Here is a 72,089-nt window from a genome sequence, read left to right as displayed (position 1 = left end):
AGGCACAAAGTAGGAGGACGCGTTTTAAGCGCTGTAACGAGCCTGAGCGAGGAGCCAGTTCTAACGGTCCCCTACTTTTCCAAAAGTTTGTTATTCAGTTCGATCGAGCGATCGTGGCATGGGAGCTGCACTATGCCAAGAGGATACGAATGGCCGGGAACGACCAGTTTTGTACTTAAGCCGCAAGCTAACTTGCAGGGAAGAGCCGTACAGCACATCCGAAAAGGAATGTGGCTGCGTCGTGTGGGCAGTACAGAAGCTGGCGTGCTATGTAGCCGGTTCCCAGTTTGTTGTGGAAACTGATCATTGCCCGCTAACCTGGCTAAATAACATGTCCTCTAAAAGCGGTCGTTTGCTAAGGTGGAGTATGATACTCCAGCAGCACAATCTTGTCGTTCGCTACAAGAAAGGAAAGTTGAACGCTAACGCAGACGCACTAAGCCGTGCGTTCTAAGTAAGGCTGCGTTCATCCTCCCCGTGTCTTTCATTTCGCCTCTTCGTGAGCAGCTTTTATCTTAGCAGGTAGATGGGAGCAAAATTATTGCCCTCATTTGCTGCCTCAGTTGATTATTTCCGCACTGCGTGATTTCAAGTAATCAACCTTAGTTATCATTTAATGTCGTGTGTTACGTTGACACTTAGTGTGAGTTCTTCTTTTAAGAGTTTTACGTCCCGCATGGGCCTCTTGGTGTCGAGGGTCAAAATTTGGGGATAGATACCTAGCTAGGAGAGTTTGTCACGCTTTAGAGTCTGGTGTTCTGACGGAGGACAAAGGGTGCTTGCTTGCGCTGGGTGTTGTCGGTCGGTTCTTTGCAAGCTCCAGAACGATGAGCAACCGGTGCTGAGGACAGACCGAAGGAGCCGGACGAAACTGGTCGAGACACCTGGCAGCACGGCGAGGTACCGGTGATCCAGACCTGGCAGGCGGTACCTGTTCATGGAGAGGGACCTGGTGGAGTCGCCCTTTTCCTGGGGCACTGGAGGTGTACCTGGATGAGCCTGGCGAACGAGCGCGCCCAGCATCCGAGCCACGTGGAGGCAGCTCGTCTTCACGGCGCATTGTCTGGCGGCGGGGGTGCTGTTGTGCCAGAGCGCCTGGCCCAAAGGCGTTGCACGAGGCGACGCGCCGACAGCGAGGCTGAGTCACGCCTCTCCCTTTGTCGCTGCGGCGCGGCCGACTCCTGCATCTCGAAACTCTGCGGCGCGGCCGAATCCCTCAGCGGAGAACGACCCAAACAAGGGCATGTCGCTACGCCCGGAGGCGAGGTCACGGAGACGGCGGCGGCATCGCTCTCCCTTTCCCCATCGGCGGCGCAGCTGACTCACCGCTTCGCTACCATTCGTCGGAATTCAAACTTCAGGCAACGAGAGCCCTGATTGGAGCTTTTCAAACTTCTCGGGGCCACAACGAACTTCCCGGGCTATAAAAGAAGCTCGGAGGCTCTCATCGTCGGCTTTCCTCGGCGGCTTCTCTCCGGCACCAGTCTCTTCGGAAGCACCGAGTGAAAGGGTGCTGTCGCCTTTGTGCGAATGATGTAACTTTTGCTTACCCTGTACATACTGTATATAAATGTTACTTTGAGTTTTCGTCGGCTGGAGAACTTCTTCGCTCTGCTCTGCGCCGCGTCGATAGCGGACGGAGCGAGGCAACGTCGCTACACCGGTGACTGCGCTCGGATGGCCAGTCGCAACAGCGGAGACAGCGGTGGGATAGCTCATTCCCAACAGCATTTACCTCCGCGTTTGGATAGGTTCCCTACTTCTAACCAAATTAACTTACGCTTCCCACTAACTATTTCACAGTAATCAATTGCTGCCATCAAAGCATGCAACTATCTATAATAAACTTTTATAGGGATGCTGCAGTAAAAAAAGCTCCGCAACAAACGCGTACATTATTTCAGGGTACTCAAAGATGATAAATTTCTTATTCGAATAGGCCAAACAGGCATGTTGATCGTACAAAATCGTACATTACCACAACAGCGTGTCCGGACCGAAAGGAAATGGTGTATGTTGCGACGTTTTCTCTGCATTGGAACATATTTTTATGTATTGGCGATGAATGCCGCTGTAGAAGAAAAAAGCAGCAACTCAAATCATGTTCACCATGCCACAAGTAAACGGTTACAGTCTGGTAAAATATTCTTTCAAGTGTCAAGTGTGAAGTAGCAAATCGCAGTTTTTTGTTCTGAGATAACATTGTTACTACGAGAAGCTTTCTCTCGGGCAACGTAAGTCATTCAGTCCAAAATCTGAACATCTTTGACCCTGTTGTAACGCCGTGATCCGGTAGATGCCGGCTTCATCACGCGAGAAACTTAGGTTCAATTTTGACAACAGGAAACGTGTTTTTTAGGCGCTTCATGTGCCATAACTCATCATCATCATAGTTTTGTGAAACCCGTTGCGAAAAGCTGTATTTCTTGTAGTAAGGTTTCCTTGAAGAATGACGCCTTCAGTGGGGCAAACGAGGCTTCGCTTTAAAAATGATGGCAAGTCAACATATGTACTACTCTACAACAAGAGTGCAGGTTTTGTATGCTTGAAATTTTCAACAGTCTTGTATTTAGGTTACTGAAAAAGCGCCAGTTCATTTTGTATGATCAGTCTGTTTGAGCAGTATGCACCGTTTTTTGTAGAGTGTTGTCATCTTCTAGCACTGGCGCTACCTAGGCCCTAGCCTATAATTGCGCAGTGTTATGTAATGCGGTCGGCACCGGAATATTGTTTTACTCAATCATTTTAGTTTTTAGCCATCCAGTTATGGTCATTGCACATTCGCCCGAATTCCTTGTGGCTACTGCACACTGCTAAAAAAATTGCCCCTGTTTTCTAGTGCGTGTGACGCGATACACGGACATTTCGCAGGGTACAGGAAAAGCGAAAGCATGGTTTGTATATTTCTGTTTATGCAACATTACGCTTTAACTGATAGCAAATGACCACGAAGGCCTCTCCCTGAAGCATCCACTCCCGTGAATTGATTGATTGATTCAGGAATCTCTTGTCGATTCGATTGCGTCCCTCCACACAGTGTTCGGTCTTACACTTGCCACTGCTACGCTGATGCACACGTTTTCCAGCCCTCCGCATTATATATACCTGGCTAAGCTCCACTTCTCTCTCTATCTCTCCCTTTATGTCTTCCACACTACGTTTTGTTAGAATGCACGGGGGTAGTTACCTGTGCCTACGCGTTTGCCTTTAACGAACCTTTGACAACAAAATACACCCATGTTATGTTTGAAACAACTACCTTTTGCTAGCTCTGTTAAATTTATTACAGCTATGAAACACGGTTTTTATCTAAAAATGCAATAATTGCAACAACAAGCTTTCGCATTTTGCCCAAAAAAGTTGTCATCAGCGACACAATAGCGGCGGAAGTTACGCTGGAGATGTTACCCATGAATACGTACTTGTCGGTGGGTTGACTCTGCATTATCATTCAAGAAATGTAGTCAACGGAAAATAGGGGGCACAATAAAATTCCAAATTTTTTTTTTCGCCATCCCATTGATCGGCGGACGATATGCGCACAAACAATACTCTGGGGCCTCAAAAGACATCACCAGAAGTGGCTAGGGAATCTCCAGGACTTCAGGTGTTTTCTTTTTTATCAAGAATATTTTTAATGTTTGCGATAAAATTGGTATCATTGTTAGCGAGACAAACCATCTTTCTACTGCACCAAATATCATATTCTACTGATGGCCCCTTTAAAACCTATGCAAGAACAATGAAGCCAGAAGAAATAATGCAGCCATAGGTCGGCAGGCTTATTCACAAAAGCCCTCACGTACTCCCCAATCACCACTCATGAGTGAGAGGTGAGTGAGCCTCGCCAACGTTTGGACTGACGAGTGTGAGTGCGACTGCGTGCGAGCCCCACTCGTGTAAGCCCCACTCACTATCGCGAGTGCACTCGCGCTACTCGTGCCTTTTGTGGGGCTTACCACAGTGGTCGCCACTATTAGGCTTGTACTCGCTGTTGGCTAATCATCGCAGTAGCCGCTCGCTGTGATGGTTGTTAACAGTGGGATTTAGCTTCAGAAATATGTCGTCACAGAGATCCTGCTATGGGTTACCCTAGAGTGAATTCTCTGGTGGCGTATTAATTTAGGGATATCATTTGGGTGGCCTTTTGACACCTCAATGCACTAATACTATTCGGTTTTATGGCTCATTGAGGCTCTGCGGCACACACTCGCGTGCGAGAGGAGATGAGTGGAAAGCGTGAACGCGAGGGCGTGTGAGTGGTGACGGCGAATGGTGTGCGTGAGTGAGTGCGAGTGGTGAGCGTGAGCTCAAGGGAGTGCGAGGGGTGACGGTGAGCGGCGAGCGTGAGTGCAAATCAGTGTGAGTAATCACGGCGAGTGCTGAGCGTGTGCGCGAGTAGGCGCGACTGGTGAGGCTGACTAGTGAGGATGAGTGTGAGTGAGTGCGGGAGAAAAAATATATTTTTCTGTGTGAGTGTGAGTGAATGGCGCCAAGTTTCCTGCAGGTATGTGCACAGCGAATGGCTCTAGCTCCGAACAAAATTATTAAGTAAACGTTTACACCAGCAAACCCATTGCAGCGCAGTGAAGTCATCAGTTTTTTGAGCTCCCGAGAAAGAAAACCGCATTGTCGGAAAGTGCCTCCGGCGGCCTAATCATGCACGTTCCTGAGACCCTCACAACGTAATGTACTTCCAGCATCTCCTACTGTAATTTGCTTCGTGAACGACAGAGAAACCTAATCTGGGTATGGTAGAAATGCTTACGGCGACATTTAAAATGTTCGTCTAAATGCCCACCAGCATCGTTATTAAAAACAGATTGTGCTCCCGTGCCCTTAAATTGTGTTAACTGCTGGTTCTCCCTGCACAAACCCAGCTTTTTCGTACTTGCAATTCATAGGAGAAGGCGACATTATTTAAGCGTTGCGTGTACTGACTGCACTGCGTGTTTCTTAGAGCATGGATCCGGTTTTGCCTTGAGCATTATCAGACATAATTCCTACATTATCAAGGCTTATTAGACCGGATTGATTTTAGCCTTTTTGAAGACTTTTTTAGGATGTGAGAACGTTGTGCCAACATGATATCACATACACTTTTTCCCCTCAACTGAATTTTCCTCTGTTTTTAACGAACGTATAATAAAACAGCTTGTAATATATGTTACTATTATTATTAGCTCCACCTTGCTATTTGATTATGAAAGCTCCCTTTTTACATTGTCAGCCAAACATTTATTTTGTGACTCCTACGGGACTGCCTAAACAACCATATTTTTTTGCTACTTTAAGAGGGCACTGTCATATAAATCACATACTGGCATTTTACACTACTTCAAGCCTTTCAAATTAGAAGGGCGGAGGGCGCGTGTATTTCTTGCCCACCAGTGGTACTCCTAGGCGCATATACAGCCCTTTTGGTGAGGTTAAAAACGCATAATGACGAGGCGATACCATTCGTTTTTCTGGATAAAAATTTCTTTCTTCGAATAAGAATTTAGTTACAAAGTAGCAATGCCCGTGGTGTTTAATTTTCTGTGCCAATCTTTTTTTAACTGTTTTCGCTTTAGGCATGTAGACTAACCCGCCAATATTAGGCTGCTCCTGTGATACACCTATTATTCTTACTTCCATGGCCCTTCGACCTAAGCAATCTATTTTCCGGGAATTAAAATGTCTGCAAGTCTCTGTATATGAATCAGCAATGACAAGGCATTGATTTTTACACCTTCATTATTCAATACAGATGCTTCCTACTGCTCTTTCTTTAGTGGTGCATACCAAGTACAGCTCACCCATGAATAATCCATCTCCTCCTATACCTATTGTAATTTAAATCTGCCCCAAACCTTTCTCAGGAGCAGTAAAATTGTACAACTCTTTCAGCACTTTTTCCCATTTGGTTAGGAACTCTTCCCAGGGTGTTTGCATTTCTTTGAATTCTCCACAGGTATGTCTACCAGCAACTGAGATTGCAAAGTATATTTCTTGAAGCAGTCTTTCAGGTCATCTTCAGAGTCAATCAACAACACCATGTAATTATTCCAGCAATATTCTTTATTGATTTCAATCCCCGAAGTCACCCGTTTATGCTTTTAGCAACCTTACCCCCCCTCTCCCCCCCCCCCGCCACCGACACTCTGCAAACATTTTAGGTTGTGCCTTTTCGTATGACGCACTATCTGCTAGGGGACTTCAAAACTCATCTCCTGAACGACGCCCTGAAAAACACATTTTATCTCTCGCCTACTCTCTCTTTTCAATGCATCTTTGCGCCAGGAATATCCGCTAAATTCTGCGTGCTATTCATTAAACTTCAAGTGCTTGGTAAAACTAAACAATTTTTACCTTGCCGAGATGTCATGAATACATGTTTCGCTCAATAAAGAATTTATTGCTTAGTAACCCGCCCGAACTCAATCTTTTGTGTGGCTTATTGGTAAAAACGGTAGGGTTTATGCTGCTAACTGCTGCCTTGAGAAAAAACTTCTGAACCGCGAGTTGTTCTTAACCTCTTTAATATCCCCTTTCTTGTGTAGAAGAGGGAAGATATTTTCACCCACATGGAGGATTTAAATTCGTCAGGCATTCAGGAGATATATTTAAACTATTTACTAGTAAAATATGTGTTACAGTTCCACCAGATCCACAGTAGTCGTATACTTCAGATTTTCCTCTCTTCAGGTAGAGCACATTCACCACCAGAACTGTTTTCACTACGTAAAGATAGTGTTGTAAACCGGCACATTTATTGCAGTTTTCCGGCTTACAGTTGCTTCCGTAAAGTCTGCATAATACATTTTTGAATCTACCAATATTATCTTTGTCATGGTTACACTACCACGTAGATCTTTGTGTCCATATAGTGTGTCTTGTCCAACAGCAAGCAATGCATTTAGCACCAATAAACAAGATATTTCACGTGCCCTTCTAGCGTTGCCAACATTTTTCTGCAGTTGTGCAAAATAAAGGAATAATGATCTATATAAAGCTATTATCCTAGACTCATGCTTCACCTTTGGTGCTAACATGTCTCACGGCACTGCGGGCTGGCAAGCATTGTCTACAAGTTAGTGGGAGTGACTAAAAGGTAAAGCTCACAGACTTCTAACTCACTAAGAAGGAAAGCATTGTTTCCCTAATTAACACAGATTGTCGCGCCAACACAGCCATAACACCACCTCCTTCCCCATAAACTGCTACTAAGCAGCCGAAAGAAGAAACGTGGAGGCGAGTCCAAAACAGGCCAAAAATATTGCCAGGTTGCATGAGGGGCAAAACCGCAACCAAGAACGAAAAAGGTCAGATTGTTAAAACACTCTTTTTACAATACCGCCCGCATCTACTGCAAAATCTTAGGGAGGTAAGTTTTACATGCGGCGAAAAGATTTGCGTATGGTTGTTTCCAACTAATTTTTGACACGTTTTCTTCAATACCAGACGTTCACTGTAGAAAGCACACGGCGAAACCTTTAAGGCCCCAAAAGATTGCTATAGTGAGATATTCACCCTACGGGACAGTCTACACACACGCGGGGACATCCTCACCCATTACCGCTTGGAGCATTACATTTTCCCCCACCTCACCCATCTCTATCCCGATCCTTGGTGGTCATCTATGGCCAGCTCCAGACCCGCTCCTCCCTCACCCCTGCCATCACGTCGGCGATCTTTCCCGACACCTACGTAGACGCATGCCCATATTGTTCGGTCCCTCACGCATTGCTATCCCACATCATATGGGCCTGTGATAGCGTCCCACTATCCAGGCGCCGATCACACACCATTCTCCTTACCATCACCAGCGAGGAGCGCTGGAAGGCCGCCTTGCGTGACCCAAACCCCCAAGTTCAAGAAGACCTGGCCCGCTTGGCCGACGGCACCGCATCCCTGTCCAAAAGGGCACTGCTGCCCGACGGAAGACGGAGAAGACGTCGCCGGCCTAGTCGCCCGAGCTGTTGCCAATTAAAGTTGTTCTGTCTGTCTGTCTGTCTGTCATTCTGTCTACGACGTCAAGTTTCGAAACAAAACACCGAACAATACCTTGATTTGTGTGTGGCGGAACCACATCTGGTTTGCAAGTTGGGATTAAAATAATTGGTAACAGATTAACTAGGCAACTCACCAAAATATCCACCGCAGTACCATTCAAATCAACTCTTTCTACGTAGGGATCGGCAAGTATTGAGACGGGTTCCATGTTAAGAAGATGGTTTTCGTGAATTGCAAGTTTCCTTGTAAATTCTGTATTTCCCCTGCTTTGTATAATAACGGGAAAGACCACGGTACCTGCTGATGAGGAAAAAGAATACTGACCACTTAATTGACGCTCACCTGTAGGGAAAAAGTGAGCAAAGACACAGTAAAGGTATTACCGCATGGTAGCACAATTTACACGGCAACAGAATTCCCTCCTACGAGCCTTTATTTATTGCAAAAATTTCAGTAGACAGGGCTACTCACAAATGCAGAACTCCCAAACCAGTTGTATGAGTGCAGCAAAGTTGTTAACTCGGCGGTCCTCAACCCTGACGTTGCGGATGTGAAGAGAGGAGTTGCGAAAACTATCTCAACCACCAAAAAAAGTGGCCTGACACTGAATTAAACCGATAGAGAGGTCCGTCGCTTCCAACCAGTAAAGATCAGCACATAACTGCCCTGTTCTCTGACAGAGAGAGATAAATATCTTGCCGTAGCAAAAAGCCCGCATCAGAGGTTCCACTACGGGACCCTCCTCGCGAACGGGTTCAAACACACAAAAACTAGGCCAGCCACCTAACTACGTAAATCAGACATTTCGTAAATCAGACCTTTCCTTGAACTCGGCCAAGGTAGTCAACTCTCGCCGATTGTTATTGAACCAAAGTACGGCGAAATGCGTAAAAGAGAAGTACACGTTTTTAAATTTCATGGCGTCATCCAACTTGTTGTGCGTGCTGGTGCGCTCAAAGGTAAAAAGCCAGTCTACCATGTCACGATCATCTATCCCGCTGAACATAGCGGGGTCCCGCGGGTGTGTTCCAGGGCAGACAATCGGTGGCACCTGGCCCACCGGAGTAAACTGATGGACTCGTTCGTGGGACATTGTGGTGGGCAGCCGCTGGTTGCGAAGCTCCAGGTTTTACGATGGACCCGCACACTCCACCAATTGAAAGGGGGTTTATTGCTAGCGAAGCGCAGTCACCGAAACGGGTAGCACAGGCTATGTCGGACAGCCTAGTCTTCTGATTCTTCTGTCCCACAGCCGCTGCTGGCTATAATTCGGGAACCAGCCCTATAGGCGGGTTGGCCAGCTGTTGCACCAATTTCTCATTGCAAGATATATATATATGAATATATATATATATATATATATATATATATATATATATATATATATATATATATATATATATATATATATATATATATATATATATATATACAGAAAGATAGGTCGGCAGTCTACAACGCCAAAGGAGGCATAGGGGTGTGGTTAGGCTCTTTTCTTTTTCACTACGGTTAATTAAGTAAACATTTTTTTAAATATACAGAAGAAAGAAAGAAAGAAAAACACGCGCCCAGAGTGGGGACCGAACCCACGCCTTTCGATTACATGTCGAATGCCTTACCAATTCGGCTATCTGGGCGACTGTGTTCTCCTTCACTTTCTGGGCTATTTATATTTACTAGAAGTATATCTGACGCTTGAGGGTGGTAGCCAGCGCCACTCTGACTACACGGGAAGAAGGGGACCTTCTTTTCAAAGTGAAGGAGAACACAGTCGCCCAGATAGCCGAATTGGTAAGGCATTCGACATGTAATCGAAAGACGTGGGTTCGGTCCCCACTCTGGGCGCGTGTTTGTCTTTCTTTCTTTCTTCTGTATATTTAAAAAAATGTTTACCTAATTAACCGTAGTGAAAAAGAAAAGAGCCTAACCACACCCCTATGCCTCCTTTGGCGTTGTAGACTGCCGACCTATCTTTCTGTATTTCCTCAACGAGCCCCTCATTTCCTTACTATATTATTCTGCGAAAGCCTAGAGAGGGTCTCGGTTCTGGCAGCCTTGATGCCTAGGTAGCATAAGAGGGCTTCCCGCCAGTAACCCGCTCATGACAGGCTGTAGACGTTCGAGTCATGCCCCGGGGGTTGAAAAGAAGGTCCCCTTCTCCCCGTGTAGTCAGAGTGGCGCTGGCTACCACCCTCAAGCGTCAGATATACTTCTAGTAAATATAAATAGCCCAGACAGTGAAGGAGAACACAGGCGCCCAGATAGCCGAATTGGTAAGGCATTCGACATGTAATCGAAAGGCGTGGGTTCGCTCCCCACTCTGGGCGCGTGTTTTTCTTTTTTTGTTTCTTCTGTATATTTAAAAAAATGTTTACTTAATTAACCGTAGTGAAAAAGAAAAGAGCCTAACCACACCCCTATGCCTCCTTTGGCGTTGTAAACTGCCGACCTATCTTTCTGTATTTCCTCAACGAGCCCCTGATTTCCTTACTATAAATATATATATATATATATATATATATATATATATATATATATATATATATATATATATATATATATATATATATATATATATATATATATATATATATATATATATATATATATATATATATATATATATATATATATATACAGTACACTCCACTTCTAACGATACCGTTTCTAACAGTATATAGGACATAAGGATGAACAGCTATGGTACCGCCCGCTTTTGTATGCTTTCCATGGGAAAATAAACCGCTTAATACAATGCTCCAGTGCCGCAATGTCGGATATAAAGATTGACTCAGGTTACATGAAGCACCGAAAATGAAATGTGTCACCGCCTCTCCACGCCAATTACGCCGACACGGCGCGCCGCAATGCTCCTCGCATCCCGTCCACCCCTCCAAAAACGAGTCAACTGCGCAGCTTACGAGGAAGCGAGAGGAAGAGGGGAACAGTTCTCCTTCCGAACACCCCTCCCGATGCCACCGCTTTGGCCCCGTCCCCCTGCCTGTTGCTTTGAATTTGACGGGTGCCTCTTTAACTACCTCTGTTTTTCCGCGGATCAGACGTGTTGGCCGGTGTTTTTGAATCGTCTAAGGGCCTCACTGAGCAGAAATGGTTGCGAAGATACGTTCTGCGGACAGCGGTTTCAGTGACAACTCTGATGACGCGGTTGCACAGCCTACTCGGGTATGACCTTCGCTGGACGGCCAACGCTTGACAGTCCCTCAGGGACTTCGTTTCCCCCAAGGACCCTTCGCTCAGCTATGTGAAGCACATATAGAAGCTCTTGAAAAAGAAGTGCGCCAGCTACATGCGCCGCAACCAAAGCTGACCGAGTATGGTTTCTTTTCCACAAATAGGCAGCAGTACAACCTTGCTTGCCTGAAAATAAAATGCTTTGAGCTCTCATACGTCTTTATATTTAGCAACTCGCATATAACTATCATCGGTTATAAAGGTGGGACTTTTTTGGCACTAGGATATTGTTATAAGTGGAATACACTGTGTACATATCTATATATATATATATATATATATATATATATATATATATATATATATATATATATATATATATATATATATATATATATATATATATATATATAGAGAGAGAGAGAGAGAGAGAGAGATTGCGCGAAGAGCTGTCTTTGGTTGCCGTAGCAAATAGTAAAAAATGGGTATAGCTTCTAACCAAACTGTTTATTGGTCGATGTTTCGATCGGATGCCGATCTTTCTCAAGACAACATATCGTATTTCTGTGCACGTATTTATAAGCTCGTCGTCTAACGACGCCGAAAAAATGGAGAGGGGGGATTTGGGGAGAAAGGCAGCAACAAACACACACTCTCGACGAGGTCAGGTGAAGGTTTGCAAAAAAAAAAGCAAAAGAAAGAAAACGCAAAACAAAAACAAACCTAAACATGCAGAAAACAGAGAGGAGTACACAACTCTTTCAAAACGCTGTCCTCCATCGTTCGTCAGCTTGTAGAGCGAGTGACAGGTAGCGCTTGCTTCAGAGGGGGCCACTCTGTTTAAGAAACGAAAGCGCAAAGCAGTAACAGGGACGCTCTCACACCATCACTGGGGGGCACAGAATTCCAATGGTCACTGACATTACAGGAACAGTTGACAGGAAGCGGTCGCAGCCGCACACATTTCTCGGTGACGCCAAACCTACAAAACAAACAGGGAGGCTCGTTAAGAGTGTAGGTACGATCTCCGTACTGTGGCTCAAAGCATGCACGAGTCCGCCTACCGGCAGGACGGGCGAGCGCCATTCATCATTCTTAGCTCTGTTCTTCTGCCCTGTCCGGGCAGCCGACAGGGTCGTTTCTGACCATGAACCAGGGAAAAGGAGCTTAACTAATCCTCTACCCGCACGCGGGAGTCTCGGGGGTCCTTTGTTGGAGTAAACGGCGGCGGGCGCCTCGATGTTGTTTGTGGCATATGCCGCCTGTGCGGAAACACCAGGAAGGGAATAAATAAAATAAGAATAACTTGATTACTTGTTTAAACTACACAGAGACTTACAATTTAGATAGGGGATTATTCTGCAGCCAGATTATCAACAGCATGTATAGACGACATAAAGACCGGGCTAACATTCATTCCTCCCTTTACGGTATTGAATTTGTAAATAACGTAGGATTCACGTTGTTCGCGTTCTCTTGTAGTAGAAAATCCACTCTGTAAAAGTGTGACCCTGATGGAGTCGAACGGGTGGTTTTCGGAGTTAATATGTCGTGATAAGGGTAGATCCGGGAGTGAACGAACATGTGCGCGATGGTTGTTGAAGCGCATGCGGAATGCCGTGTCCGTCTGGCCAATGTATTGAATGCCACAAACACCGCACTCCAGAAGGTACACCACATTAGAAGAGTCGCAGTCGAGTGTCGCGTGAATTAGATGCTTGAAATGGGAGTTGGTGCTTTCTGCAACCGTGGTTGTCTGCATGTGTTTACATACGCGGCACCGTGCCTTTCCGCATGGTCGACACCCACCCTTGGGTTCCCTCTCAGTTTTGGCGTGTACAAGGTAATCTTTAATATTTTTGGGGCACCTGTATACGACCCGAGGAGGGGTGGGGAAGATTTTAGAAAGCCGTTCACTCTGTTGTAGCATGTTGAAGTGCTTTTTCAAGATTTTGTTTATGTTTGGGGAATTGCCCCCGAACGTCAAAACTAGGTTGCCTCTACCCTTCTGGTTTAGTTCTTTTTCATGGTGCAGCAACTCTTGGCGATCAAGGTTGACCGCTTTGCAAATAGCGTCGTTGACTATGGGTGGTGGGTATTGTTGCGTCGCGAGTACATTGCGCAAGTTTTCGGCGTTTGCCTCGAAGTCCTCGGTGCGGGAACAAATTCTCCTAAATCAGTGGGCCTGCGAGTATGGGATACTCGTTTTGCAGTGGTGCGGATGACAACTGTCGAAGTGCAGATACTGCTGCCTATCGGTAGGTTTTTTGTACACGGTAGTGATCAGTTCTCCTTTGTCTGTATTTATATGCACGTCAAGGAAATTGATTTCCGTGGTTGAATAGGTATAAGTGAATGCGATGCTCGGATGGGCCTTGTTGAAACACTCGATGAAGTCGATTAAGTCTTCCTCCGTACCGGTACAAATAAGGAATACATCGTTCAGAAAGCGTTTGTAAAAGAATGGCTTAAACGGCACTGCGATTCTTGGCCAATCCCCCACGTGGGTATGTGCCATGTCAGCGGCCAGGCAGCGCGCGCCCATCTCCCCCCGTTGCCTAGGAAGACGAGGAGATTCCTGGCCAATCCCCCACGTGGGTATGTGCCATGTCAGCGGCCAGGCAGCGCGCGCCCATCTCCACGTGCGCGGACATCGCCGGTGGACGCAGGTTCAGGGTCGCTTAAGAAGTGCATTCGCACTTAATATATCTAAAGGCTGGGATCGCCCCCCGGGGCCTTCTATCATAAACACCATCGATGCATACGTTTAACAAACGTGAAACACAAAATTTGAACGAAACTCTTAAATCCGCATCACTTCAGCTAACTAAAATCGTAGTGGATCATTGTGATAATATACTCGCGTCTCTGAGGGCGGAGGAGCTTCGTGCTAGGAATAATATTGTCCTTTATGCGCTGGAGGCCAGCGAACTGGAACTTTTCGAGAACAAGAAGACAGATGAAATAATGAGAATCAAAATTTAAAAATTGTCAAGGGATAAAGTTCCATACTCAAACGAGTTTTCTCAAATCAATTCAGCTCCGCACCACGCGGACATTGGAAATCCCAAAATTACACCCCCAATACGACCCTGCAAGTCGAAAGAAATGTCAAAAACTCAAAAGAACATAGATGAAAACATAATTAACCTCTCCGGGGTACAGCTTACTATTCATGAGCGGTCGTTAATCTCGCGCGGGCTCACATTTTGCCCAAGTACCGGCCGATACAATGAGCTTAGCTTGCTGAAAGATCTGAACAATTTTTCAAGGAATTTACGCCTAGAAGAATATTTTTTCGATAAGCCGGACAAAGAGCGCACTGCCCCAACCTCCGTCAATGTAGGGCGGCAGTGGACACCGAAATCAGAGCGGGAAAAACACTTGGACTCCTACATTCAGGCCGTTCAAAGAGACGTCCTGCGGGCTTATAACGCTCGCAAACCAGGGGCCCAGAACCTTTCTAAATAGGAGCGCGAGGCACTTAAGGCACTGGGTGATCGAACAGACATTGTCATAAAACCGGCCGATAAAGGTGGAGGTATTGTAATACTTAATAAACCAGACTACATTCAAGAAGGCCACCGTCAGTTAAATAACGAATTTTTCTACCAAAAACTTGACGCGGATCCAACTGTTGAACATCAGGAAATAATAACAACAACACTAAATAATCTTGTCAAAATTGGGGAAATAGAGCCACGCCTCTGTAAAGCACTTACAGCAGCACACGCAACACCAGGAAGGTTTTACATGCTGCCTAAAGTTCAATAAAGAAGGGAACCCTGGTAGACCAATAATTTCGGGAAGAGGCACTCTCACCGAACCAATGTCAAGCTACATAGACTCCCTGATTAAGAAAATACCCGCTACCCATTCGGCGTATCTTCGTGATACATAAAATCGACAACATAAAAATCCCTGATGGCGCCTTCCTTGTAACTCTAGATGTAACTTCTCTGTACACAAATATACCTCACCGAGATGGGATTGAAGCCCTGGTTGAATCCTATAGCATACATCGGAATCATGAGTCACCAAGCCCACAAGTCATTGAAACTTTGACCAAGCTAGTGCTGGAATTAAATAGCTTTAAATTCCACAATCAGTATTATCTACAAATAAACGGCACTGCGATGGGTACTCTAGTGGCACCCAACTACGCCAATATATTCATGAACGATCTCGAAACAAAATTCCCATCAACCCGTGAAATTAAGCCATTCTTTTACAAACGCTTTCTGGACGATGTATTCCTTATTTGTACCGGTACGGAGGAAGACTTAATCGACTTCATCGAGTGTTTCAACAAGGCCCATCCAAGCATCGCATTCACTTATACCTATTCAACCACGGAAATCAATTTCCTTGACGTGCATATAAATACAGACAAAGGAGAACTGATCACTACCGTGTACAAAAAACCTACCGATAGGCAGCAGTATCTGCACTTCGACAGTTGTCATCCGCACCACTGAAAAACGAGTATCCCATACTCGCAGGCCCACCGATTTAGGAGAATTTGTTCCCGCACCGAGGACTTCAAGGCAAACGCAAAAAACTTGCGCAATGTATTCGCGACGCAACAATACCCACCACCCACAGTCAACGACGCTATTTGCAAAGCGGTCAACCTTGATCACCAAGAGTTGCTGCACCATGAAAAAGAACTAAACCAGAAGGGTAGAGGCAACCTAGTTTTGACGTTCGGGGGCAATTCTCTAAACATAAACAAAATCTTGAAAAAGCACTTCAACATGCTACAACAGAGTGAACGGCTTTCTAAAATCTTCCCCACCCCTCCTCGGGTCGTATACAGGTGCCCCAAAAATATTAAAGATTACCTTGTACACGCCAAAACTGAGAGGGAACCCAAGGGTGGGTGTCGACCATGCGGAAAGGCACGGTGCCGCGTATGTAAACACATGCAGAAAACCACGGTGGCAGAAAGCACCAACTCCCATTTCAAGCATCTAATTCACGCGACACTCGACTGCGACTCTTCTAATGTGGTGTACCTTCTGGAGTGCGGTGTTTGTGGCATTCAATACATTGGCCAGACGGACACGGCATTCCGCATGCGCTTCAACAACCATCGCGCACATGTTCGTTCACTCCCGGATCTACCCTTATCACGACATATTAATTCCGAAAACCACCCGTTCAACTCCATCAGGGTCACACTTTTACAGAGTGGATTTTCTACTACAAGAGAACGCGAACAACGTGAGTCTTACATTATTTACAAATTCAATACCGTAAAGGCAGGAATGAATGTTAGCCCGGGCATTATGTCGTCTACACATGCTGTTGATAATCTGGCTGCAGAATAATCCCCTATCTAAATTGTAAGTGTCTGTGTTGTTTAAACAAGTAATCAAGTTATTCTTATTTTATTTATTCCCTTCCTGGGGTTTCCGCACAGGCGGCATATGCCACAAACAACATCGAGGCGCCCGCCGCCGTTTACTCCAACAAAGGACCCCCGCGACTCCCGCGTGCGGGTAGAGGATTAGTTAAGCTCCTTTTCCCTGGTTCATGGTCAGGGACGACCCTGTCGGCTGCCCGGACAGGGCAGAAGAACAGAGCTAAGAATGATGAATGGCGCTCGCCCGTCCTGCCGGTAGGCGGACTCGTGCATGCTTTGAGCCACAGTGCGGAGATCGTACCTACACTCTTAACGAGCCTGCCTGTTTGTTTTGTAGGTTTGGCGTCACTGAGAAATGTGTGCCGCTGCGACCGCTTCCTGTCAACTCTTCCCGTAATGTCAGTGACCATTGGAATTCTGTGCCCCCCAGTGATGGTGTGCGAGCTTCCCTGTTACTGCTTTGCGCTTTCGTTTCTTAAACAGAGCGGCCCCCTCTGAAGCGGGCGCTACCTGTCACTCGCTCTACAAGCGGACGAACGATGGAGGACAGCGTTTTGAAAGAGTTGTGTACTTCTGTCTCTTTACTGCATGTTTAGGTTTGTTTTTGTTTTGCGTTTTCTTTCTTTTGCTTTTTTTTTTGCAAACCTTCACCTCACCTCGCCGAGAGTGTGTGTTTGTGTCTGCCTTTTTCCCCAAATCCCCCCTCTCCATTTTTTCGGCGTCGTTGGACGACGAGCTTATAAATACGTGCACCGAAATACGATATGTTGTCTTGAGAAAGATCGGCATCCGATCGAAACGTCGACCAATAAACAGTTTTGTTAGAAGCTATACCCATTTTTTACGATATATATATATATATATATATATATATATATATATATATATATATATATATACAGTAATATCTCGTTAACTCGAACTCGCATATCGAAAAATCGGCTGAGTCGAAATTTTCCGCGGCACCGAACATTTTCCTGTACGTCCCATGCATATTTTTCCCTTTATCTCGAAGTATTTTTGGGTCGGATTGCGGATAACTCGAAATCTTGACTGGGAGTGGAACGAAAATTCCGCCGCCGGGCCATTTCACAAAATTCGCGCGATGCTGCCACGCCTGAAGTCCGTTGATTTTGTTTCTTATTTAGCCGCGCCTGCCATACGTCGATGCTTTCCGCGAACGCGAAGTGCGCGAAGTCTCAGCCCAGCGACATATCAACTTTGACAAGCAACCCTGTGGCACGTCATGTGACACATGCGCTGAGCAGGGAGGCCCTCTGCCCACGCTTGGCGTAGTTTGTCTCGTTCGCTTTGTGCAGTGCACATGATTTTCCCTGAGGTGTGATTTCCGTTCCGCAAAGCAGACGAACATTAGGCAGTTTTTCTCTGCTACATAAAATGGCAGTGCGGCAAATCCCAGCCGGTTAAAGTCTCTTGTATGTTATTTTTTTTTCTTTTAAACCTGCATGAGAAGAAAGATTAGAAACTGCCGCATGAAGAACCGGTAAGTAGTAGTGATTTTTCTGAAGAGCGCTCATTTTTCCCGGCGATTAGCGCAACTTTGCTTATCTCGAAAATCCGTTTATCTCGAAATTTTCCCTGGTTTTTACGACTTCGAGTAACGAGGTATTACTGTATATATATATATATACATACACGACCAGAGAAGACTCAGAAAATGCGCGTGGAAATAGTATGATTAACAAGTCGGACACACGGGAAGAGCAATAACTAATAACTAGAAGGTGTACTTACGTATCAGCAAGGGACGTCCTTACAGAAGAGTAACAATATATTAATGTGAACGTTACTCAGATGAGGGCAAGTCATTTGTACATAAGTAAACATCCTGGTTTTTGTTCTAGCCGTGTTCCCAACTTTTTACTAATGTTGTATGTATAGATATATATGTATAAATGTGTGTGTGCGTGCGTGCGTGTTCCTGGGCCTATGTGTGTATGTGCGTGCGTGAATGTGGAAGGCGACTATCAATCAAAGAAAGGTAGACGTCGAGGAAGCTCAGTTGGTCTTTTGCGAGAAAACTGAGAAGTTCATTTGTAAGTTTGCACAGCAAATACTATTTGTGTGCACTCTTCGAAGTTCCTGAATACTGGCTGTCCTTTCAACATTTCTTGGCCAGCCTCTGTAACCAAGTTGTAATCTGCATGCCTGGAGAGAGCCTCAATTCTTTTAGACGCCGTACAACATGCATCATTAGAAGGCTCAAGGCGCGGATTCTCATTTTTGTGACTGGCGATAGCTACCAACTCTGAAGCCAGCACAAAAACGCTACGATATTTATTTGAAATTTCAAGAGAATACAGCCATTCTATAGTAGCTCATTATAACAAAAAGTGCACAAAAACGTAGTAAGGAGTGAGTTTTTCTTGTCTCAGCTTTCTTGTAAAGCAGTTAAAAGTGTACCCTCTTGCAGCTGACACGCGATGCATGCAATACTCAGGTTGTTTAACTACAAGGAACCAGAAGAAAATGCTTAAATTGACAAGTTATCCTTTCGTGCGTACACTAATCATTGCATTGCCCAAGTCTTTCTTCAGGAGAATCGAAAAGGGTAGAAGATAGGGCACAGAAATATGCCCCTCTCACACAACCTCGGGCGTAATGCTACGACCTGCGCGGGAGTATGGACTGGCTGCTTATTTCTAGGCAGGCCTGTGTTGATGCTGTGGTTCAACATTGCTGCGTAGCTTGAAACATTGCATTTAGCAGAACTTCCAGGTTTTATTGCATAGGTTGTCATATACCGCTAAGGAAGCAAGCACCTGATCGGGCACCTCTTCCACCAACGATATTTTTCCCCCCGCGCAGCACTTTGTCTCTATTGGCAATTTTCTACACAAGAACCATTTTCGAAGTGCCCACTATACATAGGAGGTGGGTCAAATCCATGTTCCAGTTATCAGTCTTCAATAAAGTGCCTTCAATATATTTTACGTGTTCAACTATCACCGCCAATAATGCAGCCTATGTGATGTTCCCCGCAGTGTGTTTACACCGAAAGACTGTTGCAAAACCTAAGTGCTAAACCAACACCTTGTACCGAAACGTGTTGTAAGGGCTAAAACACATGACAGTATGGTATCACGGAATAAAGATTTTCGACTCCTGATAAGATGGCTGCCTAAAAGGCTAAATCCATTACGTTAACAATCCTCCATGATATGAGTTTTCAAACTGTCCATACATTATTTGTTCATAAAATTCATTGAAGCCATAGGTTTTAACTATCTTGGCGGGTCCAGTCACATCTCTCTCTCTATAGCCACCACCGAACTTTACGTCAAAGTCTTTTTGGGTTACTTTGGGTAACCGTAATAAAGCCCTCCTGTTTTTAGCCTTGTCAGCCTTGTCGGCACTCCCCTTTCTAGTCCTCTCCCTGTCGCACTGAACGTTTTATTCACAGGTCCGCCGAGAAACAGGCAACCATCAATTATATACATATTTCGATTGAGTAGCCTGGTCACCCGTCTGCACACACTCTAATAGGTTTGAATTTCTGAGCACGTCATCACAATCTCCTCAAACTCACCATTGATTTTATATAATTTCAAACTATCTTTTACCTTCTTTTCATTCGCTTATCTGTGGTGCCCCATGCATCTTTGAGCTAAAAATGTTTCCGAATCAAAACTGGTCTGCTGGATTACCGGAACCCAACGTGGAGCAAATAAAAATTTTCTCCCACGGCACGTGCCACTTACCAGTTGTTGCAGCATAAATAACAGTTGTAAAGGCAGCAAAAAACTTCGAAAACCCCGGCATCGTCATCACAGGCTGACCAGCAGCCAGACTGGCTGCCATTAATCTTTTAGAAACTTGACGGGCAAACGCTGAACACCTACTTTGTTCTTTTTTAACAGTTCATTGTCACCTGGCGGAAAGGTCATCGAACAATGGTGGCCCTGCATTTGCCTACAAAGAAAGCTACTAAACGTTTTTTTTTTCGTTTTACAAAGCCGTTTAAAGGCGATTAGCACAAGAAACTTTCAAGCAATAGTCATTTCACTAAGCTTTAACCATTGCCTGACCACATTGTCGTTGTCCGCGTCGTCTGTTCAGATTATCTTTCACCGCTTCCACTTCAAAACCATCTTTGACGTTTGGCACTGCGGCAAAGACTGGTGCTGACAATACCTCGGGCTGTCATTTACAAATTGTCGGGGACGTTCATTTGCTAGAATGCCTGCCACAGCAACAAATATTTCATATTAAGTGTCAAACATCAACGGCAGTAATTCTAGGAATTATCTAGCACAAGCCAACATTGCAATATAGAATGACGTCAGCGAGCTTGTTCGTGCTGCGGTAGAAAAGAACATGTAATTTCCGCTCTGAGGTTCTGCACTGTGGCCAAATAATGCACTAAATGTTCTGTGAGTTCAAAACACAACAAAGCCATAAGCGTCCTAGGCATACACTTCACTGTGGTTTTACTTCTGCAAGTAAGGCTTACTTGCGAAACTTGCTTCTCTCTGCCGTGCAAAAGTTGCTGCTGGCGAATTCAGTGGCTTTATGATAAAAATCCTTCAGTGAAAGCCAACGCACATATACTCCAAAATTACATTTCTAACGTAGGGTGCTATATACCTCGACTGTACACCCTAACTTGAAGGGGCAATTTGTTAAAGCTGGTGCAATATTTGTATAACGGCCCCGTCAAGCAGATGGAGACAGACAGTGAGGTAACTGATAACACTACTTCGAGCTGACGTATGCTAACTGGCGCTGATATACACCTATTATTTAGAAGGAAACAAGAGCGCTCAAAAGCGTTAAAAATGTGAATCTGACCCGACTTCGCACGTTAAGCAATGTCGATATGTAAAGGCGTATCGTGAAATTCTTTGTTATTCAAGGGCGCTCAGTCGTCTTTCAATAAGCCTGCTCTATATTATGCTTGCAATACCTCTCTCCCAGTGTTGTACGGAACGGCGTTACAAGGAACGGCGTTCCTGGAACTAATTCCTTTTTGGAGGAACGGAGGAACGCCACTGTTCCGTTAAGGGTTGGTGGAACTGTAACGGTAACGCGTTACGTTTTTAAAGAGAACGGCTGGAACGGTGTTCTGCCATTACATCGCTAGGATTTTGCTGTTTTTGATGCCAAGGCTCGAGTCCAAAAATCAACAAGTCGCTACTCCGTTTACCTTCCTTTAAGCTGGTCAGTTTGCCCGCCCTTCAGCCGTAAGTGACTCCTCGAAGGTCAAAGGCAGAAGAATACCCACGCAGCAGGCCGCAGATTGTGCTTGCTTTCATGCTCATTGAACTTATGCGGAGTTCGACGGGTGAATAGCGTAGCCGCGAGAATGCTTTTCACCTTTCATCGTTCGCCTGGGGCGGCCAGGTCACGCGTCTGGCCGATAGAATTGTTCCCTGGCGGGGAAAGATTGTCTAAGACGGGATCCTGACATTTCGGTGTCGGACATTTTGGTGCACGACATCTTGGCCCAGACATTTTGAGTCACCGGAGATCCCAGGCATTCTTTGAACATTTTAGCTTTAATATTGTAATTTCATGACTTGGTATGATTTTACGTTCGAGACTTGTGGTTGCTCCACCGTGTGTGGAAACGGACGCTAAACCCTGGCAGAGCATTGCCACGCAAAACCCAATTTCTGTAGTAGATGTTAAAATTAACGTTGGTAATTCGTATCCGTTCAACCTTTTTTTTTTTATTTTAACATTCATGTGACCAACCCTACTACTTTAGTGTTACCAAAGCGCTTTCCTTTCGCTTCACCCAACGGTGCAAGACGCTGCTGCTTTTAGTCCAGCCTTCTCAGCCCCCCCCCCCCCCCCCCCGCAAAACACCCGCGAAAAAAAAAACTACAGAAAAATGAGGTATAATAAAAGTGTGTGCATTCCATTTTAATTATTTTCTCAATCAATCTCGTATTCGTTTCAGTCGGTTTCGGTTCTACTTAAAACTAACCAATCAACGATCGCACTTACGGTGGCGTTACTCAGGGGAGGGGAGGGCTGAGCCCCACAGGCTACCAGCCCCCTTGGTAGAGAGAGAGGGGTGTCACTTGTGGGTCACCATTGCGTTAACTGGACTTTGAAAACTTGAAGACGACGGTTGCCGCTCTCTTCACACTAGCCTATTCATTTTTTTTGCTCCTTATAATGGGAGAAAGCAATGTATGCCGGGGGGGGGTCAATGATATCCGCGACTTGAAGACTTAATTCCCAATGGGGAGACTGAAGGCCAAGAAAGAGCGATTCCTGGAGTAGAGGCGACATCGGTAGCCAACAAACGAAAGTGGCCATTGTGTTCTCCGCGGCTTTTTGGGTGGCTTTTTGCTGCACATTATAGAGGTTTCGTGAGCTCCTGGTGAATGTAAAGCTTTTTCCTGTATCACTGCGGTGAGGCTTCGGAGACCGTGAATTCCGCCACGCCTGTAGGATTTTCAGGGTAAACCGAAAATAACATGACTGAAAAAGAAATCTGGTCGAGACTCGAGCGTGCCGGTGCGGAGGGGGAGGAGGGGGGCGCTGGGACAAAGAATTAAAATGTGGTGAATGTAGGCGTGTAAACAGAAAACGAAGGTTGGTTTTCCCGAACAGGATGGGTGCAATTTGTATGCACAGCCCGTACGCACTTAATCAACATTTCGGACATTAGCAGCTGCGGCTGTTAGACCCGTTCTTCCTCCCCGCAAATATCCTAAACCAGTGTTCGCAAATTCATTTTAGCAAGGCAGCTCAGCCTACGTAATACCCTTCATAAGGTTTTCTGCATTCTCGGGGGCTAGCTAATGTTTGTTACGTTTTGGATATTCAGAGTGTGCATGTAGTTTATGTAATTTGAGGTTGTGTAATTAAAAAAATACAAAAAAGGCGTCGTACCATCGTAAACACCGGTTAATTGTCTTAGTGAAAAAAGAGCGAATATAAGTTAACAATCTGTCGTAAATGAAAACAAAAAACGTGTGCTAAAGAATTCAATCGGCTGCATAACAGGTGTCCTCCGGAATAGGTATAAACAAAAATATATAAAAGTAGAATTTCTAAAAAAAATCAAAAACTAACCTCACTTCGTCAGATTGTTGTCCATAACCCACGTTAGTCGGAAATAAAAATATAACAGCTGTCGTGAACAGCCAAGCACCGGATAATTTGGTCGCCGCAAAGTTTGCGCGCCGAAATGTCCCTACACCTAAATGTCCATGAACCGAAACGCCCGTACACCGACATGCCCGTACATCGAAATTTCCCCACCGAAACATCCTGCACCGAAATGTCCATGAGCTGTCTGGAGTTTGTTTGGTGCTTCCTGAAAAAATTCGCCTAGGAGATTTTCTTTTGATTATTTTTATCTCCAGATAATCTGCTTCCGGCGGTGTTAATATTCGTGTAATATGCGTTTTTCGATGTGAGTTTTAAATTTTTCATTTAATTTCGCCCCAGGGTTATCCGACGCTATCTTTTAATTTAAAAAACCTAATTGTAACGTTAATGTAACGACACGTTCCAATTTTCGAAGTGGAACTGGAACGCGTTCCTTTCGCAATAAAGGAACTTGTAACAGGAACTCGTTTCAAAATTTGGAAGGAACGAGGAACGAGCTTTCGTTCCTATTTTAGAGGAACGTGTGCAACACTCTTCTCTCCTCGTCCATTATTATGTACCCATTATCCTGCCATCAAGACCTTGATAAATTCTTTTGAAGGTTTTACAGCTAATCAAATACAACACGATTCCTCAGCTTCTACATTCGTTTCTCGCTGTGTTAAGACTTGCTGTGTTAACAGAACGGCCCAAGAGTTTGTCTCTCATGCCACCTCCATCGTTTATGCAATATTAAGGTTAGGAGTCATCTTCCAGCAAACCGTTTGCGACCAACTGCCAAATATTTTTCACATCTTCTATTTTTTAACATACCATGGAGAAAATTCAGTACCTATAAACCACGGCTTATTCTAACCGGTACTTAGACCGGAGGTCGCTGAGCCCCGGGCCGTCTCCCAAAATAAAAAAAACGGTTAGCGGCAATTGCACGATGGCAGGCACTATCGCGGTTTGAAACAGGGGCATCATCAGAAGCTTTACCGAGCAGGGGTATCCTCAACCTTCGCAGCCGTTTAATGACGAGGAAAGTGTTGACTGTGAAGGGACCAGCTGAAGAGGTCCGAAATTAAAGAAACTTAGACTGCACAGAAGGCGTTAGTGGGGTTGGCGTTTTTATGATGAATGTTCGTCTCAAAATTATGTCTCTAGAGCGGACCGGGCAGCAAGAGGTAAACGTTCGCATCTGCATTAAGGGGTCCTACGAAGGCGCCACCTCGTATTGCTTGCGGTAACAAGGAGAAGCCGCAGTAACCAGGGCTCGGCTCGCCTATGGCAGTGTTTCCGGCTATGACTCATTGCATCGGTGACAAATGTTTTCTGAAGCAATATATTAGGTAGTTCACTTGGTGTACACGTATATAATATTAAAATTACCAAGAAACGGAATAACCGAGGGAAGACATTGTTAACAAGATACATACTAGGTATCCATGTACCTCAGTCTATCCAAAACATTTCGGACAGGACGCTTGAACGCATTTGGACTATTCCAAAAACATCTGAGCAGCTTGTATAGCTAAAGATCTTTCTATCTCAGAATAATCTGACTCTAGAAGTTTTTCGATTACGTGAACACAACTTAAATTTGTTGGCAGATTGTGGAGTGCACTGATGACCCTCCACGTCGTTTACATGCTTTTGTTTGTTTTCAGAACCAAAGCACAACACTTCTTTATATATCATTTCTTTGCTATACACAGACAGAAAACTTGCTGACAGCTTTGCTTGATGTATTGACGTTCATGGCGTAGGCCTGTACAGTTCCAGGCCATGAAGGTAACTGGCATTTTAGTTTCAGTCTTCGTCATATACAAATATTAAAACGTTTTTTTACTTTTTTTGGTGGTTTCATTGCACGCGGAATACTTATTTCAGAGGTCTTTGGTGGGCTACTCCTACACCCTTTAGAAGGCACAGGTAGGAGAGACGTCGAATGTCTTCCAGTGCTCTTCAGGGGCCCTGCAAGGGGGCCGGTGGATGGAACAACCTTCATAGCCTTCTCAGCCCGAGCAAAGGGGGTGGATAGTTGCACAGCCTCTGGTCCCGAAGCGCGTCCAGTCCACTATGGCGGGGCTGGCTGCTCCATTGGGGGGACGCTTGAACGGGACAAGGTCAGCAAAGCTAAGCTGTATCCCTACCGATGTCTGAGGTGGCCCGGCCTCCTGACGCGCCTCCTCAGCGATACTGCCTTTTCGCACAAACAAGAAGCGTCGTCGCGCTTCTTGAGTAAAAAGACCATCTTTTAGTCTCAAGCGACATTATTCGTTTCTCGTTTTCAAATTTCTGACACTTCTTTGCGTACGCAGGGTGTGGCCCTGCACAGTTGGCAAACCTTGCTTCCTGCATTACACAGGAGTTAGTGAGATGTTGGTACTCTTGCACTTGGTATAAGTCGCTTTGCCACGATAACTGCGGAGTGTGTGAGCAAATCTCTGGCACCTAAAGCAGAGGGGCGGATTTGGGATATATGCACGGAGTAGGTGGACTGCATAGCTACGTTTAAGGGACTTAGCAAACTTAGTAGAGTTTAACGGCAGGATCAGGTGGTTTGTAGGAATGTCTATGTCGTTACCCCGTATCACGATGCGCCTGACAGCACTAACATTTTCTTCTTCAGGCCTTCAAGTATTTCATCTTCCTTCGCATGCGTTTAGGTTTCGGTGGACAGATACCTTAACACTTACGTTAGCTAGCCTTTCTACAGACAGAATTGCCTCAGCCTGGGCTTAGTTTTAACGTTCGATGAAGATACCTCTAGATGACATCTTCGTAGCTTTAAATTTTCCGCTAAGAACATCTTTCATTACACACATCTGTTGGGCAAGTTGGTGCATTAGGATTGAAAAAATAAAGCGCGACTTAGACAACGACAGTAAAAAAACAACGATGGGACAAGCGCTCACTTCCAACTAACAATTATTGAGGCATCGTCTCATATTTATACATGTATTATCAGGAGCATCCGCACTTTGGTACACTCCATGGAACATCTTCCAGCTCTTTTGCTACTACGAATAGCGACGCCATTCGTAGGGGGTACCGGCTTTACGTGAAATATAAAACAAGATATTTAGAAACCTTTGTTCCTGTAGTTGGAACGAGACCATTGTAGATACAAGGTAGTTTACTGCGGTGCGGCCTCGTTTCCGAGCCCGATGCAGAAAAGATTTTGTTGCAGCCATAAACTAACACATAAAATTTCAGCAGCCACGCCGCCCGGCCATCTTAGAGCCGAACACTGGAACCCAGACCTGCGTTAGCCATACGTGGCCATATAACCCTTGCATAAGGAGACATAGGGTAGCCATGCACACAATATTAACCCTTGCCGCCCTGAAGAGATAAGAAAGCAGAAAAAGTGAGGGCGGGAAGAATGGAGAAAGAAGAGAGGAAAAGGAAAGAGTGTAGAGGGGGCAGGAAAGGGCGACTGGCTGATTTCCCCGCGACCGGGTCAGTCCGAGGGTGCCGCCTGCAAGAAGCCAGGGCCAAAGTGGCGTGTTGCCTTTAGCCCAGGGCCCCAAGATCCATAACAATTTTGCTGTCAGCTCAGCCATTAGGATACCCTTCTCCCTGCACACGGCTAAGCCGCGCACAGCCTAAAGCATGGGTGGGTCCCAGCCACGTGGGTTCGGAGTCCGCGGTGTCGCCGCTACCATCACCTTGAATAGACAAGGTTCCCTTACGGAAGAACAGTATCAAACTTGTGATTCAAGCCGTACTGTACGCAAATAATGAATGATTGAACGCACGTTTATTGAAAGAAAAAATAGAGAGGGAGAGAAGTCCCCTTGACATGACCGGAGGCATCGGTCAAGAGTCGGAAAAGGGATAGGAAGTAAGGAGTAGGGAGTACAGGGCAAGAAAGGTACCTAAAAGCAGTCCTCAATGCCGGCTTCTCTGATGAAAATTAGCAGAGTGTCCTGCAGGCGCTTTATGTGAGGTGGGGCACGCAGATAAAGAATAACTTTTGATAGCGTATTTGAAACGATCCTAAAGGGTGATAACTTCAACCTCAAAGGAAAATTATCTTTACAGACGAGTGTCCCATTTCCCTCATACCAAACGTTACGGTGTGTTTAGGTTCTAGGGAATCGCAAACCTAAGAGTGGTAAACCAAGAACTAATCTTTCTTGGAGCGACCCACCTTATTTTATTCTTTGTAAAAGCAAGAACGTTTACCACAACTACCACCTCTAGAAAGAACTCCAAGGGCAGCTACATGACCTATGAGGGGACGAGCCCTCTACCTTATCCAGCGGATAAGGGATTTTACTTTGTTACTTTCCCCGCGGCTTCTTTTCGCTTGAGCAAATTGTGAGGATGTCGATTTCTTTCTTTAGCCGAACAAGTTTGCGTAAAATAAAAGGGCGTGAATTCGTAAATGAGCCGCTCATTTCCCGGCTTGTAGCACGGGGCGTGGCAACACTGCTGCTGTGCACTGTGACATGCGTCTGCAACTGCCGCTACGCTATACACCTTTCGAATTAGCCGCTCTTTTTCCAGCATGCAGCCTGGCCTAATAACAGCAGCATCCCTGACAACGACGCTGCACCAAACCGTAACAAGTATCTGCAGGGGTGTGAAAGGCCCGGCTTTGCCATTTTAAACAAGCCGTTCATTACCCTTCTTGCAACGCGACCTATCAGCGGCAGCGTCCGTGGCAACGGCGCAGCGCAAAGATCACCTTCAATGCTTTGCATATGAGTAATACCCTGGGGCTGATACCCTCCTTAATGAATAACACTCTACGCAATCGCAGAGACTTTGGACTCCAAACACGAGACACATACGTTAGATCCAGCTGGTCGGAGAAGCGACCTTTTATCACAGCTTCTGCTCGTGCTGCTCACAGCTGTCCTCCTATGTCATCAGTCACGTGAACGGGTAATCCATTAGGAAAGTTTTAATCAAAAACTGCCCATTGCCGATGGCTATACAGGTGGCTCCAGCCGGATTCAAGAGGTACGTTCTGCCCAAAAGAGGGCGCTTCTGTACGTGAACTTCTACCACTCGTAAATAAATGGCGCCACCAAACATTGATGATGATGATTGGCCACAGGGCCATACACCAGTTTAAAATTTCCAGTGCACATATCAACATGCAGCGGGCGAGGTCGATTACAATGACAGCTGGGACGCAGCTTCTTCCTTTGATGTGGCAGGTCACGTGGGGCTCCCCAGTGGATAACCTTTCACTATACTCGTAACCTGAAGTTCAAGCACTAATTAAACCATGGGGGTCAAAATGACAAAGTTGAAAACAAACTAATACGTTGGACGTGCACTAATAACGCCCACGCGCAAGGCGTGCTGCAAGGCTCAGAGTTTATTTGAATTTAATTATGGCTCATAATTTATTTTAGGTATTTTTCTGCTGAACATAGTTACGCCCACAAGCAACACAAAGCTACGAGACACTCTATAATTCATTTTTTGCACAAAAAATGAGATCCTACCAATAGCACAATGGACCACTCAAAAGTTATAAGCTGTTGAATTCTGTTTAGGTTGATGAACAGATTTTGAAAAAATGTATTAGATCATGACTGGAGTCGTCCGGTGACTAGGCGCTTCTCGACGGTACTTAGTATCAGTAGATGGTTTGAAATAGGAAGCAGAGGTATCTGTTTGTGATGGAGAATTGGAGCACGGCATCTTTAGCAGTGACTCTCCACCTTTGCGCAGCTGCAAACTTTCTACTTTCCCGGTTTTAACATGCAGTAATTTTTTACATAAACCAAAGCATTAAAATAAAAATTAATGGCATTGCAATTTCTCAAATAGATCATTTTAGGTTAGAAGTCACAAACCTTGCTGCTCCTGGAGCTTTGCATGCACCTATGTTCTGTCTCAGCTTAATGGATGCATTCTAGCACTTTGTCGTCAGCAAGCACCAAATGAGTACACCACCAACAAAGTTAGGCCCTCTGAAGGTTCATCGCGTAGTTTGAACCTAAGCGCAGCCACCCGTGTCCACACACGTAGGCATACGCACACCCAGAGAGGTGTACTGGATAAGCTTTGTTAAATGACTGGCCAACGAAACCATTTACTCCATTGCCAAGTCCAATTAATCAATTGGCCAATATAATGATGCAAAGCCAATAGAGATCCAAAGCCGCAAGAGATTTGTGTGTTTGCTCTGAAGCCTACCAAGTTGTTTCTTACCGACACAGTAATAAATACCCATACGTATATCTTGACTAAAAGTTTATAAGCCGGACTGTACACTGTCTAAATTTCATGCTTCTTCAAACACAATAAACACTCCAACCACTCATTGAAAAAAATGATTCAAATTAGGCATCATTTCCCGCATAGAACCAAAATAAATCAGGTAGTGCACATATTTTTCCCTTGGCTTTGTGTAGAGAAGTAGTGCTATTTTTCTGCTAGATTTGGCAGTAGTGCTGTGCTTTCTTCTTCACAACTTTTAATGTCGTTTTTTGGAATTACGGACGTATAGAACACCGTTTTCATGGGTTTCTTTTTTAACAATGTATCCCTCACATTGCTACTTTACATATTGTCGTCGCATAATAACTGCTGAAGCTTGCTGCAAGGCGACTAACACACCCAAAATGTTTTTTTTTTCAAGTTTCTTACGGCGAAAGCAATAAGTACCCTATTGGGCAAAAACTTTTCTCGTTACCAAGAGTTTCCGCCTCTTCAAAGAGTGCATATTCAAACGTTCGTTTTGATTAGAATGACATTTCAACCCTAGTAACCATTGTGGGAGCATAGCAGGTTACCACTGCACGGCCTCAACACGTTGTGAGTGACGTAACAAGAGTTGGACTAGTGCTGTGCCCCGGAAACGGTGCATGTGGCGGTGCGTAAGTAGAATAGGGGCACGACAGCCACTAACACCTCTGAATCTGGAAAAACAGAACCAAAGTGCGAGCACTTTGCCTGTTTTACTCAGTGCTGAAAGACGAAGAAACCAATGCGAAAAAAAGCTGCAAATACGATGTAGCAGTTGGAGAGTCTAGCCTCAGTCTCATAGGGCAGTCGCCATCAAAGCGCGTGAGCCGACGTAAGTGCCTCAATGAATTATTCAGCAGCCATTAGTGTTTTAATCTTTCGTGATCTTTCGATTGATAGCATCAAAATTAGAGATGAGCTATAAGCGTAAACAGGAGGGTACTTGTTTATACAAATATTTTCTAAAAACACGTCAGCATGCTTATTTCATCCCAGCCTGCACTATGCAGCCGCTGTTCACTTTAAAAATACTAATGATAATTTTGGATAAGACATTTGACCCAAGAAAACAGACACTGTGTGCGTAGCACTAGCTTGCATGAGCATTCGTGTTCATCACTAAATTGCCGCCTTGCTTAAAGAATAACAAATCAATCTTTTTGCTTTCTCGCTTTTTAAAAGATGACTTGGCATTTTAAAAATAGTTGCACTTGCTTACAAGCAGGGAGAGTTGCATCGATTATATATTTGCAAACTTGAACACGGTGACTAAACTTTTAAAATGAAAAGTCAGCTCTCCGTCGTTATGGGGCTACTGATGTGTGTCATTTGTTTATGTTAGAAGATTTCAAGAAACCAAACTTTGCCCTTTTGCATTGTTACTATGGTGGTTTTTCACTTCACAGTAAATAAACGACGTCTCAAGAGAAGCAGCACTTGTGTGTACGAAACTGAAAAAGTTGATAACGCCAACAAGTGTTCCAAACAGGAGTAGGCAACATCTCCGAACTTATGCGTTTGAGGTCCTGCTTCGAAAAACTTTACCACTAACGCAAACGCTGCTCGAAAGGGCAGAACACCGCGAAATATTACGGTAAACTTTCAGCCATAAATTCCAACAAACTACACGTCTAAATACCTGACGCTGTCTTTTGGAAACAAAACTGCTTCCACAAACTGTGTTTCAGAAATTGCCACGCACAGGGCACCTTGAGTACTCTTGGTGGCGGTATTGGCGACACCGCGAACCCTGAGCCCGCATTGTCACGCTGTAACCGACGGTGGTAATGAGTTTTAAGGTGAACGGTAGAAACCTCAAACGGTGGCCATCGTAGCCCAGGTCAAGCTCCGGTGGATGGGCTCCCTGGCTGTTTATCAGGAAGGGAGCTCCGTGACCTCTCTCAGTATCAGGGTAACCCGAGCGAAGCAAGTACCCCCCGTCCCCTGCTTTTTCCTATGCCATATAGTAAATCCCAAACGCCCCTCCACACATGATCGGACCCTAAAAAGGGTCCGCACCTAAGTATTTTTTCCACCTCTTCCTGCCATCCACCCCCCGAAATCCGACAACTACCCCCGCTTTTTGATAGTTGAATCTGATGAAAATCCAAGTCTCTTTCTTCACAATCTGTATTCTTTGTATCCACGTTTCTTGAATCAATCCTTCGCAAGACATACGATGCTAAAACTTAAAAACTGGTGAGGTCATTGTTGAGGTCTACACGCAGCAGCAAGCCCCAACTCCAATCAGCCAAACCCGCATTGCAGACCTGGATATAAGAGTCACACGCCACCGCAGCCTCAACAGCACCCAGGGTGTGATATCTGAGCCAGATCTCCTAACGGAGACAGAGACTGATTAGGAGAGACAACAAAGAAATAGCCACCAAACACCTGATACTGACTTTTGACCACTGCACACTGCCCGAGCATGTCAACGCAGGTTTCATTTGTTGTTTTTTAAAGGGGGAAGGATCCCACAGTACCCGCAAGTTATCGTCCCATCGCACTGACAAGCTGGCTGTGCAAACTTTTTTGGAAGATGATGAACATAAAGCTAGTGTACTTTTTGGAGTACGGAGCTGCCAGGCAGGCTTCAGGGTGAGGCGATCCACGCATGATCAACTCGTGGCCTTAGAGTCATATATAAGGGGTGCCTGTGTTCACAAACAATATTGCATGACCATAGTTTTTGACATTGAAAAAGCCTATCACACGGCATGGCGCTAAGACATCCTCATTTGCTTAAAATCTTTTGGAATATCTGGTAACATGTGGAACATACTTGAAAGCTACATGAACATTTCACGTGAGAGTAGGTTCTGCGCTTTCCAGATCTCATGTATGTGCCCAAGGGGGGAGTATTCAGCTGCACATTGTTTATTGTGAAGATGAACTCAATAGGCAAAGCACTGCCTCGAACAATCTATTACTTTGTGTATGTAGACCATGTGCAGATATCTTTCAAGTCCTGTAATCTGTTCATTTGCGAACGTCAAGTCCAGCTTGCCGTTAATATACCGGCTCGCTGGGCTGATCAAAACCGATTTAAACTGAATCCTACAAAAAGTACCTGCGTCATATTTTCAAAGAGGCGTAGGATCCACGCGGATCCTGACATTAAACTTCAAGGCAACTTGATTCCCTTAAAAAAGGAACAAAGTTTTTAGGTGTAGTTCTAGATAAAAAGCTCACGTTCAATCCCCACACCAAACAGCTGAAGCATAAATGCTTGAAAACAATCAACATTCTTAAAATCCTGTCACACCAGTGATATGGTACGGACAAACCACTCCTTTTGCGTGTTTTTTTTCAGCTTGGTGATATCTCGATTCGACTATGGGAGTAGGGTTTATGGGTCGGCAACAAAAACAGCACCCAAAATTCTCGATGCAGCACTGCACTTGGGGCTCTACCTTTCGTGCGGCGCATTCTGTACTAGCCCTGTCCAGAGTCGTTATGCAGAGTGACAAATGGGGCTTATCGCACCAGCAAACTTATGTTGACTTGCTTTTAGGTTTTCATTATTCTATGGTGATCCTTTTAAACATATTTTAGTGATGCCTCCACATCGCAGATCTTTTTCAATCGCCCAAAAATCTAATATCATATCATTGAACATAACATCCCTAAGTCTGTCATTTATACCGACTCGTTGAGTGTCGTACAAGCATTGTCATCCACAAAGTCATCCAAACATTATGTCATATACCTCGTCCTAAAGACCATTATCTTTGCAGATCAGATCACACCAGATTAAACTTTATTGTTGCCACGGGTGGGACCGTTTTCAGGTCGACTTTAGTATCCTTCCGGCGACGGCAGGATTCATGTAGATCTCTGCGGCGTCTTCGGCCACCTGGGCTAGTGAGACCTGGGTCATAGGGTCTGTGCTGAGCAGCGCGGCCTCCCACTGCTCCTCGTTCGCAATTTGTAATAAAATGGGGTGCTTTTTAAGAGTTTGAACGGATTTTTCTTCACAGGACAAAATCACGTGTGGTAGGTCTGCGTATTGATTGCAAAGAGGGCATCGGTTAGAGTGCAATTCGGGGTAGTAGAGTGATAGGAAGGCAGGGGTGGGAAATGTGGATGTTTGAACTTGGCGCCATACAACAGCGTGGCGGCGGGAGAGAGAGGTGGGTCGGGCGGTGGGTAGCCAGCTCTGGACAGTCGGTAGTGATCGAGTACCGGTCGGTAGGTGAGGAGGCGGTTCCTATGGGAGAAAGATGAGGAGAGTCTGCAGCGTCACTGGGCTCTCGGATTACCAGTTCTCGAACAACCTCGTGCGGCAATTCATTTCCTGGGAGGTCGGAGTGGCCCGGTGCCCAAACAATATATATTTTTCGTTTCGGGAATTTCGGTGCCTGCAGGAGAAGGCGTAAAGTTCAGGGGTCAACTCGCCTGTTGGAGTCATTGGTAATGGCCGATTTGGAGTCGCTTATTATAGTAGTAATCTTAGGGCTAGAAATAATGGCAAGAGCGATAGCCATTTCTTCGCCTACGGTTGGAAATTGAGTAGGGAAGGAGAGGGCGGCCAGTGTTCGGTGAGATGAATCAACTACGACCACTGCCATGGCTTCGCGTCCTGGGTATTCTGCAGCGTCCACGTAGGCTACTTGTGGGTTGGAGGAGTGTTGCTTGTGTAAAGCCTGTGCTCTCGCTCGGCGCCTTTCCTCGTTATGAACCGGGTGCATGTGTTTAGGGAGGGGGTGTATTACCGATTGGTCTCGAATGACTTGGGGAATGTCGACGTGGTCAGAAATAGTGGGGTGACTGGGACCAAGACTCTGAAGAATGTGGCGTCCAGTGTCACTCCTCGTGAGTCACTCAAGTTGCGAGACCCGTTGGGCTTCGATAATTTCGGCTAGTGTATTGTTAAGACCGAGCGAGAGTAGTTTGTCTTTTGAGAGTGTAATGGGGAGACCTAGAGCCTGTTTGTATGATTTACGTATCATAGCTTCAATTTTGTGAGGTTCGCTGACTTTGAGGTTTAGGAAGGGAGTGACGTATGCTATGCGACTGATGACGAAGGCTTGTACGAGACGTATTAGATTGTTTTCTTTCACTCCTCGATGTTTTGTAGCTATGCGGGAGATTAGTCGTATAGTTTGGTAAACCCCTTTTTTCTAGGGCACGGAGAGTATCTACATTATGTCCGTTTGCCTGTATACGGAGACCTAGAATCTTGATGCAGTCAACTATTGGGATGAGTTGGCCGTTAGAGGTAGTGATTTGGATCAGGGGGAGTGGGGAAGGCGATTGTTTTCCTGGTCTTTTTGGTCTGTATAGAAGAAGCTCTGATTTTGTTGGGGAGCAGGACAGACCACGAGAGGCACCATACGCTTCGACGACATCAGTTGCTGTTTGGAGGGTGTCTTGGATGTGACCATCAGATCCTCTAGTAACCCATAGCGTGATGTCGTTGGCGTATATGCTGTGGTGTAGGTCGGGGATGGCGTCGAGGAGCGGGGGTAGACATCGTAGGGCTATATTAAAAAGAAAGGGGGAAAGGACCGATCCTTGGGGGGTACCTTTGCTACCGAGGGGGATGGCGGGTGTAGTCAATTGTCCAACGGTGAGTGTGGCTGTTAGACCCGTCAGAAAATTACAAATGTAGTTGTATGCTCGCTCACCGACTCCAGCCGCGGCTACTCCTTCCAGAATTGCCCAGTGGCTAACGGAGTCAAACGCTCGCGTTAAATCGATGCCGAAGATCGCCTTGGTGTTATGTGTGGAACTGAATCGAGCATCTACTATGTGGTGTTTTAGTTGTAGCATGACGTCCTGAGTAGAGAGCTGGGGTCGGAACCCCAGCATGCAGTGAGGGAGCAGGTGGTGCTGTTCGATGTGACTGTTGAGCCGGGTGAGAACGACGTGCTCTAAGAGCTTGCCTAGGCACGATGTTAATGATATAGGTCGGAGGTGATCGACGTGTGGCTGCTCCCCCGGTTTGGAAATGAGAGCGGTTTTGGCTGTCTTCCATTGAGGTAGGAGTTCCCCTTTCTCCCAGCATTCATTAAAAAGCGTAGTCAGGTCGGCGATGGTAGAGTCGTCGAGGTTTCGAAGTAGCTTGTTAGTTATTTTGTCGGGGCCCGGAGACAATTTCGTTTTAAAGTGTTGGATGGCGGCGCGCACCTCCGCCTCCGTAATGGGTGCGTCCAGCTCTGGGTTGGGATCCCCACAGTAACTTGAATGAGTTAGGGTGGGGCAAGCAGGAGCGTATTTATTCTGAATATAATCGAGGAGTTCGGTGTCAGTAACAGTGAATTGATGTATGATGTGGGATACGAGTTAGCGTTGCTTGGTGCGTGTGGAAGAAGGGTCAATCAGGTGTTTGAGTATGCAAATGCCTCGAATCTTGAACTGACTGTGAGTTGGGTGCCTGGCCACTCTGGGATTGCCGGTAATGAGACCGCAGATCATATCGCCGCTTCTGCTGTACTTACAAATACACTGCACATAGCAACATCACCCTACATTGACCACAAACCACACATCAGAAAGCACCATCGCAATACATGGCAAGCAGACTGGAATACAAAGGCAGACGACGAGCTGCACATAGTAAAACCACAGTTCAGACCATACAATAGACACACGCCATCGACACATGGAAGTCGCCTTGGCGAGGTTATGGAGGGGCCACATGCATGCGACCCACTCATACCTGCTCACTAGCTCTCCAAGACCAGTGTGTAACAGGTGTGGGGAGGGCTTATTCGTAGTCCACATCCTAATCACATGCAAGACACTCGACACAACAAGACACAGAAACTTCAAGGAACTATACAGATAACACATTCCGCTACACCCTTTCTTGTTTTGAGCTGACAGTGCCAGGGTTTCGTTACAACGCGTTTATAAATATTTGTTTGATGTTAACTTTTTAAACCTCTTTTTTATCATGCATAATCAAAACTGGCCCTATACACAAACCATCACAATTGCTGTTAATTAATCTTAGTGTTATTCTGGCTCACACATTTTAGTAGCCACTATTTTCTGTTATATCCTTTTGCTTGACGCTCTTTCCGCCAGCTGGCCTTGCACCAAAAAATCCAACTATCATCATCACCACTTCTACTCACAGGTTTTAATTTTACAGTCTCATCAACCATTAAATAACTTCTTCTCTGCCGCTCTTTGCCCTTGTTCGCCTTGCGACATTAAACACCAACCACCATTACGTTTCAGAAATCGCTCTTTCGCTAATTTGTGTAAGGCAAACCTAACATGGCATCGCTTGCTAAACCCAATATCAGCGCTAGAGTGCGGTGCAGCACTCAGGAGACATTGGTTTAACAACTGTGCGCACACAGGTGCCCATAAAAGCATTGTTATTCTTTCTTTGTTGCCCCATTGCTATCATCTCTCTGTTACCGTAAAAACACCGTGTCTAATCACCTTTCTTATGCCTATGCATCCTTGCACATCAAACTGCGGCGTTATTGATGACTGCAGACCTAAAAGCGTAACGTCAGGCCTTACGTCAAGCCTGTACATACCAACGTCCTACCCCTTTTCACTAAGCAACCGCAGTTTCGCTGGCATTGCTGCTAATGTTTCACCTTACATTCGCGAGCGCTATGGTTTTCGGTTAGAAGTTATAGTGTAACAACATCTTCCCAGATAAATTTTCGGTTCTGTTGCTGCCTGGAACCCCTTAGCATAATGTGTTTGGCAGAAACGCGGACACTTTCAGCTGTGCCGCTATGCTGTAACTGTGCAGTATTTGTTTTATGGTAAGCATAGGATGCTCAGTCTGGACGGTTCTGTAGATGGTCAAAATTATGGAAGCAAAGCCGATGAACCCTTCGGAGTGGAGAGTCGTGCCTTCGCGGACCGAGATCGGGAAATCAGCAGCTGGGACCTCCACGCCAGTGTATGTGTTTGTGCATTCGAGCGCCTGCATGTGTGCGTGCGTGAGTGTGTGCGTGCGTGCGCGTGTGCGTGCGTGCGTGTGTGCATGCGCGTGTGTGCATGCGCGTGTGTGCATGCGCGTGTGCATAAACGCGCACGGTCGTCTATATCCGATGAAGATATTGCAAACAACCAGCTAAACCAAAGCAACTTTAAGAGATCCCTTGCACCGCAAGAGACAGACAGCGAAAATTTTTAATGAAAGATGGGCGTTTGACTCAGTGCTTGGGATAAAAAAGGCGCCATCCACGTTTCCTATATTGTGTCAATTTACTCCGTTCCAAAGACCTCTATTTGCTTCACACAACTCAACAACCCGGCGAAGTCGGCATCTACAGATTTTAGCCTCACGCCTACGCCCACTGTCACTGCGTGGGCCTCTCTTCAAGGTCCTTCTATACTTGGGGCAGAACATTTATGCCTAACACATGACTGGTCGGTTTTATCAGAGCATCTACCTATGCTTCATGCACCTGGTAATTTTGTCTCACCCAAGATACGTGCTCTGGCACGCTTTAAGCTATTCACGAACCGCCAGTGCTTCAATCAACTCATCCATACATTCATCAAACCATCAGCCATGCAAACGCTCTCGCGAACCATAGGTGCGCATTGACTAGGCTCCGGGGTATGAGTCGTCAGCTCCAAAGCATTACGCAGCCCACACGGCTGCGCCGGAGGCCCACAGTTTACCCAACTCTGCTGCTCCCATCCCATCCTTGCACCCACCTTGTGGCACTCCGCCAACTCTCTCAAGCTACGCTTCTCCCAGGGGTGTAGCCCGAAACAACCCATTCCCGTTTGAACCCGCCCTGCTTGAACCCATTCCCAAAACGCCCTTCCCGTTTGGCCCGTCCCGTGTACGCCCGTTCCCAAAACGCCCTTCCCGTTTGGCCGCTTTGTGTTTCAACCCGTTCGCAAAACACCCTTCCCGTTTCAACCCGCTCCCAAAACGCCCGCTTCGAATAGCTCAGATAAGTTTCTGAGCTCGCAGTTCACTTCCCAGTGAACGCAAGCACGTCTTGTAGAATTCTCAAACTTATCTTGTGTAGCTGTCCAAGACATCTTGATCTGCACACTAGGACAGCTACCACACTTCTATACGACATCTGGGCAAGACCTCCAAGATGTCTACGCAACACCTGAAGATTTTTATAGACATTGCCAAGACTGGAGATAGCCATCCTGTAGCTCGGCTAACGCGACGCTATGCCTGAGCTACAAGTCTTGCAAGATATTCTTGATGATATCTCAGAGACTGCTAAAAATTCCAACAAGACGTTTACAGGACGAATACTAAACACCTCATAGCTATCTGGATTAAAAGCAACAAAACGTTTATTCTCCGTTTTGACGACATTCTCAAAAATTTTGAATAGCAATCTACGAGAAGACTTCTAAGCATGCCAGATAGAGACATAATGTCTTGTGAAGATGTTTTCTAGTAATTGTGGAGACATAAAGGAAAACCTCTCACAGCAGTTTACGCCAGCGGCATTGTAGCCATCTTGCTATCATCTTATTAAGATGTCATCAAGACGACTCTTATAGCTCTCTTCCTGTTTTACGCCCAGGGGTATATAGAAATGTGGTTATCAGAATAAGAGTGCACATATATAACTTATTTCATCTAAACAACTTTGATATTGTATAGATGGGACAGCATAACCACATTTTACTGCATTTCGTGTGGCCTGACAAATCTGACTGAGCTAAAGCGTCTAGACACAACTTAAATGCAACAATAAGCACACTGAGCAACTTTTGCAAGACTAGCAATTTTATTATTCAAAATACACATGACAAGTCAAAATAGAATAAAAGGTGGCCAAAAGATGTGGGAGTAAAAAAAACTTGATATGCATAAAAGGCAAAAATTAGAAACAACCCGTTGTATTTGGCTGCCATAGCAATTAAAACATGCTTATAAAAAATGACTAGATACTGAATGCCTTTCAGCCTTTCAATGTTATAGCAAAAAAAAGTCAACTGCAAGAACTAAAAAGAATGATCATAAAAAATAAGTTAGGGATCACCGAAAATATATCAAAACATGTGCATTACAGTGAAAACCTATTCAAAGTGGCCGAGTCTTGATGATGTTTGAAGTGCTGGAAATCCAGGTAGGCTGATCCAATGGCGGAGGGTTAACCTTCCTGCGATGAGGTAAACACACTAATCTGAGTATACACAGACACGCACCCAAATGAAACACCCGATGGACACATTTTTGTGTAAGGAGACTTTTTTAGACCACAAGGCAGGGCAAAGGTAAATGCTTAAGGTAGCTTGATTGATTGTAGGGTTTTAACGCGCCGACGCAACGCAGGCGATGAGGCGCGCCGTAGTGGAGGGCTCCGGATTAATTTTGACCACCTGGGGATCTTTAACGTGCGCCGAAATCTCGTACACACGGGCGTTTTTGCTTTTCGCCTCCATCAGAAAAGCGGCCGCCGCGGCCGGGAATCGAACCCGCGACCTCGTGCTCAGCAGCGCAACGCCTTAGCCAGTACCCAGTACCCAGTACCCAGTAGTAGTACCCAGTACCCAGAAGCAGTATGAAGCAGTACCAAGAGCAGTACCCAGAGTGGTGTGATTAGTCCGGGCGCGGCGAAAAAATGCTTACGCTGTTTGCATATCTTGTGGTTGTTTTTTGTATCTCTGTTTGTATAGCGTATATATTTGCGTTTGCAATAAACATGCTCAGTTGTTGTCAGCGCTCGTGTGTGTGTTCTCCCTCGTCCTTCGTTTTTTCGCGCTGTTTTGCTTCAGTTCATAATGAACCAACTGGCCCCACTTCAGACATTAATTTGAATTCTAACGTGCAGTTAACACACTCATAACTACGTTTTAGTGCCAGCCTATATATATACCACTCCTGCCGATATCACTTCACTGCAGCGCTAAATTTGAAGATTTCTGACATTTGTTGCATTGCTTCGGTTGAAAAAACGCCTGTGATTGGAATGGAGCTGTGCGAGTTATACCAAAGGCTAGTTGCTATTCAATTGAACAAGGTTGTATTTTGTCTTTAAAAGGCCCTTTAAGGTTCTCTCATAATATTGGTGTTGATTATGATTGTATTTGTGCCAGGTTAAGTTGTAAACTGGGCGAAAATACGCAGACCGGGTGGTACAAATCTATGCCCGTGATACGGGACGTACATTGCACGCACGGGAACCTTGCGCAGGCATTGCATTAAACGGTCATAGTTTCATGCAATTACTTGTTTTATTTCAACGTCTGTAGTATGATGAGTGTGACATCAGCAATAAAATGACGTAGGCCGTAAGAATTAGATTTTTTATTTAGTTATTCTTGCCCACAATGCAAAGTAAAATGTTTTTGCATTCAACGTCCGTATACATTAGCTGCCAGTGTAAAGCCAATGGAGCTCATCCTGTGCAGTATTCATCGAATCTTATCACTTGAGTTATGTGTAGCGCAGGTCTTATCTCCAAAAAACGAGTGGCTATGAATTATGCATGCAAGAAGCGTTACATCACCAGCAATATTTCAACAAATATCAACCCTAAACAGACAGACACCACGCGCAAGAACAGCGCTGTTAAGGGCGAAAATTACACGAACCTGGCAGTATTAGTCCACACGCAAAGCGGAATAATTCAGCCATCGGCATTTGTCAAGTCATGCCAGTTTAAATTTGCGCTTCTGTTTTGAGTCTCAACGTGGTCCATTTCGTATACTATAGCTTCTACCAGGACTCGGGACGCACATGAGAAGCTTGTGCTTTGTAACATAATGAATCTGGTTGACATTTCCGCACAGCTCAAATGTAGAGTCTGCTGTAATGAGCTTGGTGTTCTCAAATAGTTGCATTATTACCGGTCAAGTTTCCAATGCTTCGTGCATAAATGCCCTATTATCTGCCTGAATGCGTGTACTGTCAAGTTATACCTTTTCTGGAGCAGCCACCCCTTTAGTTACCACTCCCAGATGAGATAGAGCAAGTCACTGCAAAGTTCGCAATTCAATGCTGTATCGAACTTTATATTTAGCAAGAAAAAATAATAACGCATATACGGCGATGTCTGACCATACTGTTGCGGTTAGGCATGTTCTGTGCAAGCTGAGCAAAATATTGCTGCGTTTTGAATTTTGTCGTGAGATCTGAGGAAAGAGTTACACACAAAGCCGTTTATAGCGAACTGCGATATGCACCGTGATTTGTTCGATATATCCAATAGTTCGATATAGCCGAACCCGCCTATACTAGTTCGCATTGCGCGGTAGCCCCCTCCCCTCTCCCCTCCTCAACTCCACCATCCCCGCATGCAGAAACAAACACAGTAAGGTAGCTATTAACCATACCCAAAATAATTCATTTATTGCAATTAATACAGCTTCTTTCCGCCTTAACTGCCTATTTTGAAAAAAAAAAGCGGTGATTTTTGTTTTCACTTTCGTTTGGGCGGCTACAATTAGCATAGCATTCTCTACACGAAACATATTTGCAGCAGTACGAGTCTGCGTTCTTCAAAATCGAAGAAGCATTGGCGGAGCACATCAACTGCCGAAAGCGCTTCACTATAAGCATCGGACGTTTTCCACTCGCGACACCATCGTCAACGTTGGCGAGCTCTTCCCACAGTTCACCGATGCTGCTGTCTTGGCCCGGATTCGCTGACAGGGCGGGTTCCATCGTAAGTCCCACGCGTCGGAAAGAGTTACGGAAAGTGTCGGCCGTCACGGCGCTCCGTGCAAGGCGCAATGTCCCAGTCGCGGCTCTTGCTCCGTGGTCGCGGCCAATCCACATCTCAATCGCCGCTCCGAGACCATGCATTTCGGCGGCCATTCTAGGCGCGCGGAGTTCGATATATCGGATGTGAACTTGGTTATAAGGAATATGTTTCCCATGTATTTCCGTAACTGAAGTATTTTTGTTCGATATATACAGTCAAGCCCGTTTATAGCGAACTGCAATATGCACCGCGATTAGTTCGGTATATCCAATAGTTCGATATAGCCGAACCCGCCTATAACGAGCTTATTGTTACGAGTTCGCAATCCGCAGGAGCCCCCCGACCCCATCCCCAACTCCGCCATCCGCGTATGCAGAAACGAACACAGTACAGTAGCCATTACCATACCAAAATAATCCATTTATTGCAAGTAATAAAGCTACTTTCCGCCTTAACTGCCCACGTTGCAAAAAAACGGTGATTTTTGTTTTCACTTTCGTTTTGGCGGCTTCAGCTAGCACAGCATTCTCGACACAAAACATGGTTTGCACCAGTTCGATTCCGCGTCCTCAAAAATCTAAGAAGCATTGGCGGAGCACATCGACTGCCGAAAGCGCTGCAATATAAGCGTCGGACGGATTTCACTCGCGACATCATCGGGAACGTTGGCGAGCTCTTCCCACCGTTCACCGATGCTGCTGTCTTGGTCCGGACTCGCTGACCGGGCGGGTTCCCGGTCGCGAGTCCAGCGCATCGGAAACAGTTACGGAAAGTACTGGTCGTCACGTCGCTCCGTGCGAGGCGCAATGTCTCAGTCGCGGCTCTTGCTCCGTGGTCGCGGCCAATCCACATCTCAATCGCCGCTCGAAATCATGCATTTCGGTGGCCATTCTAGGCGCCCAGAATTCAATATGTCGGATGTGAACTTCGTTATAGGGAATATGTTTCCCATGCATTTCCGTAACTGAATTATTTTTGTTCGATGTATAGCATAATTCGCTCTATCCGGGTTCGTTATAGCCGGGTTTGACTGTAGCATAATTCGCTCTATCCGGGTTCGTTATAGCCGGGTTTGACTGTATAATGCGGTCCTACCATTTTGGTTTCAAACTTTAATGAAAGGACATAGTTTTTTAGCTGACGCGTGCATTGCCATTTTTCAGCCGAGAACGCACTGCCGGTTTTAAAGGAGCCATGAAGAGAAAATGCAAGTTGGTTTTATTCGAAAGATTTCGTGTTTTATAGTACCCCCAGCGCTTGTCCGGATACAAACGGTGCTTTATTCACTGAGAAATTAAACAATTTAGGTTAAAATTTTGATTTTCCCGCTCAATCGTGCGTTTTCGTGGTCCCAAGTGACATCACGGGAACCGACCGCTCTGCAGCCTAGAGTTCCTTCATTCACGCATCCGCCGTACAGGGTAGAGACACGTAACGCTGGCGCCGCCATGTTCGGTTGCTCGCTCGCCGCCGAAGCATGTAATTGTGTCAAAACCGCACTAAAATTATCGCCGCAACGCGGTTTACTGAAGAAGTTTGAATCATATTGTCTGTTTCGCGTTGCTAGGTCTCGTGGGAAACGAAAAGTACAACGCGTTGAGCCCGTTGGCCCAATTGCGGCGGCACGGGACCGTTCAAAGGTTGTCTCCACCCTGTACAGCGGTGTTGGTTTGTTACCGCGTTTCTTTACGTTCCGTAACCTAGATGGCGCCACAATACCGTGGCAAGCGTTTGGTTTGTTTTTGCCCGCATTTAAACCTGGCTTGTTTTTGTTCTGGGAGAAAATATTTGTTCCCTGAAACAGTGCTCGCTCGACAAATGGGGTCACGTAAGACACCGTTGCTTGCGTCAATCGGCCAGTGTCGTCTGAGACAACCCCAAGCCCCGTAGTGCTGTGCAGCGAAACCAAGCATGCTGTGCGCAGTACGAACAGCAGAACGCATCAGTACTTCTATGTTTACATGTGCTTTCGTAACTTCCACTGTTTGTCCCATCATTCTTATTGCTTTGTAAAGAATGTGCTCTAACTTTAAGCGCAAATCGCTCGTTCGCCTAGTTTGTAAATTCTACCTAATTTGCGTCTGCTTCTGCCAGCCTCCGCCAATCGCAGAGCTTAGCTCATGTGACGACATAGGTTCTGTTGCGGGAAATGAGCTGGTGGGTCGCATGACCATTCCCGTTTTTCCTAATTATGTAGCTTATATGAGCGAAGTTTACGTTAAAAGTGGTGTCAGTATGATTCTAACGAGACAATCTTTTGAATGAACCAAACTTGTGTTTTCTCTTCATGGCTCCTTTAAAGCTAAACGATAAAAAAGTATTTGCAGTTCATGAGCATGGGCGGCTCTGGAATGTATAGGGCGCACAGAAGTTTTGTACATTTCGTTGCAGAAGCGGGAAATGGAAATTATGTTTGAAATCTCCTTGGTCCACTAGAAAACGGAGGATTGGGCAGCTGTGCAGAGCCAGCATGACCTTCGGGCATGGTGCGATGCCCGAAACAAGTCAGCGTTTTGTTTCCCGGAGTGCACCAAAAAACATGCGTATTGGCATGGCCCCGCATACAGAAAGACCAAAGACTACCATGCTTTAGCATGAAATGGACAGTAATGACACAGTTACACTATTTCCTTGGTTGACAGCGACCATGATGTTCAAACTAAAGCATGGTTTCAGGCTACGACAGGATAGATTGGATAAAAATTGCAAAGTTGTTCACCGTGGTAATTCTCGGTTGTTTCGGTTACTTAAGAAATGCTGACGATTGCTCAAAATGTCCTTCATGCAACATTTTAGAATGTATACGTAGCAGTTGTGGATCCAGGAAGAATCACATCAGCGCGCACCCGTATGTGTGTGTGTGTGGGGGGGTGGGGGCGTAGAGGGGAGGAGGCGGGTGGAGGTGTGCTGGTGCTCTTGAGATGGCCTGTTGTATGCGGCCCGTTTATTTAATTAGAAAATTCTGTTGTCATGCACGACCGATTGAGCCTTGAAAGAACGATACTCCTGCGCCCACAGAACTTCAAAGAAGGCCAGGAAGAGTTAAAGGAAAATTCTATCAGAAAGGCACGCTCGTTTCTTCGCCACCAGTACGAAAATCCTTCACTTGCACTGCGCACGCTGCTTTGGTTTTAAAATTGGGTGTAGCAGTAGATGCACGCGTCGATATGAAACGCAGTAACAAAAGTCCCAATAACGGGCACACCATGCGACAGCGGCTATCTCAAATGGAGTTTCGTCCCAGTAAAAGCAAACTATTAAAACTGCAGCCAGAACAAATATATTTTTCACTCTTCATGTACTGATACTAACGCTGTCCCGATACACTCTGAGTAATCCTCTCCAACTTCGTGCATAACAAAATATTTGGGCGTTTACAGGAGTTGAATTTACGTTTTCCCTCATTAAAAGTCGCCTAGCCGCTCCACCGTGGGCGATTTCAATTACCAATTCAAACGCAAATACTGCATTCGAAATAAAACGAGATAGGCATTTTTTATCTCGGAGACACAAGGTACTGTGGTATCGTGTAAATATTAGGAAGTGAATATTTAAATATCAAAGAATGCATAATTGATCTGCGCCGCACAATGCAACCTCCATCGTCAAAAGACATCAGTGATCATGTAAGGATATTATTCACTGGAAGAAAATGACTTACAATTCGATATCGCCGTTGTGACTCCGGCCCGAATATACACTGCTCTGGGCAGCCGCCGTCCAGGGAAAAAGCGGCCGTGGACGCAACGGAGGGGCTTTAGTTGTGATCGAGGTAGAATATGGCCATCTGATGGTTGTTACTGTCGCGACGCCGTCTGCTTGTGGCAGGACTGGCGACCGTCGTGTCTTCATATTTAGGATAAAGTCTGGGACCAGCTCAAGGAGCCGCAGCGCGCCTTTTTTGTAGACCCGCTGTTCTCCAGTTTCCTAGGTTAGGGGAGAATACCGCCCAACAAAGCTGCCTAATTGCAGGGGTGAAATTGATTGTCGCAACATCGCCGTCGGAAGGGGACAACACTCAGTGCGCGCAATCTGAGTCTACTCCAACAAAACCCTCCCGGGCTCGACAGAAACGTGAAAAAGGAAGAATGAAGGGCTGACGCGAGGAAGAGGGGCGTACCGTGCTGTGTGTCTCATTCGCAAAGGCCATCTGCCCGCGCACGACATTCATCCAGCTAAACTGCACGTTTCAACCATAACGTAGCCCCGTCGCATTCTTAAAGTTACCTTGAAGGAGTATTGAATGTGTGCCATGGCCGCTTAATCTCTCCGTTTCTAGGAGATGGAGCGGCCGTGGTCAGCCACCCCCGTTTGCACGTTGTTCTGCTTAACACACAAAGATCGTCTGTTTCCTATCGTACCTGCATTGTACCAGTCTTCAACCATCAATGGCCGGCGGTCCCTCTTTTTTTCCGCCGCGAGTTAGTGCGGTCCACTCCTTGCTTCCCCTGCAGAGCCAATCTCCTCTGCTGAGAACGACTCAGCCGGCCAATTATTCTCTGTCTTGCTGCATGTCTCGCACAAGGGGTACAACGCATGCCTTTGGCGTACCGTGCGCTGAGCTTACCCGAAGGCACCGTCGCTTTTGGGGCTGCACCCCTCCGAAATCATCCCTCAGCGGTTCGCACCCCTCGGGCGCTTCGTTTCGTCACGGTCGGACTCGACTCCCTTTCCGCAGCGCGGAAAAAGAGTCGAGTCCGGCCGTGCTTTTGTGTAAACACCCATGGGAAGGGCAGAGATGCACTTTCGTGGCATTTTCGTAGCATTTCGTGGAAAGTGCCATTGGTGGCACTTTCGAAGCATATGCAGCTTTGTTCACAGGCGACGTACCAGGCATACTGGTAGCACGGCGACGGCCGGAAAAATTTCGGGGGGGGGGGGGGCGGGGGGGGCTGAAGCCCGGTCAGCCCCCCCCCCCTCGCTACGCCACTGGTGGCGTTATCCCAATCGATGGAATGACCATGATTATTGGCGTGCTCGGCCAGCGTGTTCGGCACTTTCCTGTTCTTGCCTGCGTCCCTTTGATGTTCCTTTATCTCCTGGTGAAGTTGCAAGTTTCGTCGATGTAACTGCAGCTGCAGTCTGCACATGGTATCTTGTAGGCAACACCGGGGTATCTCTTGCTGTCCAAGCAATCTGTCACGTTCACAAGCTGATTCCTCAGCTTGTATGACGGCATGTGCGCAACGCGAAGGTCATACCTTGCAAAGATACGGCTTAGCTTCGCTTTATTTAGCCTAAAGGCGCACAATTAGAGTAGTAATGGATAGGAGGCAGTTACGTCGCCACCAACTAAGAAATGCGAACACGGCGTAATGAAAGGGGACATGCTCCTCGAAACAACTTTTTTTTTAATAATAAAGTTAGGAGGCTGAAATTTTGACATCTTGTAGAGATTGAGCTCCTCTGGTCATATATGCAATCAGATTTAGAATAGCTGCTCCGGATAAAATGTTATGCAGCATGACTTGCAGAAAAATGGCTTTTTTGTGCACACTCTCTCTTATAGTAAACATTTTTCCTGAAACTTTTAAAATAGGTTAGGTGGTTCCTTAGGATCTGCAGAGTGCACAAAACTACCTGAAAAAGCCTTATATTCATTTTCCTCACCACGAAAAAAAAATGACTGGTAGTGTGCCTTTTCTTGTTCTGTATATTTTTGTTTTGTGACCGTCAGAAATATCTAAGGACACAAATTGCATAATGAACACGAATTGTGCACTCTACGTGTTATAATGAACATCTGTGCAAAATTTCATCGTGATACAACAACTTTAAGTGGGAAAATAAGTGTGCACAAACTCAGAAAACGGACAAAAACATCAAACTGAGAAAAACGCAATTGAAAGTTTATTTCTTTGGCAGATTCAGAAATTCTCGCTCAAACAACATGAAACTTGGTGGGGATATAGTCTGAAATGTCCACATTGAGGTACTAAAACTAGAACGCTCCTGCTGCATAAGTTGCACCCTGACGGTTCTTGCGGGTGGAGTCCTCGGTACAGGCCCGTTTCACCAGGCTGTGGCGATGGGACCTAGCCGCAGCAGTCAGCCTGGCAAACATCTGCCTGATCCTCCGCTGGTCACTTGCACTGCTTAGTCTAACCAGTTCTTCTGAAGGGAAGATTCCCAGTTCTTGGAGAACTTGCTCAAAGCTAGTGTGGCCCCTGTTGAACCACAACACCGTGAGAGCAGTGGCAGTCTCCACTACAGTGAACTGCAGGTTGTACGATACCGTCCTGTGCCAGATGCGCAGTGCTGCTTCTGTCTCCATGGGTGAGTAGTAGACATTTTTTTCACGCACAGGGGCATGAAAGGCTTGCCACACTTCCTCCTCTTGCTAATCAAGCTTTTGGGGGTGGCTGCAATCTTGACAGTAGTTTGACAGCACCTCAAAATCCAGGCAGAGACCAGTGTCGAGAGAAATGGCAGTGCCAACACAGTTCTGGCTTTTGTGTCCTTGTTTCTGCCAAGTACAATCAAACATCACACTGACGTCAGTCTGACCAGTTTGCAACACAGTTACTTGCCTTGCTTCAGCATGGTTGTCAGAGACGACTTCTGTGGCCGCGGCATGAACTTTACTTTCTTGGCAATGTTGTGAAACGTGTTTTGGTGCAGTGGTTTTGGTAGACCGAGAATAGCACAAAACCTGCACAGCTGATCGTGTCCGATGCCAAGCGCGCGTAGAGCGAGTACCGCTTTCACATTGATGGCGAAACTAACACGGGGACTTTCCCTGCAGAGTTCCGGGTTGCGGCCTCCGCGGCCGATGGCGGCAGCGCGCTGCGACGAGTAGATAGAAGAAACCACTCCTGCAGGGCACTCCACGTTTTTGCAATTGAGTTCCAGTACCAATGCGAGGCCTTTCCGCTTGTTTGCGACCTCAACTACGACGAGTTCGTACTTCCCACACATCGCGCACACGGCGCCGCTCACAAGGTCACTCAGACCGTCGACTTCGGAGATAACTGCGCTAGCACCACTCCCGTTGCCGACTGTCTCCCCGCCTTGGAAGGCTGAAACTTCTCCGATGCGCTTACAAAGCTGATAGTGTCACTGACAAAACCAGCCTCGCCTGGTTGAGCCGCGCTCGCAGCGCTTGAAGGCGGGTCGCCGTTAGGCCTCGCCGTGCCGGTCGTGCCGGCGTTGGCCGTAATCGTCGCAAGGCTGCGCCGCTTCCGCTTTCCCTTGTACGGGCGTGAAGTCCAGGACTTGCGGCGATGAAAGTCATGCTTCTTCTCACCGTTCATGATTAACAACACACGATAGAAAAGATAGCGCGAAGTAGCGAACGGAACGCCACGGGCGATGGCGGCTCACAAGCGGCGAGCCAATGGCGGTCCCGGTTTCGCGTCACGTGATTTAAATACCCAGTGGAAGCTCCCAAAACAAGCGGGAAGAAATGTTGGAGATACGAAGCTGGCGAGCGGTTCGATTGAGAGAAGAAGGCTTTGTCTACGTCATGGAGGAAAGAAAAGGTTAGGAGAGGCCCTGACGTCACATTTGTAAAGCCGAGTCCCGCCATGACTTGAGCCCACGGAGCCCAGCACTCTATCCCATCATTTTTTGCTATCTCCGGTTTGATTTGACTAACATGGCGTCGCCCTGCCCTCCCGCTTCGAAGCGAAAACAGCTTCGTCGCTAATTCCTTGGTGCGATGTCATGTTCTAAGCTGTTGATTTGGCCTTCAATTTGCCCATTCTAACCCTCAACCAAAGTTTCAATCGAAAAACGGCCTTCGCTTTTGAGATAGAAGGACGATTTTTCAGCTCTTAAGCCTGGCAAAGTAGCGTTTGTCGTCGCCATAGCGACAGGCTCGCGGGATGGCGAACGCAGACGACGGGAGCATTGTTTGGGGTGGTACATCACTGCGGACTTTGCGCGCTACGTCTCAGCAGCGATAAATTCCACTTCACTTCACAACGAAGAAACACAGTGAGCAAAGAACGAACTGTGGCTCTCGCCAACGCTGAGCGAAGCGAATTTTCCCGGCACGTCGCCGGCGGCGGCAGCGGCTCGCTCCGCCGATCTCGACGCGACGTAAGCGCCGCTGCGGGGTATGAGTTAAGGCCGCCTCCGACGGCGGAGTTTTCAAACTGGCCTAGTCTAAAAACGTTTGTCGTAGCGACTGCGCTAGTTTGCAAGCGTAGCGAGGCAGCCACATACCAAGCGCCTCAAAAATTTGTCGGTTTTATTCGCCCAAACTTGGCCGCCACAGTTGTAAACAAGTAAGCAACATTGTCCATGGGCTCAAGAAAAATGACATCACTTCCTCCACACTTTTCGCAATACATTGGGATGCTAGGGGCCTCTCCTGAGTATTGTTTCCTCCATGGTCTACCTCTCTCAAGTGACTGAAATGGCGGCCAGCGGCGCTGCCGTGCAGCAAAAACTCTCCAAGACGACCGAAATTCGATTTGATTGCGTGATTTCTAGGCTCACCGCGAGTCATTCAGACACGATTTTCACTAAGTTCTCGTTCGTATTTTGTTTTCATTTTTTTACCATGAAAGAGGGATAGTCAAAGGTGATAAGGCAAGTGAAAACAAAAAAACAACATATTTCGAAAAAATGGCGATTTTTCGACCCGCGTGTCCCCTTTTTCTGGTGCACGCTGAATCAAACTTAAGTGCTTAATAAAGCAGCCATGACGAGAAAACACATCTTGCATCTTGGGGAACAGCGCGAACTAACAGGGACACAAAAAGAAAGAAGTGGACAGGACTAGCGCTGACTTTCAACTCGATTTATTGGAAAAGACGTAACTACTTATACATACACAGAATCCTCCTCCCCCACCAGCCACGTGCCCACACCAGCCAATGACATACTATCAAGACCAAAACACTCCACTGTTGACAACGCACCTTTCTTAACAAGGAACACCTTATCGCGACGACCGCTCCAAATAACCAAATTCTTTTTCGTGCAGGACAACTGATGTTTCACTGATACAATCTCTCCCCCACTTTCTGATGTAGTATGATTCCATAAACTCTCTAGTACGCCTGTCTTTATGCTTAAACAGGATATCAGTCTCGCGGAAAAGCGGATAGCATCGGTGCTTACACGTGTGGCAATGTTCGGCCAGACGTGCGTAACCATCTTTTTTAAGCTTGTTGGGATGCTCCAATAAATGAACGTTTAAAGGAGCCATGAAGACAAAATACAAGTTGGGTTTATTAGAAAGACTGCTTAGTCCCGATAACAATGATACCAATATCATCGCAATCTTCGAACAAATAACGGAGATGTGAAAGAAAACGTGTGAAGCAGTCGCGACCCCCTAGCAAATTTCCCGCAACTTTTCTGTGACATCACGGAACCTTGTTTGTGCGATTGGCGGCCGCCTAACTGACCTGTCGCGACGACACATGACTGGACGTCTGTAATGGGGAATCTAGTTCCATTCGACCGCATCACTAGAATGCTAACGTGCAGTTAACTCACTGAAAATTATGTTTTATTGTTGGCCCGTATGACGTCATTCTTGCTCATAACACGTCACTGTGGCGCATAATTTGAAAGTTTTTAAACCTTCTTGCTTCTTTTTCGTTAAAAACCATCTTTTGTGGCTGTAATAGAGCTAAGTGAAATACTCAATCCTAGTTCTTTCAAACTAAACGAAGTTGTATTTTCTCTTCATGGCTCCTTTAAGCAGCGACCTGTTTGACCAACATACACTTTTCCGCAAGATAAAGGAATCTTGTAAACAACTGCCACAGAGCACGCACGGTACAAAGGGTGATACATGATTTACTACACACGCACTTTTCTTCTTTCCCGGCTCATATTCAGCACGCCGCTGGACGGCCGGACAAACGCTATTTAATTTAATTTAACGCCACCCTGCTAGAGAAAACACGAGTTTGGTTCACTAAAAAGACTGCCTCGTTAGAATCATACCGACACCACTTTTATCGTAAACTTCGCTCAAATAAGCTACATAATTAGGAAAAAAACTCCCACCTCCCCTCGCGGGAACCCCTGTGTAGATGCGACGCATAGGGGGTTCACAGCACGTTTCCATTGAAGGCAGCGTAGGACAGCGGAGGAACGGCGCTGGAACGATGGAGCGGAGCGACGCAGGCACCGCGTTTTATAGCGCGCATAACGTTGAGGGGACGCGCCGGTGCCAGTGCGTCTGCCGCGGCTAAGACGCAACACAATCCAACACAATCCACTTTATTCCAATCCAAATCCAAATCCAATCCAATCGAATCCAATCCAATGCCCCTCGCGAGAGAGTGTTCGCTATCGGAGAGGAGAGGGGGTGAGCGGCGGAGAGCGAAGCTGGCGCGGCGAGGAGAATGGGGCAGGGGTGGACGCCGACAACGACAACGGCGCCGGATGCAGGGACGAGGCGGGTGAATGAGATGCCTTCGCATCTAAAAAGGGAATGGCCATGCGACCCACTAGCTCATTTCCCGCAACAGAACCTATGATGTCACATGAGACAGCTCTGCGATTGGCGGAGGGCGGCAAAAGCAAACGCAAATTAGGCAGAGTTTATAAGCTTGCTGAACGAGCATTTGCGCTTAAATTTAGGGCACATTCTCCTTAAAGGAAAACTGACACAAAATTTTTATGTTACGTTTTTTTCGCTGCTATGCGTGCCTACCAGCCCACTAATCATAGAATGACAGATTAGGCGGTCGAGCACAGCGTAAACATTCATTTACGGCGTCGTTTATTCGTGCCAGTTTCGGTTTCGACGAAAAAACGCCGAGCGGCCGCCATGACAGCATGTATCACATGGCGTCACCATTCTTGCCGTATCGCTGCCTCTCTGGAAGTGCGCGCGAGCGAGCGCACGCGCGCGCCCAGACCGGCCGAGGTCTTCGCCGTCCCCACAGGCCCTGGCAGCATGACGTCAGTCCCAAAACCATGACGTGTACACACGTCTGAGCAGCGCGCGCCAACCACAGCCAGCGCGTCGGCTTCGTCACGGGAGCCCCGACGTCGACAGTTTGGGGCACGTAGCAGATGATGTCACGTCGACCCGCTCTGGCCTTTCTCGTGCGGGCGAAGATTAAAATGGATTTTAAATATGTTTCGCAGAACGGTTGCTGTTGAAACTTGCTGGGAGATATCTCCTGATAAAAAGGAAGCGTTTTACATAGTTATCTCAGCTTTGAAATTTCGTGTCAGTACTCCTTTAAAGCCGTAAGAATGGTGGGACAAACAGTGTAAGTTACGAAAGCACATGTGAACATAGAAGTAGCGATGCGTACTGCTGTTGGTACTGCGGGCACTATGCTTGTTTAGCTGCAGAGAACTGCGCAGCTTTGGTGTCGTCTCAGACGATACTGGCCGATTGATTGACGCTACGTTGTCTTACGTGACCGTATTTGTCGAGCGAGCACTATGTTTCAGGCAACGATTTTCTCCCAGAACAAGAACAAGTCAGGTTAAAGAAGGTCAAAAACAAACCAAAGACACAAAACGGCATGCAACGGTATGGTGACGCCATCTAGGTTTAACGTAAACAAACGCGTGAGCTCCTCGATGGCAACGCTGCCGTACAGGGTGGAGACACCCTTTGAACGGTCCCGTGCCGCTTTGCAAAATGGCCAAATCGTTGGCGGAAAAGCAGCAAGCCACCCTGGCAACACTGGGCACCCGCTGCGCCGCCATTAGAAAGGAAGCGAAAAGTCTGCGAGCACAGAGTTTCTATGGAGTAACTACCGTCCACCGTCCACGTAATTGCATACGCGTCGTGGGGCAACAGACTCGTGAAGCCGTGGGCGAAAACGTGCAACCGCAACGGCGTTGCTACGACCTGCTTCCTTTCTAATGGCGTCGTCGCGTTCACCACCAGTGTTAGCACCGCTGAATTCTCAGTGTCGTCCGCCTTTTTGCAAAGAGACCGTGCTCAATGAGTCGTTCTTTTCGTTTCCCACGCGACCCAGCAACGCGAAACAGATAAGGTTATTCAAACTTCGCCAGTTAACAGCGTTGCGGCGATAATTGTTGCGCGGTTTTGATACAATGACTTGCTTCGGCGGCGAGCGAGCAACCCAAAATGGCGGCGCCAGCGTATAGCCAGTATTCAATAGCGTGGTATGCATGCAGGCAACCGTGCGAGTGCGCCGCCATATCTGTGGCCAAGCGTCTGTTGCCAAGGCGACGTTGTGCGCCCGTACTAAAAGTCGCCCCATCTCCCTCACTTCGTGCATCGGAAAGCTTATGGAACACGTCGTTCTTAACCGTGTACAAAGGTTTCTTGAAACGACGGACCAAATGCCTCACTCGATGTTCGGTTTCCGCCCGCACCTCTCAGCTCAGGACGTACTGCTGCAGCTGAAGAAGGACATATTTGAGGCAGCCAGTCGCACCACACCCAAAGCGATCCTGGCTTTAGACTTGAAGGGTGCGTTCGACAATGTAACGCACGAAGCAATCCTCACAAATCTTGGCAACCTGGGTTGCGGGGAAAAGACGTACTCATTCATCAAGAATTTTCTGTCTGATAGGACTGCGATCATTAAGATTGGCGACATCCAGTCGTCTCCCATAAAGTGTGGCAGTCGTGGTACACCACAAGGGGCAGTGCTATCGCCTCTACTTTTCAACATAGCCATGATAGGCCTTCCCCGACAATTAGAGAAAATCCCCAACATTAAGCATGCCCTGTATGCGGACGATATAACGATCTGGATTGCCAAAGGCTCTCCAGGCGTTATGCAAGACAGCCTACAAATGGCAGCGGACGTCGTCCGCACCTACGCCAGCCGATGTGGTTTAACTTGTGCCCCGCAGAAATCGGAACTTATAATAGTACAAAAATGCCGCAGGGACGTTTCAGACATCAAAATTTGGCTCGATGGCATACTCATCAAACCGAAACCCTCAATCAAGATATTAGGAATGACATACCAGGAAAATTGCAAAAACACCCTGCTTCTCAACAGGCTCCAAGAAACCACGGCTCAAATTATTCGGATGCTGCGTAGGGTGGCGAACAGGAGCCATGGACTAAAAGAAAACGACATGGTCCGTCTTGTGCAGGCCTTCGTCGTATCCAGAATCGTTTACGTGGCTCCTTATGCGGTTTTGGGGACATCGGAGCGCGAAAAGCTAGACGTCCTTCTTAGAAAGGCATATAAACAAGCCCTGGCACTTCCTCCATGCACCTCTACGGTACGACTCACGGCTTTGGGACTGCACAACACCATCGAAGAGCTCATGGAGGCCCACCTAACGGCGCAGAAAGTAAGACTCGGAGCAAGCCCAACGGGTAGGGAAACGCTAGCTACGCTTGGTTACACGGCGCCGCACATCACGGAAAACGCAGTGGACATCCCGCCTGAACTAAGGACCAGAATTCTTGTCCGTCCAATACCCCGGAACATGGCCCCTCAACATCATGAGGGAAGACGCCTAGCAAGAGCAACTGCGCTGGAAAAACAGTACGGAGGACAAGACTACGTCGTATATACAGACGCGGCGGAATACGCGAGGTACGGGGTAAGATCGGCGGCCGTTACCTCCACAACCGACCTCCTTTCCAGTCTGACGCTTCGGTCGTCAAACACCCAGCAGGCTGAAGAGACGGCTATCGCCCTTGCCCTCTCCCAGACAAAGGCTAGCGTAATTATTACGGATAGCCAAGCCGCCTGCCGAGCATACCAAGCAGGTAGGGTGTCAAGACAAGCGCTTCGGGTTCTGCTTCAACGGCCACCGCAGAAGCAGGTCACAATCATTTGGACCCCGGCCCACTCTGCTCTTCGCGGCAACCAGACGGCACACGTCCTGGCCCGAGAACTCGCCCACCGGGCACCGCAAGAAGAGTCGGAGCGAACCTGGCAACCGCTCCTCACATACGCCGACATCACCCAACACTATCGACTAGCGAGACAACTCTATCCCCCAGTCACCGATCAGGCCACGAAAGAACAGGAAGTCATCCTGAGACAACTACAGACTAATACCTACCCCCACCCAACACGACTACACGCCATCCACCCTACTCTTTACGACCCCCTATGTACTCACTGCCAAGCACCAGGCACGCTGTACCATATTGTCTGGGAATGTCAACGGAACCCAGACCTTCCCCCCATCCCCAACCCCTCACGCGAGCAGTGGGAGAGTACGCTGGCCAGCTCTTCTCCTGAAACGCAGCTTCTGCTAGCGGAAAGGGCGAAGACAGCCGGTCGTACCAACGGAGTCTTGGACTGAAGACCCCGACCACAAATATGCTCACTTCAACTGTGATTAAAGTTTCTCTCTCTCTCTCTCTCTCTTGTGCGCCCGGCCCCCAGATCAGGCACCCTTCTTCTCCCCCATGCTACAGTGTACTAGAAGGGCAAGGTGTGTCTTTTTAGGGGCCGGGGAGGGGGGTCCCTTTTGCGATGAAAATTCCTGCTGAGGAACTCCTGTTGTAAGCAGCGCTCCTGGCGGCAGCGGCGGCCGCCGCGGTCGCTGCTTCCCGTGTGTTGCTCGCTGCTCGCTGTGCGAGCTCTGATCGAGCGTTCTGGTGGGTGCAGTCATGGAGGAAAGAAAAGGTTAGGAGAGGCCCTGACGTCACATTTGTGAAGCCGAGTCCCGCCATGACTTGAGCCCACGGAGCCCAGCACTCTATCCCATCATCCTTCGCTGTCTCCGGTTTGATTTGACTAACATGGCGTCGCCCTGCCCTCCCGCTTCGAAGCGAAAACAGCTTCGTCGCTAATTCCTCGGTGCGATGTCATCTTCTAAGCTGTTGATTTCGCCTTCAATTTGCCCATTCTAACCCTCACCCAAAGTTTCAATCGAAAAACGGCCTTCGTTTTTGAGATAGAAGGACGATTTTTCAGCTCTTAAGCCTGGCAAAGTAGCGTTTGTCGTCGTCACAGCAACAGGCTCGTGGGATGGCGAACGCAGACGCCTCCGACGGCAGAGTTTTCAAACTGGCCTAATCTAAAAACGTTTTTCGTAGCGACTGCGCTGGTTTGCAAGCGTAGCGAAGCACCCACATACCAAGCGCCTCAAAAATTTGTTCGTTCTATTTGCCCACATTTGGCCGCCGCAGTTGTAAACAAGTAAGCAACATTGTCCATGGGCTCAAGAAAAATGACGTAACTTTCTTCACATTTTTCGCAATGCATTGGGGTGCTAGGGGCCTCTCCTGAGTATTCTTTCCTCCATGGGTGCAGTCAAAATGCAGTGCCGTGCTTTCTGAACCATTTTCTTTGCATTTCACGAACTATGCACTTATCTTGAGCGATTTGCGTGGAAGATTGCTTTGACTAAGTTTCAATGTAGGGATAACCGCCTCGCGGCCCGACTACGGGCGTTGTGATTACGCGAGCACGGCAATAAAGTGAGACGTCGTGAAATTGCCGTACTCGATCGCCAACGCGCGCCGACAGCGTACGCGTCGACCGGGAGGAGTGTTTGATTAGCGCGGGTTGTGCCGGAGGAAAAGTAGGCAATAGATGAGGACGCAGGAGTAGAAGTGAAAGTGGAACGGGGAGAGAAAATAATATGCAAAGGCAGGAAGCGGTGGCGGGATGAAACTTAGAACCGCGAGGGGTGTGTGAGAGTTCGGGCTGCGAGACGGGGCGCGCGCCGGAGAGCGAGTACGGCAATTTCCGCGCGCCTTATTTTTGTTGCCGCGTTTCAAGAGTATGGCTAGCGTCACTAAATAGTGACGCTAAGTATGGCAGGGATATCACGACGGCGGCAGTCGGATATTCACATGTGCAGTAGCTGTGGCGCATTGCATGGTTGGTCGCCAGTCTTGGGTAGGGGGGCGGGGGAGGAGGGGTAATTTCACGACACCTGCAAGGCGCCAGCCATGGCAAGGCTCGAAAAATCGCTGAAGTCGAAAACTTTTTCTCACCGCTCAATTATATATGGCTGCTATAGGCGATATGTATTTGTCCCCCTTTGTCTCTAAACGTTTTTTCGGGACGCCACGAATATTTTGAAATGTAGAGTACACAAGGAAAAGTCCGTTACAGACAGCTGATAATGTCTCCGTTTGAACCCTTAGCTCCCAGTATGCGCGGAACGTTCAAATTTACGCTGAATGGTGAATATACGCGGGGTACACGCTGTAATATGGTGTCCCACGCCGACATCATTGAGATAGCTGTGCACAAATGAGCTGATCATGCGGACGACGAGGAGCCCTCGGATGTTCCTGCAACGGCAAAAAGAACCAACATGCTGCGCAAGCTTTGCTACGAAGTTGAATGTAGCGACGGCGACCAACACGCGATGCATTCAGCAGCTCGAGAACGCTTTTCTGGGAATAGTTGCGAACGAGAAGTAGACCGAGCACCACGCGGTTCGTTCTTCCTTAATAGCAAAAATGGTTTTTCCTCCGAATTATTTTGTCTGTATACGAAAGCTCCCCTATGCAGTAGAGCTTCTGTTACCGCAACTACAAATTTTTAGCGTTTCAATTAAATCGAAACTCCGCTTATATCAAAATTTTCAGCGGATTTTACAACATAGTGTTAACGAGGGATTACTGATTACCTTCACATCGAGAGAATTCGCTCATTTACCTAAAGAACTTCACTTCTCAGCATCACTGCGGTACGCTTCCGCACGTGTCATGAATTTTTTATGTTTCACGAGATAAACCAAAGAGATGTGCTAAACGATACAACATGCGTGCATGCCTAAAAGTGAAATAAACAGCAGACAACATGTTTTCATTTGTGAACTTGGTATATTTTGTATACATACAAGGGTTCTTATCAGTGGAGACAAAGAGACAAATTTATGAGATAATAAAAGTAAATCGTATTTACAAACTAGTGTGAGGCTCATTCGAGAACTGTAACAATAGGCTCAAATCACCTGAAATAATTGACATCGTCACACGGGACCTAGTTCAAATCAAGTCATGGGAGTCTCTCTACTGTGCTCTTCCTTAACGGTACGCATTTACATGCATAAAATGCTTACACAAATAATAGCGGGAAAGACCAGCCCTTCCAAGCATGTGACCTAGTTACACCTCCTCAGCTTCAGGTGCTTCAGCTGTTCTCTTTTAGACGCTCTCTCCCGGTTCAAAGACTTGGCATAGAAGCGGAATCGTAAAAGTATGTAAAACTTCACTATTGCAAGTGTTAGTTCCCGCTCATGGTCGCAACAGCCAACTTTCGGCAACTGCACGCCCTGCAAGAAGGTGGCAAGGTCTGTCATGCTTGATGCGGTGATCTTGTTGTGGCTAAAAAAGACGGTAAACGAGTCCTCCAGAGTTGTTACAAGCCTGGCAAGCTCGCCAGACGGATAAAGAAGGCCACCATGGTCAAACTCTTTAATAAACTCGTTCCGTGCATCTGACCGAGCAGATTCCCCAGGAATAGTTAGTCTTTCAGAGCAAGGTCGGCAGTCTGTCTTCTGGATCATTTTTCGGTCTACGTATCCTGCTACATTATAGACAAGGCGAGCCGGACTATTCCTGGTGATGTATTCATGGTCCTGCGGTGCAAACGAGTTCATGGCGTGCTCTGCATCCTCAAGATTTCCCACGTCCACCAGCTTGTCCAACTTACTGACGACATCAGGGCAGCTTTTACGGCACGTGGCGTTTGCCTCACCGAGCAACGCTGTTATAGTCTGGGGGTCACAGTTTCCTCCCTTTGGTGGCCGTGCCAAGTTGTAGAACGCTAGGACATTCAATGTCGGCAGAAACTGTGCTGGGGTTGGGTGATCGTTAGTGCCGTTGAACTGCCTGACGATTCCAAAAAGATTCTCCAGCTTGTCCTGGCTGAGCTTCGATGTGAGTACGTATTTAAACTTGCAGTCGGCGCAGAGGTAAGCAACAAGATCTAACGTTGACTGCACAGTCACGCGGAGGCCCTCCGCCGTGTTCGCACTTAGGAACACCTTTTTTCAATCGCGGATATGAACGAGCTCCCATTCGTTCAGAAAAATCAGAAACTCCTTCAAGTATGCGGCGTTGGCAGAGTCCGGTCTCAAACTTGTCTTTGCACAGCGTGATGTCATGATGGCGATCAACTTCGACATCCGCAAAATAAATGCTTCCGTCTCACCCGCAGGTCCATAGACCTTTTCTACTTGACTGCGGTAAAAATATAGGCCTTTTAATACTTCTTCACTGAAGAGGCGAAGAGCTGGGCCTACCCTCATCTTCTCGAAGCCGTTCGGGTAGAGGTGCAGCCTGCTTATGTGAGGCATGACCTTGAGTGTGACGCTGCTGCGGTCATTCTCCCATGCTTCTTTTATGAAGCCAGCATGCACGTTACCCTTCGGTGTATCGTAGCCGGTCTCTAGAAAGCCATTGCGTACGTTTTTCATCAAATGCGGGAAGTCTGAAAAAAAAATGTAAAAAGCGGCGTTCATCAGCTGGGTGGAGGCATTTGCACTTGATGCTTGCTGAGGAACCTGAATGCAGAAAAAACAACAACAACAAAGTTTTCTACAGCCTGTTAGAATACACCGAGTAAATAATTATGAACTCGACACATGACATCCCATTACCAACGTTACCAGCGCGAGGTGCATTGTGCTTAAACGTACCCCTTATGCCGAAAAGCTTCCACATGCTGCGATTCCAGCTGGCAGCATCGCACGTCACACCAACGACAAAAAGGCCCGCCTGCTCACAGAGTAACGTCGCCTCCAGCACAACTTTCGACAGTGCAGCCGCCTTGACGTTGCCCCTTGACGCAAATACTCCCAATATTTGCATCCACTGTCCTGGAAAATGAACACAGTAAAGCAGAATATTACAATTTAACTTAACCGCAGAAATTGATATTGTAACTTAGTTTAATTAGGCAAACGGATATATCGCACAGTATCGATCCCGCATGTTGCATCGTCAGTGTATACACCATACCTGTGAAAGGCTGGAACACGACCGCCAGGCCGTGGTCAGCAAGCTCGCCTCCAGAACTCTCTTCTCCCAGCCCTCCGAGGTCGACGAATCCCTCGATGGAGCCTGCGTTTTAATCGTTTAACAGGGTAAGGAACAACACTGATTGCAATTATTTGTATGTACCTCAGAAAGACCAATGCTTTATTTCTGTTAATTGGTATGGTAAAATATATGAAGAGAACTTGCCTGATGATTTCACTTCGATGTTCTCGGAAAGTTTCATCTCGTCGAATACTATTAGCCCATGTCGGCTGAAGTCGTCCATTGTCTTTGTTTTCTCACGCAAGGCATCAAAGGTACTTGGATTGAATCCTAAGCCGCTTTTGAAATGCTGCATTGCTTTCCTTATGCAGCTGCGGCCAGGTATAACCAAGATCTCGTGGCGCCGCAAGTGCTCGTACAGCTGCGGGCTTCGCATACGCATTAGTATGCACTCGAGCAGCCAGCCATTTCGGTACTTCATACCCTTTGTAGACTTTCTCCTGGCTGCTTCAAAGCATGCTCGAACGGCGGCCTGTTGTTTAGAGGGGAGGCCTTTGATTTTCTCTGAGAACTGCTTTTCCGGCAGTTGCTCATTCATCGCCTTCATCTGGCTTATGCTAATTTTTGCTTTCTTTAGCTTCGCCCTCATTTTTTTCAGGTTCCGCCGAACAGCAAATGTGTTGTTCCTAGCTTTTACTCGGTATCTTATTCGCGCAAGCTGGTTAAGAATTAGCTTTCGCTGATACTTGCAGTGAATGCAACTCGCCTGACCATCTTTGACTGTGCGAGAACACTACTTGGAAAAAAAAACTTCCCGTTGAAGGATGAGCATTTGCTCGCGACCGGCTGTAGCCCTGCGCCAAGAGGCATAAGGCCATTCTGTTCACATCGTTGATGAGGGCTTCAGCCTCTCCTGGTGTTGCGACCTCTTTTTGTTGCGACTTTTTACCGTTCAGGTATACGGTAGCAACTGCCCTTTCATCCTGTCTTGAACCTGCCACTTCAACTCTTACCATCTTCTTGAAAGCTACTCTGCTCTCCTCTCCAGAAGCATCGGACTCACATTCGGCGTACTGGAACACATTTAGGCAGCTGGGAAGGGTGATTTTGGACCAGGACTGGGGCATTTTTAGGTTGCCGAAGGATACCCTTTGCCTTTCGGCGACCCAAGCTTCTTCACTTTCCACGTCTTGAGTTGGTTCCGCAGAATTTTCCTTTTCGAGACGCAACCCTTTCTTTCGTTTTGCTGCCGGTAGATGCTGGTCGCACAGGTTCCTTTTTTTTCTCTTCCTAGGAAGTGACTTCGTCATGTAGCTTGGTGAGTCACGAAAAATCGTAGGAACGGCATCATTTGTAAGCAACGGCCGCTCTCGTTCAATTTCCACGAGCTCACCGGTCACTGTTGTTTGGAATTTCTGCTTAATAAATTGGGGCTCAAAGTGCCTCTCACAGACAACGCTGCCTGCGTCTAGTGGCCTGTCAACTCTTTTTATATTCCTGGACCACAATTCACGGCGATCGGGCTCCACGGGCACCCGAAAAAGCGACCTTTTTTCTTTGCATGATCGCAGTCCGCTGTTTCAGAGCGGCACAAAGCAAGAGCTGACCCTCTTATCCCGGCGCCTTTCCGTCATTTCGTGCACACATCACACTCCTGAGACTTTTCTCACACACTGTGTTGAATCTCCAACGATAAAACGATGCGCGAAACGGCTGTAAGTTTCTTGCACCAGAACGACGACGCAGATACGCAGCCGCAGACGACAATAGGCCGAGGTGGCAGACCAGTTCGACAAGTATCGTCTGTTACATCACCTGTGAGGATTTTTATTCATTTATAACACTGAAGAGTCTTATATATCCATTTTATTGCATCAAGTTTCATAAAACATGTCAAATAACGGGAAAGAGCACTCTTCGGAACAATCAAAGTGAAAAGGAGCCCGCGTGTCGTCTGCTACCAACCCGCGGAGCAAGCAGACACACCAAGCGGCACAGCGCCGGCGGGCCGTCGCCTGGGAACTCCTGTTGCAGCCAGCGCCACCTACAATTTTTCATCGCAAAAGGGACCCTCGCGTTCCATTGGTTTTCTCCCCGGACGACACACCTCGACCTTCTAGTACACCATACCCATGCCTTCATGGCGGCCATAGGCCTCCTGCGCTGGAGTTTTGGCGACATTAGAGTGAACTAGAATAGGAGAGTGGCCCGAGCGGGCGGAGGCGGCGTTGCTTTCGGCGTGCCGCGCGCCGTTGACCACCGCTAGGGTGGCTAGCGGCGCTGGTGCACGATCTCGCAGCCGGTCAGCTGCGCCGGGCGCCCGCGCTGTCGCCGCAGCCCTCGATCAGACCGGACGAAACGTAGAACTTGGAAGGCGGTGGGTGCACGTGCGTTCGGTTGAATTGGTGCGGAGGTTCTGACGTGTTTTTCAAAATAGTGAGAGAGTGCATGTCGTCAAGGACCAGCATGTGAGGAAGACGGCGAAAAGAAGGACTGATGCGCACTGTTTTGCCCAGGCTGTCACGCCGGCTATCAGGGCGCTCCAAAGGCGTCTTTGATTGCCGCCCCAAGAGACGAAGAGGTTCGAAAAAAATGGAAGCGCAATTTGCGCCGGCAGGAGAGAGAGAGACAAAACTTTTTCTATCGAGCTTTTAGGTGGGTTGGTTCCTCATTTCAGGTAACCATGTGCCGTCCCGGCTAGACTGGCCCTCTCGACCAGAAGAAGTTGATCTTGAGGGAGGGAGCTGGACAGCAGTATCTCCCACTGCTCAGGAGTAGGGGAAGGAAAAGGATGTGGGAGGTCTGGGTTCTTGGCGCACTCCCATATTATGTGCCATAGAGTGCCTGGTTGAGTACAGAATTTATATTGTCCGTCGAATTGTGTGGGAAGTAACGTTGCATCCTGACTGGATGGGGAAACGTATTTGTCACTATTAGGACAAGCCCCTCACAGAATCGTCGGCTGCAGTGTGCGAGCTCCACTTTGTGTACAGGCCGTTCTGCACAGGTTTGTGCTAAACATGGAGAACGCGTTCACTGAATGCTTCAGTCTTCTTGATGAGCTTCATTGGGATAGCATCCTTTACATTTTGAGTGTAGTGAAGGCTAAACAGCAGTGTGAACTTGGGTGCAGTGATCATTGTACGGCTGTTGCGGCAGAGGTGCGTTTTACCTCACGACCCGCATTCACTTCTACTTCAAAATCATCAGCAGAAGCAATACAAAAAAACGGCAATCTGCAAAGTATGCTAAACTAGGTAAATGCCCGTAGTACTGGACCAAATTGCGAAAGAAACTGTGACAGCACACTGCAACGTAAGCTGTTCTATCTCGTTCACTGTATGTATATTATAAAAATTACAATCGGGTTTAAAAAAGGTGAAGCTGGGCCACTAGCTGTACACAACTTTGCTTAACATGTAGCATTGCATGTAAGTGTTAAGATAGGTACTGTTCTTTTTTTCTAGTAATTATAACAAGAAACAACTACAAAATAATTTGCCTTTCGCCATGATAGCATCTGATCTCTGAAAAATCGTAGACTCTATACCATGGCATATTGGCAAGCAGAAGTTAGTTTCGTTTTTGTGCTATGCGGCGCGTCTAAACTTCCTTTTAGGAGATTGAGGGGGGGGGGGGTCAACGTGCTTATTTGCGCACATACGCCGAATAAATAATACATTAGAGTTGACTGCAACACCTCGGCTAAAAAATTTGTCACTGTTAAATCCTGCTATACGAGCAATGACGTGTTTTTAGAACCGCGATGCTCTGCCCTGTGCAGGGACTAACAGTCCATGCTGAACACCTGCCAGTTCGCGAAAAGTAAGTAATTATCGTTCGTCAGGCAGTATTCGGCGTGTTGCGGAGAACACAGGTGACAGTTCATTGACATTCAGAAGCGCCCGCGCCAGATATAAAGCTCGAGGTGAATCAAAATCGCGGATAGCGGAACTAAGGTGCCTGCAACCTGCAGAACGGACCACCACATCGAGGCCACAGTCCTTGTGCTCGACCTGGAGCAGGAGTAAGTAAAGCAAAAATCAGGTTTGGTTGTTTAGAATCTTGCTTAGCTTCTGAATGCCTTTGAAAACCGAAAGAGAACGCGAGAACATAACAGTGCAAGGCCAGACGCGCAGTCTCACTGCGCCAGACCAGCTGCGAAAGGGCGCAGTCGCGCCACCTCGCGGTGTCGACGCCAACCGGAGTGGCTCGGCTAAGGTGGCTTAGCTCGGCGCCGCCGCTCGGGACACTCCCTTATTCTAGTTCACTCTAGTTCACTCTAGAGACATGCAGCGCCCCTAGCGGCCGACGCCTCTGGGTAGTACAAAAGCAGACGACCCTCGCCGCCCTCCATGTGTTTTCAATTACAAGCCACAGTGAAAGTTGGTTGTGGCGCTTTGTGGCGTGTTTAAATGACTGCATACTGTATGAAATAGCCCTTGAAGTAACTGCAGAGTCTAAACAAAATAAAATAATATCCGCTAAAAGAAGCCGATTTATCGGCTTTCTTTTGAGCGAGCTGTCGCGGTGGTCGCGGCGTGGGACAGTATCGCCAGGTCGGGTGGTTTAACTGTTTGACGACAGTTAGTTTTTTTCTTCTTGCGTGCGGTCGACAAAGGAAAGTTCACGAGTAGCATAAACACGTAACGCTGCTCATCTTACATCCTGAGGTAACTGCAAAAGGTTGCTTCATCGGTAGCATGCAAGCGAACGCAAGAATTGCGCAGCCGACTCAGCTGACACTGCTGGCCTGGCACCGCCTTTGAAACGAGTGGAAATTTTGTTTCGTATTTTCGCAAACTAAACGATTCTTGCGTAACGTTTTACGCCGCACGATTTACGAACGGCAGGTACATGTATACTAGCGAGTAGGTGGGGCAATAGCGCCAATAACAAATTAAGCGCTATTAAAGGACGTCCAAATCACACGCCCGCTGCCTGCAGAGATGTGTACTTCTATAACTTCACATAACACAGCCGCATACACGGCGCGGGGCCCCGAATATTTTATATACGATCATCACTGACTGTGTTGGTTTTCTAGTGCAGGGGTCGTCGAATCTGAACGCCGACACGCCAGTTTTGACTTCAAATGGAGTTAGACAGCGAGACAAGAACAGAGAATCGCGTCCTCCAGTTGAATTGTCCACCCCCCCCTCATCTTCACACTTCAGCAGATTATTGTCAAATAGTATTAGAAATTCGGTGATTTTTTTCTCTTTGCATTCAAAGCCCCCCCTCCTCCTCACCCCCCCCCCCCCCCCCCCATCTGATTTGCCGCCCAGCCCTCCGCCTTGTCGGCTGCATGGACCTCGGCCGTTGCTGACCCTCATTCTAGGCTATTAAGTGCGAACAGGGAATGTATGCTGCAACAGCATAATTAAGTATAGTGAGAGCAAACAAGGAAAGCGAGCGGCCTCTTAATTCGCCCGACCACTTTGTTTTACGGCCACTAATTTCGGAATCGCAAAACAGATTTCACGCTTCTGACGGTCGCGGCATTTTGTCACTGAGACACGCAACAAAACGGCAAGCTAACACTGCACCATGTATTCGTAACAGTGACGCAAACGAGCCCTGTTTAATGAAAGTGCACGCATAGTGGGCAGGTACGCAAAAGAGCGGCGCACCGCAGCAGGCGAGCCTGCGGTCCGCCGGACTCGCTGGCTTTTTAAAGCGCGATCATCGCCGATTGCGTCAATCTTCTTTTTTGATCGGCTGTTTTTGAGAAGTCTTTGCCACCTAGAGTATTAGTTTAAACACGGCCTCCGCGATCGGCTGCCGGCGGCGCGCCGTTGCTCCGCCGGCAGCCGATCGCGGAGGCCGTGGTTTAAACTATAAATTCGTACGACCATCGATCAGTGAACCTGCGAGTAGCAGACGCCGTCACGGTCCCGGCACTTTCGTCGGCACTGTAAACGTGTTTAGCGCTGCAAAGCTTTTCCCCCTAATGCCAAGTTGATCGCTGAAATAGATCGGACGCGTCGGGGATGAGCTGGTGACCACGTCGCAAAATAATCGAGAGCGTCGAGCTCATTTTGCTTCTGTCAACACGGGATCCTATGGGACCCACGCAGCTTTGTACTACCCGGAAGTACTGCCCGGAAGCCGCTTGCGCAGCGCCCCCTGGGCAGCGCAGGAGGCCTATGCAGGATGCAGCCTCGGGCCGCGAGTGACCTTGGGTTCCCGTGCAATGCGTGTGCGAGTGATTCGATAGTCAGTTGTGCCGCGATAGTGTGGTGGTTAGCGATAGCGTTGGTTACACGAAAAGTCACGATTCCGCTCATGAGTGTGACAACCAAATCTACAATTCAACCCCAGCCTCCGCGCACACCTACGAGCGAGTGCGAGTCGGTCATGGCACAAAGGTTGCAACGTGAGCGCAGTGGTCCGCTTGACAGCAGGAACTACTGCATCATTAGCAAACTGTTGCCCTCTGAACACAAAGTAATACCTCGACGCCAAGTGTACTTGAGTGCAGCACAGTACGATCTACCTACCGCCAGACGCGTATGAAGTAGCCGCCGCAGATCGGCTGATTGCCAGCCGCCGCGCTCTGACGTCAGACGTGAGTTGTTTTGCTGGGTGTGAAACATTTAGCGCACGAGAAAGCCAGCGCTAAATCTGTGTACGCGTGAACCATTTCTCCAAAGAAAGTATTCGGTTTCTGTACTCAACCACGTATTAGAGGGCACCTACCAGACAAAGTCGTGGATGCGGTGCGCGTGCACTTGGGTCGACATCCGCGGCGGCAGCCAAATGCAGCGTCGGACTTATGCCGTTCGCCGCCGCGGTTTCATCCTCCGCGGATTCGAAGTGCTCGAGGGTAGGAAGAGCGCCACCACTTAATGCGAGTGCGAATAATATTATACCTGTTGACGCCACTACCGATAATCGGTCTGAAACGCAGCAGACGACGTGCGCTGGTGTTTCTTTTTTCTTCTTCTTCGAGATGCGGGCGCAAAGAGCATGCGCTGGCACGGTGGCCACCGACATGGCGGTTTGCAGTGTTGCCAGGCGGAGAAATCGCCCGCTAAACTTTTCATTGAATACCGCCTATACGTGTCGCCACCCTGTACGGCGGACGCGTGAATCAAGGGACCCTAGGCTGCAGGGCGGTCTGTGATGTCATTGCGGACCACAAAAACACACGATTTAGAGGGGAAATCAAACTTTTAACTTAAATTGATTAATTTCCCGGTGAACAAAGCGTCGTTTGCATTCGGACAAGCGCTGGGGGCACTATAAAACACGAAATCTTTCGAATAATACAAGCCTCACACTGGAAGCTGCTGGAAGTTCATAGTCTGGCAGGGAAAGTTTTTTAAGCGTACACTCACCTGAAGTGTGTCCCAGAAGAATTACAACAAAACATTTTCCCGAAGCCGCGTGTGTCCGAGCTGGGAGCCATAAGTTGCACACCTCTTTCTTGAGACGACGCCACTTCTGCCACCTCGACTAAATTCTGAAGGCGTCATTTCACCAATACACTGTTCACACTAAAATCGCTACAGTGAACGAGAAGCCACCGCTGAGAGCGCAACGAACTTTCCAGTTTTCTTTCACACACACTACCAGCGTTATCGCTGCTGACAGTAAACATACTGTAGTCGCTGGCACAGCTAGCGACAGACGTCGACACGGAAGGACGGTTTCACCTAAATGTAATACCGCAAAAGAGGAAACGGTTTGAAACACAGCTAGAGCGCATTCCCGGTGCAACACGGCTTCCTGGCATGGAGGCTTCCCGGCATTCACTGCCCCCCAGATTTGAAAATTTGAAAATAATCAGTAAGTTGCATCTCAATTTCTTCCAAATTTAAATTAAAAAAAGATTTGCAAACTAATTGCAAAATTCATAATAATTTTGTACGGCTTTATTAGCAAAACCTACTCTTCTTTTTGTGTGCGGTCCTAAAAAACACCGCCTTCACGATATTCCCTTCCCCACGCATCGCAAATTTGCCACAGCTTCGCACTTGTTTTGTTGTGTAAAGCAGCCGCCTGTGGCGCTAGTATCTTACCCCCTTTTTGGCGCGGTTGTTTGAATGTGGAATAACGAGCTGCAATGATTGATAGCGGTTCTAATCAGGAAACACTGTTGAGACTGGATTTTGCCCTACCTGATAAGCATCCGTGTAAGTGTGACGCCGGCATTCAACGAAAGATTCATGCCGGTGTGCAGTCAGTTCGTTAGCAGCATCGTGCGAGTATATCAGTGCTTTGCTATAAAACAAAAAAAAACTTTGCTATAAAATGTGTCAACGTTATACCAACGCTGCCTATTTGAAGATGAAACAAGGGTACATATAGACGTTCAGTTTGTTTTAAGGAATAAAGAGTTTTCGCGCCTGAAAGTGGATCAGCTTGAGAAAGCAGCTTGTCTCGATTAAAACGAACAGCGACTGCTTTCGTACGGGTACGCCGTTGCAGCGCAGCGCGTAAGGTGAAATATACTTTGCAAAATGTTTGTGTGGGCGTGTGTGTAGAGAAGGGGAAGCACTCTGCACTACCTCTGCACTAGGCCAGAATTCTTACGCAATATGCATACGTGTCGAACAATTTCAGAGCTTGCCTATTGGCCACTATTGCAAAACGCATCTAACATGCTCGAAATAGGGCAAAATTATTTTATAGAGCACCGCCCAGGCCTAAGCGACGCGCAGGCGGAGATTTGGAAGAATAATTGCGCGGTAAGTCGGCAAGCTTTACGCCAATTCACTCCGTACGCGTGCGAGCGAGTACATGTGATAGCAATCACTTACCCCCTACCTACATGCAGAGCGCCGATATCGATTATAGGCTACTGTTTCGCGATTCCAGTGCTTTGGGGACGTAATGATTTGGAGTAGATGCACCTAGCACTGAAGGTATCAGCCAAAAGATTGCGTGCAAATGCCTCTTACGTGCAAATCACCGAGATTCTAACTGCGCCAGCGCTGCGCTCCTCTCACGACAAAAGCAAACGTGCAGCGAACTTTCGCAAAGGCGTAGCGACGACTTGAGCAATACGTAGCGGTGCGCGTAGTTTGTCAAAGCACGCATCCTGGGATCCAAAGCAAGCGCAATGCCTGAGAGCCTGAGACGCCACAGCAGGACTGCTTTCAAATGGGCGCCGCCATTTTGGCTACAGCTTCAGTGGAAGTGACGTCGGTGACATCACGATGCTGGGGCGCTATTTAGAGGGGGGAGGGGGGTCGGCCTGGTCCCTTACGGGATATGGTTTGGGAATACGCTGCCGGGCGCTTACGGAAGGGGGTGTGGTTTGACCTCTAGCGCGCAAGGGCAAAACTGGTCACCCCGCGAATACTGCTCGAGGTAGCGTAGAGTAAAAACCAAAACCAAAACGCTTAGAATAGCCACGGCATGAGGGAATAAGCGCTTTGTACGACAGATAGTGTCGCCTTGTCGCTGAAACTGACCAAGATCAAGCAGCCGCAACCTTCACTCCCACATGTTCAGCCACACAAGCGTAGATGGCGTCTGTTATTTGTGTGTCAGGGCAATTTAAAACCATCTTGGCTAACCTTCGGTAACTGGAAAGCAGAAATTGTAAACGCAGCAGCTCCCTTCTAAAACGCTCATTCGGCGTCAAAGTAACGCTATCGCGTCCAACATGTCACTGCAACTTTTTCTGATGCAAAAATAACTGTCGGACGGTCTTCTTCATCCTGATCGATAGCAACGTGGTGTTGGAATTGCGCCTAACTTCATTAGCTTGGGCAGACGTTAGTGGGACTTCCCTCTGGAAATAACAATGGGACACGCGGCGTTATCACGCGCATTTGGAGGCTGCTGTGAGAGGCCTCTGATTCTGATGCGCATGCTTCCGTTCCATCACCTATGTGACGCCCGGCCGCCGGTAATGGCCGCGTTTTTCAGTTTAGGTTCCCAAAACACCAATCTTCACGAGCTGTTTGCGTCGCGCGCATTCACGCTTGAAACGCAGTATATTTGCATGTCGCACTCTTTTTATTGGCCCTGTTGGATGGCCTTATTTTTACGCCGTCGAAAATTTGAGTGCAGTTGGCCTTTAGGGAAAAGCTTCAGTATAACAAGCAGCGGGACTGCATGCTTTGTTAGGCAAGCGGATGTTGGATTAGCAGCAACGATGTTGTTTTAGCCCACTCCCTCCTCTGCTTCGTTTTAAGTGGATGGTCTTCGTCGTACGCAATCCCAGTAGGCTACTTCTTCACTAAACGTCCAACGGGTAGTCAGCTTCCCGAGCTAGTACTCTTTGTGACGAAAAAAGGAAAAAAACCTGTGGTTGCCGCATAGTGCAACTTGTCACCGACCACCACCGAGTGAACATGAAGATGCTGGACCAGGGCACTCTGGCGTTTGAAGTAGAACCCCCGTGCGACTGTAACAAACCTGTACTCCTAAGTTTCGACTCCTGCGATGTGCTGAAGAATGAAGAACGCACGCTCATGACGTAGGACCTAAGGGGAAAATTTAGGTATCTTACCTAAAGTATGTGTATGACCTGCAGGAGAACCTGACGGTGAAACCGGTCCGTTATCTACACCGAAAGCCCGTCCATACGAATAATATCGAAAAGATGAACGTGAGAAGGACCATTCAAGTTCTGCCTCCGGCTGTGACCGCTGCCTTATAACACCTAAAAGAACAAGCCAGGCACACATGCAGCCCATTGTTCGCAACTGCAGGTCACACCATCACATTCATGAGGAACTTCTATCAGGAGTTCATACTTCTGGACATGAGCAATACAACCCGGCACCTGCGCCAAAAGTTCCCCGATGTCCGGCACTAC

At 47.2% G+C, this 72,089-nt stretch overlaps 1 long non-coding RNA gene across 1 annotated transcript; it reads right to left on the bottom strand.

Moving 5' to 3' along the window:
* Window positions 1–61,030: 61,030 nt before the first annotated feature.
* On the bottom strand, window positions 61,031–68,894 carry LOC144141412 (uncharacterized). Its single transcript, XR_013316586.1, has 3 exons — window positions 68,653–68,894; window positions 61,289–61,390; window positions 61,031–61,146 (listed from the first exon to the last, which is right to left on the bottom strand). It is a non-coding gene; the product is annotated as an uncharacterized LOC144141412 (long non-coding RNA).
* Between the last annotated feature and the right edge of the window lie 3,195 nt (window positions 68,895–72,089).

The sequence above is a fragment of the Haemaphysalis longicornis genome, unplaced genomic scaffold (genome assembly GCF_048455015.1).
Source record: "Haemaphysalis longicornis isolate Haplotype H1 unplaced genomic scaffold, Haemaphysalis longicornis Haplotype H1 scaffold_6, whole genome shotgun sequence".
Taxonomy (NCBI): domain Eukaryota; kingdom Metazoa; phylum Arthropoda; class Arachnida; order Ixodida; family Ixodidae; genus Haemaphysalis; species Haemaphysalis longicornis.
This window is presented reverse-complemented; position numbering and strand designations above follow the sequence as displayed.